This window comes from Rosa rugosa, chromosome 1 (genome assembly GCF_958449725.1).
Source record: "Rosa rugosa chromosome 1, drRosRugo1.1, whole genome shotgun sequence".
In the NCBI taxonomy this organism is placed as follows: domain Eukaryota; kingdom Viridiplantae; phylum Streptophyta; class Magnoliopsida; order Rosales; family Rosaceae; genus Rosa; species Rosa rugosa.
In genome coordinates, this window is record NC_084820.1 from 10,987,071 (window position 1) to 11,058,152 (window position 71,082).

The following is a 71,082-nucleotide window of genomic DNA, read 5'->3' on the forward strand; positions in this document are numbered from 1 at the left end:
CCCAGACGGTTCTCCGCCGTCCGGCCACCTCCCGACCGGCGCACAGCGCCAAATGTTTCGACCCGTCCTCCCCGACGTCCCTATGGTACGGGTTTGGCCGATTGTTGATCGTGGAAAAAGAATCGAAGCCCGAAAGCTTCGGATTTTCCGGCGAAGCTTCTGCAGTTTCCGGTGATCGTCGGGGTTGCATGAGGTACCGAAATTGATCCTCTCGTCGTGCTCTACTTTCTTGTGTAATTAGTTTTTGGAATTGATCGATTTTTGTTGATTTTCGTTTCTGGGTTATTCTGGCCATTTTAAGACATTTGCCGGCAACTCTGGTGGCGGTCTGGCTTGCCTGGCATGCGGAAGTTGCACACTTTGATATATAGAAGTAAGAATTGAGGTTTGGTTGTGTTTAAATTTCAGAATTGGTGAAGTGGTGGAAAAGGAGAGCAAAGGGAGATTCTGTCCAGATTGCCGTGTTCTTCATCAAGGGCTTTGAACTCCACATTGGACTCTGCATTTGTATGGTTAGCTTCTGGAATTGATGGTTAGCTTGTATGCCTAGCCCAATTCATTGGCCTTTGTTATGTGTAATGTGAGTTATTGGATACTAGATTAGCCCAATCTCCAGCAAATTCGGCCATAGCAGCTTCACTATCAATTCTTGCATCAAGTATCTTCTCTCTCTCTCTCAGGAAAGAAAAGAAAAGAACTTAGGAAGCTGCGGCGGCATTGGGATTGGCGCGGCGGCATTGGGATTGGCGCGGCGGCAAGTGGAGTCGGGCCGGGAAAGAGGTAGGTGAATTGGGTTTGGTTGATTTTGATAATGCATGTGGGATTTGGGGTTGGAATTTTGGGAGGTGTTTGATGGGTTTATGCATGTGCTCTGTTTTGGGTTTATTTGGGAGATGAAAATGGTTTGCAGAAGAGAGAGAGGGAGTTGCAGAAGAGAAGAGAGAGAGAGAGAGAGAGAGTTTTTTTCTATTTTTTTTTTGTCTTGAACTGACCATTTTAGCCCTCAACGTTCGGATTTAACGTCCAATTGGACGGAGCATCAGAGATTGGGCACGGAAGACAAAAATTGGAAAGCTTAGGGGGTAAAAAATTGAAATTAAGAGTTGGGGTGGTGAAATGATTACATCCCCAAACCTCAGGGGGGGTAAACTGAAATTAATCCAATTATAATTTACTAACAGGTTACAGCTAACCATGGATCTATATTTAAAGAGTAAGCAAATAACTATAACAACCATAGATCCTAAAAGTTTCTAGCAACTTCTACAACTCTACTAGACGATATGCTATGATTGGTATTGAAATTGATTATGCATAATGAATTGAATAAGCATTTTTCCTTTTTTGTCTTAAGAGTTCTTCAATTAAAAAAGGAAAGGCTCAAAGCCCAAAACTTGAAAGAAAACGAGTATCTACCTAACAAATTACACTTGAAGAGCTAAGATAAGATAATAAAACTAAGGTAAGATGTTGCTAACAGATAATCTGATCTTATCCAGGCCACTCTCTATTTGTGGATTAATAGGCTGAAAAATAATAAATCTCTCACCTCTTCTCATTTTAATTATTCTGTTTACTGAGATTATAGCAATAATTGTGGATTAGCAGGCTGAAAAATGATAAATCTCTCACCTCTTCTCATTTTAATTATTCTGTTTACTGGGATCATAACAATAAGTCAAAATTTTCAGTACAATAACTTAAATTGATCTTCCATAAACCCAAATATAATATTTTCATTGATGATAGATTTTATTTTCAGCAAAGAGAAAGGAATTTTAGATCCTCTCCCTTGGAATTTTTGGTGGGAAAACATAAATGGACGAAAATATCCATGGCAGAAAGCTATATGACACTTGAGTTGACGGTGTTATTAACGGCGAGTACTAATGTTATGCATGAGTAATAAGTTGAGGTACCAAAGTGATATATTTAGAAAATGAGATACCAAAGTGTAGAATAACTTTAAATTGTGGTACTATTTTTTGTGACTTTTTCCCAAATTATAATGAAGTAAATATTGTTTTCCTTGTAAAGATATGAGAACAATAAACGGCTATAATACGCATTTGACTATTGATAGTCATACGTCTAGGTTTTAAGAACAGAATTAGTCCTTTTCTACTTGGAACTTGGAAGCTCACTATTCAAATAGAGTTTTACAATTGAATAGGCGCCATTCGGGGTTTGAAACTTTGAACTTTCAAACAGACAAAGAGAAACAAAGAAGAAAAATATTAGAAAAACTTTGGGGTGTGAATTGTTTCGTTGTGAGAATTTTAAAATACAACATCTGGTTCATTATTCCCTCCCAGTTCTTCTTGCATTGTAAACCGGCCAGCACAAGTTTTACAAAGACTTTATAAAAAACTGAAGCGACTCTGATGGAGCAATAGTAATAATGACGACACATGGCATGCGCAGCGCTGCAACTAGATCAATTCTATATGAATTATTCACATGGCATCATATGCAAGGCAAGTTTCACTGTCAATTTGAACAATTCTCTGCAGTCTCACCACCACAATTCATCTCATATTCTCATACGAATCAGATTCATCGATTAGGTTAGATCATAAGCCTCTACACGTTTGTTTGGTTGATGGCTCGTGGGGAAATAACATGAAAGACAAGGCAGGAAACATGCATGGTAATTCGATGAACTACCTCAAAAAGGCTGAATATAGAGTATCAAACCAACATCGATTAAGAGTCGTAAGCCTTTATATATTTGTTTTTTGGTGGTTTCTCTCAAAGAATATAAAAGTATGTATTTGCACGTAGGAATCCAAGGAAATAACTTTAAAAAAAAAATTAAAAAAAAAACTGAAATACATGATTCACATAATATATTCTGGATCAAGATAGGTTTTTGAACCTTATATATTTATCTTTTGGTAGTTTCTCAATGATATAACTAAACAAAAAGTGTAAATTTGTGCTTTCGAGTTTGACACAATGTCTCGAAGAAACTGAACTTCGTAATACATACAATTTATTAAATTTTCCAATACATTTTAAGAAATTTCGGTGTTACGTGATATGTCCGAGTCACTTCGAGGAGAGCTTCCGAACGGAAAGAGCATCAAAAACATGGCATGATGAGTTACTGCATTGCATGGCAGCAAAGTAATAATGGCAATCACACCACTCAGGTGCGTGCGCGCGGCACCATGATTCAAATTCTGAAAAGAAAAAATGGCCTGGTGTGACTCTGGTCGCAGATTTAATGGCTCGTGAAGTGTCCTATCCCCATCAGATTATTCAAAGTTTCAAATTTTAGGCCAATGCATGCTTTAAACCCTGTCACAACCTCACTAAACCAAAACCCCCTTATCTGTTTCAATCACACTTCACCAACTAATACGTCCAAACACTCCAATACAATGCCTCCAAAACAGAGCATCAAAACCCAGAAATCCAAACCCCTAAAAACCCGTCCCAGAATTTGCAGGTTATGAACAGCCCTTCCTCCTCCACCGTCCGATCAGCGCGCGAATCCCCACCCCTCGAACGGTGAGGATTCGACACGCCACAGCGTGCATCATACGCCACAAGAAACCATGTCGTTTGGCGCGCCTCTGGTTCATAACATTTATGCTTTCCAACGGCCACCATATGAAAAAAAGGGTGAACGAACGGTTTCAAACTCACTTTACCCAGAAGAACCAGTTAGACCACCAAATCCTCCTTTCCCTCTAAAACTTAACAAAATCAGAACCAATTCATTTAAATTTACCCAAAAGTGAAAAATTCCCCGAAAATAAAAATGACCCAAATTTGAGAAATAAAAGAGGCAAAGAAGGTAAAATGGAAAAAGTACATATTAAGTAAAAAAAAAAAATTCTGCCTAATCAGTTACATTGCCTACAAACCTACCGCACCAACCATGCAAAGAGATAATGAGAAGAAATGTACACTAAGCTGGGCCTGTTCGAACCGGGTTTTACTCTAAACCGGTTCACTTCGATGTCACTCTCTTCCTTCCTACTTGCTAAAACTAAAGTCTTAACCTTAACTTTTTTTTTCTTTCCTCCTCTAATCAAAAACTACGAACAACCGGAGCCGCCGCTGCTGTCGTCATCAGACCGGGTTCGGGGCCTGGAGGGACTTCCTTCTTGCGGCGTATCTCCATCACCTTGCGGTGGTGGTTGGAGTGCAACTCGCTCGAGAAAGTCGGGCTACAAGCGGGGCGGTATTCGGGCACGAGCCGACCCGACTTGTAACGGACTCCGCAGGCGTTACACAGAGTCTTGGCTCCATTGGGCCCGGTTCTCCACTGCGGAGTCTTCTGGACGCCGCAGTGGCTGCACCGCCGAGGCGGCTGGCTCGAACCGCCTTCTGTTGCTGGTCTTTTTGGCTTCTTCTGAGGCTTCTCTACTGACGAACCGAAGGCTCCGGGGCCTTGGGTGGTGTTGTAAATGAGCCATGGGCTGGAGGGACATGAAGAAGTTGAGGAAGACGAACTTGAACTTGAGGAAGACTCGGTGAAGGTTGGTGACCCTAGTGACCACACCCGGCCGCCGGTTCGGGTCCTCTTGCTTCTGGCCTTGGCTGGAACCGGAGTCTTGAAACAGGGCTTGAGAGCCTCCGGTTCTGGCCTCTTCTCGGTCGGGTTTTTGGGCTTCACGGCCAGAAACCCGGCGGGGAGAGAGGTGTTGAACCCCGAGAAGGAATCCTCCACGAAATGAGACAACCACTCGAGGTTTTCCAAGTCGTCTGCCTGAAAATTAAAAACAGAGCAACTCTGTTCAATTAACCAGAAACCACCGCCAATTCCGCCCAAAAATTTAAAGGGAGAAATGAAAAAAGTACCGGAACGCTGAGTTCACTGGTGGGCTCGGTCGGCTCCGGCCCAAGTTCATTCTTCTCCGACAAGCACGAAGACGGGGTTGAATTTTCCTTTTCCTCCATGCTCTCTTTCTTGGGCAAAACAGAGCCTTTGTCGTCTTCCTCCTCAGCCTGTTGTTCCACAAACCCATCGTCGTTGGAAAAGTCGAGAAGGTCGTCGACGGAAAAGTCCTCGCAATTCTGCACGCCGCCGTTCTGGGCGTTCAACCCCCACAAGTCGTCGAAAACGGCCTCCTTGACGGCCATCTCCGTCCTGATACTGGTCTTCAACGCCGCTTCAACGCATTCCATTTCACTTCTTACAACCTACACAACAACAAAAAAGAACATTCCTTTCGTTTCTCAGTTTCTCACGCCAGTTACAAAAACCACCAAAGACCGTTCCTTTTAAATTAAAAAGAAATAAAGACCCTCTCTTTATTATTTACCTGAGGAGGACAGGGTGGTAGAGGTGGAGGAGGAGAGAGAGAAGTGGTGGTGCTGGTTACAGAGGAAGGAGAAGAATGGGGATGAAATTGGAATAAAAAGGAGGGGTGGTGAGTTTGGTAAAGCATTGAATTAGGGCTCGTGGTGGCCTAATTACTAAAAGGTGCCCGTTTCTTTCTCTCTTTCATTTTTACCTTTTCTTTTCCCCACACACCCTTTTTATATCTCCACCTACTGCTCTCTCTCTCTCTCTCTGTTTACACTTCCAGTACGTTAAAAATCTACTAAACCGTACTGGCTAATAAATAATAATTCCCCCCCCCCCCCCCCCAAAAAAAAAAAAAAATATTTATTGTTTGGGGTCTGAAATTACGAGGACTGCCAACGCCTTGACTGGATTTTTTTTTCTTTCCATGTCTGGATTTTTGTACACATATGGTAGCCAGGGCGGACCATATCCACAGAGGGCAGGGGACCTATTTGTATTAAATTTCTAATTTTTACCTATTTTGGGAATTTAATTAATTTTTTTATTTTAAAGATAAGAATATAGAGGGTGTGGTTCGTCGCACTATAGTCTCTCCGCTACGTGAAGACCTAGGAAACCGCCACCTTTGTGTGTTTCTTTTTTGTAATTTTTGTTTTTCGTTTTACTTTTCGTGTTTCTGATGTTAATATTGGCCCATGGCTTTTGACTAATTTACATAATTTGCCGGCCGCGTTCAACGCCGCTCGTTTTGGTTGTTCTCCACTGACTCCCCCCGCTCATTGTTTGGTAATCTATTATATAAAGCAAATTGTTGGGAATGATGGTTAAATTTTTGAAACTCCTATTATGCCCTTTATTGATTGAATTGTTTAAAAAATAAAAATGATATTACAAGGCTAAAATAGTAAATAAACAAAATCAGTATTTTCTTTTCAAGAAATTACAAACAAAAAATAAGGGAAAAAAAACCCACGTTCGTAACCGTCAGTGGTATTTTGTTGCCTTCAGATTTTTTTCTTTTTGTTTAATTTCCTTTAAATTTTTAATTTTAAAATTTGTTTTATAAAAGCAAATTGGCAGGCACGGAGTGCATGCCAAGAGGCTAGTAATTTATTACAGAATTAGCCATTCGATTGAGCATTAATCATTCTTTATTTTATTTTTATTTTTAGCCAGATACGAATTTTTATCCTTGAAAATATCAATATGACTATATGAATGTTCATTATTCATTTATTATTTTACATGGTGTGGAAATTTAATTTTTATAGCAAGGGTTTTATGGTGATTTTCAAGATCATATGTCACTCGTATAAGAATATAAGAATTTAATGAAACTTAAAAAATTATTTGATTACGGAAATTCTCATAACTGTACTCGTGGATGAAGGTGTTAGTAATTAATGTTTGGTAGATATTGTATTGATCAATGATTTACATTTATTAAAATTGTATGTGTCGGTACTTAGCAATCGTTAAATCTCGCATCAATCAACTATTTTTTTTTTTTTTAAAGAAGGCAAAAGCCAATATATTGATCAAAAGCCAGAATGACTCTTACATACCCTTCCGCTGCCATAAGACAGACAAGAAGATGTGTTAGTACCCACAGTGATACATAGAACTAGGTCACTCATTTGACATTGAATACATAGTAGATGTAGCGGGATCCCCCTTTGGTACTACGCCGGAGGCGCTAGAAAATAGAAGAATCTGGCCCTCCCAACGTAACTCTGAAACCAGGGAATCTAGTCGCCTAGAGACCTCAATTGGTGTACAACTAGAGACACTGAGACTTAAGTCGACAAGACCAAGATCCAATACTAAACTAGATAGGAAAAAAACCAGGCCACTAGACTGCCCCATAAAATGCCTACATAGAAATTAGACAAAAGCTAATAAATATAGGGTTGGACCAAAGGCCTAAAACCTAGCCCAAAATAATGGACTAGGTCAGAACCCAAGCCCAACTGCTCGTGGCCCAATAGGGCGGTCCACCAAAGAATAGCACCAGGCCCATCAATCCGGTAAGGTCGAGTCCAACTTCTCCACCAAAGCCCCGTCGTGCATCACCGTCCGACCAAGGTTTGGCCGACCCACATCACCCAACCGGCGTCACCATGAGCCGCCCTGCCACGCCAGCATCCCAGCGAACGAAGCCGTTCCGTGCCCGGCCACTGCGACATGCATCAGCCCAGAAACAATTCCTGATCCAGGCCTCGAAACCCACCACCATCGAACCATGGCACCGGCGATCCCAAACACCCAGCAACAGAGATCGTTTACCGAACCGTAAAGCACTAACACCGTCATCGCTACCCTCCCAGCCGAACCATCTGACGAAGCCCGTGCATATTCCTCCGACCGACTCCTATGGATATGTAGATCTCCCATCCGACAGCAAACCCCATGGCAACGGTGAGGCCGGAGGCCAGCACCGATGCCCGGGCGCCGCCGGACGGGAAGGGATTCAAGCGGTTTCGGACTTTAGGGTTTCTCGAGGTGAGAGAGAAACTAGAGAAAGATTTTTAGTAGCTTTCGCATCAATCGACTATTGGTTCTTGCAAGAGTTAACAAATCCTGGCTACTTCTTTGTTGAATTACTAATTATTAATTTTTTATTTTTTTAACTATATAATGTCCCTACTCCCTTGACCCTTGCTTAGTTCTACAGCTCTAAAGATGTCCAACTCCTTCGCACATTCAAGAAGCGTTTTAACATCTTTCGATAAAAAAATAAAAGAATTTTAATATCTTGTTAAAGAAAAATTATATTTTTTTGGGTGCTTATTAGGTATTAGTATGTCTAAAATTTTAGTGTTGTTTGAAAGAATAAAATTGCAAACACAGTTGTGGGGACTGTTTGAGCACAGTGTACTACTCAATAATAATTATCGATTTAAAGGACAATGCAAATTGTTACTTTAGTAAAATGTGAAATAAATAGTCTTAATACAAGATTCTTTTCTTTTATAATCTTCAAAGAATATGCATGGAATTTGTCAATCTTGGTACATACAATTCCCACCAAAACTTCTCAAAAATTAATAGCAAGACTTACTTTCAATTTTCATAACCATGCCACTTCAAATAATTGTGGCGCGCAAAGACCAATCCCCGTCCAAACCCAACCGGATATCTCAACCCATTTCCCCACGGGTACAAACCGTACGACCCAGTTCAGACCCGAATCCAAAACTCAATCTTCCCACCATGATCATCAGCTTCCACCAAAAAGGCACATATGCATGGCTTAGAAGCAAAGGCAGAGAAAAAAGCCAACTCCGACCAATAACTGCTCGACATGACCTCAGCTTTTGTCTCCAAGAACTGAAATGATTCCCTCCTCCACTCTTTTTTGCTTGCCCAAACTGAAAGTTACTGGCCACACTGGAACACTGCCCCAAAATATTTACACCAATTTAGAAAGTAAAGTAATTCCCACTGCTCCATGAGCTTACGCTATTACCCAATTACAGAAATTATTACCCGCAGTTAATTATTCAAAGTAGCCCTTTGGCTCTTAATGGCAGCGTTACCATTCTCTCCCCGGCACGTGTTCCCAGTTTTAAATTTCCACGTTCGTAATAGTGGTTGAAAGTAAGGGAGTTTTTTGTAATTCAAGTCTCGTATAAAGACCAGCATGTGAGATTCCAAGAGTTGACGGTTTATTACTATTAAGGCGGTAAAACAAGGGGCCGGCTTTGAGTGACTCGGGCGGGTCGGACTCCTAGCCCAAAAGTCTGCCGCCAAGAGTCGTGTCTTCACGTGTAGTGTTACTATTGGACAGCTGACGTTGCCCAATACAATAAATTCCTCCCACACAATTATTTCACCTTTTTTTAAATTTGAATTTTGAAAAATCAAAATTTCAAAGCGGATATGGGTTATGCCTTCGAAGACCGAAATAGTAACGTAAAAATAAATAAAGACTGGGCCTCCCACGGGCATTGGCCCACCTCGGCGAACGGAGCCCACCCTGCATGGAACGTGGCGCCATGCCAAAGTTTACGGAAATGCCCCTGGTTGGAGGGTAGTGTAAGATGCAAGTCTGTGACGGTACGGAGTGGGGAGGAAGGGTGAAATTGGGGGAAAACAGACAGAAAGTACGGAATCTTGTGAAATTTCCAAGGGCAGGGATGGATGTGTCGATTTTGTTGCTGTGTCTGTTCTTCGATCTTTATACGGTTTTGGTTATCGTTTTATCCAACGGAAATAGGAGAGGAACCTCGCCAAGAACATAAAGAGACCCCACTTCATGAATGCCATGAGCCATGTTCGATCTGTGTTTAGGGTTTAGAATTTAGTGAAATCGTACCGATTTTAGAGTTTTATGTGCCTAGAATAATGCGTGGGAATTGTTCAGTCATCGAGTGTCCGGTGTTTAATGTTTGGTTAATTAAAGAGTGTTGCAACATTTGTAAAAGCTGCGAACAACTTTACAGAGGAAGTTGCTTGTAGTGATTTTTAACTTTCTCAATTTAATATCTGTTCGAAATAAGATTGTCCTCAGCATCGATAAATTGAATTATGCTCATTAGCCATCGTGAATCTCACTATTTGAAAGGAAAACGTATAAAACCTATTGCACCTGTCATTTTCTTTAGTATGATATTTCTTTATTTGAATCAAGAAAAACGTTAGAGAAACTCTATTATAGAAAAATTTGAAAATGGAATGATTGGTACAATATATCTTTCAATCTCTTAATGAGGGATTCAGAAGGTGGTGGATTTACCTTTTAATGGTATTACCTCATTTCAGACTCTTTTCTCTTCATATGGATGAGGGCATTGGATTTAACTAAAGTAGTTGTAATTCTATCCTCTAGAGTACTGTAATTACGTTGATATTTGTAAGCTGTGAGGTCTTCAATCCCATTTTAGTACTAAATGGTAGATATTACGGTGGTGATAAGAAAAGGGGGCATTGATAAGTGATATAACATGCACATTGAAAGAGACATTAAGCTGTTCAGTATTGGATGAGTGTGTGGACTTTCCTGCATGCAGCTTCTATGATTGAGAAGATTCCTGTGATTGGAGCTGGTCCAAAGTTGGGTAACACATTGAGCTGCTTTGATATGGACTGCCATGACTCAAATCGATCTGCTTTCTTTCTGCAGTTGAAAAGAGAAGATAGCAATTAAAAGTAAAATGTACTGTAACTACTTGGGTAAACATGGGACTAGAAGAGGTTGATGCTTTTATACATGGTGTATGAGCAAATACAGTTAAAGTCTAGGGAGTCATAATAGAAACGGACCAAGAGTTGGGTGCAGTATTAAGAGTGAAGAATAAGATCAGGACGTGAAAAGTATATTACGAATCAAAAAATGAGATATTTTGTGATACTTCAAAGTATGACATATTATGAATTTTTTAAATGTTATATTAACTTTTTCATCGATCTAAAGTAAAACGCGGTAGGGGTGGAGGAGGAGCAATAGAGGACATCCAAGCTACTTTATTAAAAATGCGGCTAGAACTGTGGGTGTGTAAAAATGTCGATTATAACATAAATTTTTTTATCCAATAATACTAATTCACAAAGGTTAATTTCTATCTAGTCCGAGGAAACTTTTATCGTATAAATTTTTGTGAGAATGCTACTTCTGAGTACCACATAATTTTTGTGAAAATTTCTGTATGGGGATGGTTATTTTCTCAAGGTCAAAGAAAGGAAAAGGAAAGGAAGGAGTATGTTTTACTACTATTGTTGGAAGATAGAGCCCAACATCTCGAAAAAAGTTCATCTTTGAAGGAATGAAAGCCCATAATTGATGTTAAATGGAGGATTTAGAGTATGGGCCATTTCAAACTTTTAACCCACTGCCTTTGACACGCAGAAAATGAAAGGGAAAAGTAGTAATAATAGTGCCTTCCACTTCTACTAGCAAAATCCCATAAGTCGGAGAGATTATTCAGAGCACCGCCGTGCACTTGCACCAACATAAATGAATGGTTAGATTGCATTAAATACACTTTTTGTTTATTAAAAATAAAGTTGATAATAAATATCAAGGGTTGAGATTATTTTATAAGGGTTGGGTCACTTGCACCGTCGGTGCATAGAATAATTTCCACACAAGTCGCTCCATCTTGCAAAAGCAATTGTGCACTAATTTTCTGAGTAAAAGGTACACCATGTCTATTCATATGTGATTAGTGCAGTGGGGCACTTGCATCATAGTTTGGATTGAGGCAGCTCTATTAATATGAAAGAAGGTGCTCAAATTAACAAGTTCAATACTCCCAATATGTAGTTGGGAGTTGAAACTTTAAAGAAGTGAAGAAAATTATAAAGGGTTTTGACACAAGGACACTCACTTTCACATTGATCTCATATATGGTGTTTCACTTTTTATTTGGTCATTTATGCATGCATTTATATTTAGTCATGTTCGAAGAAATGTAGGTATTAAAACCACGACCAATTAATTAGTAATAATGGTTCAAAACGACATTTTCTAAAATCTCAAAGAGGAGTGCGTGCAGCTCTATTAATATGAAAGAAGGTGTGCTCAAATTAACAAGTTCAATACTCCCAATATGTAGTTGGGAGTTGAAACTTTAAAGAAGTGAAGAAAATTATAAAGGGTTTTGACACAAGGACACTCACTTTCACATTGATCTCATATATGGTGTTTCACTTTTTATTTGGTCATTTATGCATGCATTTATATTTAGTCATGTTCGAAGAAATGTAGGTATTAAAACCACGACCAATTAATTAGTAATAATGGTTCAAAACGACATTTTCTAAAATCTCAAAGAGGAGTGCGTGTGGCTTTCAATTCCTACTCAGAATATGCCAATAACATACTCAGAATGAGGTGGGAATTCCAAGCGAAATTTTTCGGCACAGCTTATGTTTTAATTTGGTTTGCTTTTACCAATGAAAGTTAGTCGGCAAGTGTCATATTCACTAATAGCCTGTATCCTCAATCTTCTGGGTAAAAATATCTTCGTAGATCAAAGATTTTTGCACACGTTGAAATCGTTGGATTTTACGTGTGGATCACTATTCGTTTGGCTAAAAACCAGAACGAAGCATTTGGGTTTGTCCAAGACTCGAAACAATGAGCTAACCCCCTTTTTATTTTAGGGTAAAATGAGTTGCTGAATCATTAGAAGAAACCACAGAGGACCAGAGACGATGATATCAACAGAAAACGTACCTGTCGAAATCTGATGCAGAATGCAGAAACAAGCTAGGGGATTCACGTGATGGACTTGTTCTGTTAATAAGTCTGATCTATCAAGCTCACATGTATGGCGAAGATATTGACGAGGAAGAGGACCAAGCTCACGGAGAGAATCCAGTCCTTTAACAATACTGTTTGGCGCAAAAATCAGTTGGCTTGCAAACTGTCTCTTTTGAGCGTGTGCGCAGGCGTGCCAGCACCGTGGGGTGCAGTCGTCGGGGTAGTCCCTTGACCTGACTTCTTCTTCAAGCGTTTGTGGACGAGGAGAGCACCAACCTCGCCACAAGGTTCTTCTCTAGCCTTTCGGGAAAGGACTTTCTGCCTTACGGATAAGGACTTTGGGTGTGATCTCTTCGCGTCACCGAATCGATACTTAGTATTGCAGACTAAGCAGAGCAATCACTGGGAAGTTTGGAGAAAGCACGGGTTGCGCTAAAGCGTGACTTTAGCTTCGCTGGGTTGCGAGGGCGTTACCCTTGCTTCGCTGGAAGTAACGGTGGCGGTTGCGCTCGCAGTCGGCTCCTAGGGAGACTAGGACTGGAAGTACGGTCGCCGGGTTGGTTTGGTGATGCTGACAGTCGGCTCTTGGAGAGACTGGGACTGGCACACGGTCACCGGGTTTCAACGAGGTTGAAGGTTTGCTCCGGGGAGACTTTGTAATCGCTAGGATTGATTGATTTTTGAGAGATCCCCTTTTCGTCCTTGAAACCTGGTATATATACCTAGGGTTTCGACTGTTCCTTGCCATAGAAGGGATATTGATTGAAGTTTCCTATTCAATCCTCGCTACCCGACTCCAATAAGGTTTCGTTTTCCTCATGGATCACGGAATGGGTGAAGCTGAAACCCAAACCCGAGTAGGCTTATTTTTGGGCCGCAGGTATCGGCCCGTTATGCTAAATCCACTAAAGGATCTTGCCAAAATTACTTTTGGGCTCAAACATTGCCCCCCAGGCCCCGATATCAGGCCCATATTTGTAACTGATTGAAGGGGACTAAAACGACACGTCTGATGATCGAAACGATGCAATTAATGAGGGTTGCGTCTATTCGCTTGGCAAAACGTCTTTTCGTCGCATCGTTTCCCTCACAAAATCTTTTATTTAAATACCGCAGCCACTCTAGGCCAGTCACATCAAAATCCCTTCCAGTCTCTTAAACCCAGAAAAACTCCTGCTCCAAACCTACTTTGCAGAAACCCAGAAATGGCTCCGCCAAAGAAGGTGATCATCAATCAGGAAGAAGAACTCATTGATGGCATCGCTCGCACCTGGGGAGTCAAAATCGGTGCCCGCTGTCGCGCTCATACTTCCGTCCAGAGACCTTTGCTTCTCAGGCTTCCAAATCATCACGCCGGGCTAGGTCCGACACCGCGAGACTCCATTCCTGACGACGTCATCGTCCTCTATAGTCTGCCCATTCGTTGACCCGCCCAAGTCCTCCGGAGGACCCCTGCAGATTTCAGCAGTTGGGGTGTGCACAATCATCGAGCAAAAATAGGGCATTGGCCGTCCAACATCAGCCCAGAGGAGCTTTCCTGGTATCGTGAAGTAAGAGCACGAGATTTGGCTCGCTGGGACAGGGCAGGTATTACCCACACCATCGATTTATGCTTTCGCCTTCCTCGCGGTGGGAATCGCTCACCACTCGCTGCCTTTCTTTGCTTTTGGCATACTGCCACCCACACCTTTGATTTTTGATTTGGCCAAATGAGTATAACATTGTTGGATATCCTCACCATTACTGGATTACCCATCGATGGCGAGCCCTACCTGCATGGCCAATTTGATTCTGACACCTTCACCGCCACCATGGCCCAAACCGGTCGCAGTGCTCATAGCGGCTTCTATCCGCGGTGGGTGACCAACTATCGCAAAGAGCGCAATGCGACTGGTGGTATTGCTTTCCTGGAGTACTGGCTCTGCAAGTTCATTTTCTGTACTTCTGCTTGTAAGCCCACTGGCGCTTGGACTCTTCTAGCAACGACCCTCTACAACGGCCGCCGCGTGGGGCTAGGACAACCAGTGCTGGGTGCCCTCTATCGCACTTTATACCAGGCCACAATGCATCCCTTCGAGACTAGCATTTCTGGCCCCTTTTGGATTCTTGACTTCTGGATTCAAACCTACTTTCCATTCTTCCGCCGCGACGACATTCCTCTATTACCACCAACTGATGCCCTTCTTGGTCAATGGTTTTGTTTTGAGGCGAGGTACATATCTCCACCATATTCTGAGTGCTTCTCATACTTGTACCTCCTGCATGAAATGCCCTACTGCAATTTAATACATAATAGGAGATTCCCCGCTCCTCTTGAAAATGGGTTCCTTCCTGGAGCACCTGGTTATAGCGATCGCGCGCGCTTGGCTTTTCGCCGCGCAATCTCTTGTTCAGATATTAGGCTCGCTGTTGACGAACTCACCTATGAGCTTTATGCTCCCAATCACTTTGCTCGCCAGTTTGGCCTCGTCCAATTGGTGCCATTTCCCCTCTATGATGCCTGGAACTACAACACTTCTTGGCGCCGGATTGGCCCCTTAACTGGACCTCCGCCCGAACAAAGCATGCTTGCGCTGGTCGATCTCCCTGACTGGGCGGCTGATATCGTCCCCATAGACGGGACCGCTGAAGATTATGATCAATGGTGGAAGGAAGTCTCTGTTAACTGCTGGAGGCAAAGAGATGACGAACTCTTCGCGGCCATCTTCGAAGAACTGAGATATCCTTACGATGCTGACACTGAAGAGCTTGCTCGCTTCCATGAAAATTAAGAAAGACCTCCACCACCTGAACCGGCTCCGCGACCCGCGCGAGCCCCACGCTTGGTTCAGGCTGGAATTGTAATTCGCGAGCATCCTCTAGAGGTAAATTTTTTTTTTTATTTTTTTTTTTTTTATTATTTTTTTTTAGCATATTCGTTGTTTCCTTGATCATTTTCACCTTCAAACTCTTAACTCAAAGTTCATAACAGGGGCGCGCACCGCCTTCAAGCCATCGCGCCGCATGTGTTCCTCCAGCCACTGGCCCGGCCGCTAAACAAAAAGTAAAGCTGAGCAAGCCTGAAGTAGAGGACTCCTCCTCTGATGATGATGATCCTCAAACTGTAAGGACTTTCTTCTCAACACGCATAATTTGGCAGCCTTCTCAAATTCTAATTTGGTTTGTTTGCCAGATCGCTGCTGCTTTAGCACGCAAACGCAGTCGCGCTGAATTCCGGACTGGTCCTTGGGCAACAGATGAACCAATCGCTGATCGATTGGTAATATTCCTCTCTAAAGTGGGTATTGACACTTTGTTTTGCCATATATGATAACGTTTCTCTGCTTCAGGTTCGTCGTAGGTTTCCGAGGCAAGTTGGAGAAGGCTCCTTTGCCGCCGGCGAGGGTGTATCTGGCACGCCAGCCCAAGAAAACACTGGTGACCCTCCCTCTGCAATCAATGCTGCAAGCAACATGTAGTTGGTTGTAGTTCCGGCGCAAGTCATAGATGACAGTTCGCCTGAGCCTGAAGAAAGGCTGCCACTTCATATTCCCCGCGAGCAACCAATTCTCCTTCTAGAATCAGGAGTACCCGACTCGGGTCCAACTTCCGGTGAGAATGCCCCAATACCAACAGCAGACTCCCGCGAGCTACCAGCTGAAGAGGTACTTCTTTTAACCAGAAGTTTTATCTTTACCTTTGATTTGGTTATTCTAAAGATGTTTCTTTCCAGGGTCCAAATGCAGAAGCGGTAGTCAGAGAAATAGCGGATGAGGCTCCTGCTGAACCTGCTCCCAATGTGGTTGGTGAAGAACCTGCTCCTCATGCCCCCCAAGTCATTGAAGTCGAGGAGATAGGAGTACTGCCTGAGCCAATGCCGGAAGCAGTACCTATTGCGGAGCCTCCTGAGGCCCCTGTCACTGAGCAACCTACTCCGTCCACTTTAGAACGGTTAGCTCGCGTGCTTGAAGTGACCCCACATGGGGTTGTAGACGACGCCAGAGAAGGTCTTCGTCGCCTCTTGGGCTCTGATATTCTAATCCCTGGGGCGCCCGCGAAAGTTTTGGAATATCTGAGAGTACTTCTCCGCGAGGGCGCTGTCTCTGAAGATCAATTTCGCGAGGTTGACCAGCTGTTGCAGCAACTCCCGCAAGGGCTCCATGAGAGGGCGGTCGTGAGCGCTCAAGCCAGGCAGACCGAAGCACACTACCAGACCCTTACTCATCAAACAGACAATGCGCGCGATTTCTTGGGTGACCAAGCTGACCTCATCCGGGATCTGACCCTCGAGAGGAACCATTTAAGGTCCCAAATTCAGGCCCTTCAGGCCCGGTTGACTGATGTCACTGCTAGGCTCGTCCATGCGGAGCCTCAATTAGAACAACCCCTTGCAGCCTTCGAGGTGCTGTCCCAAGAACTGGCCCAAGCTCGAGTAGTAGCCCAACAAGCCGCACAAGCTGCCGCGGATGCTAGTTTTCGCCTGGATGAGCTCTTTCTTCGCTTGACCCATGCAGGCCGAAGACTTTTATGGCCTCGCCAGTAATAGTTTCACAAACCCTACTTCTCTTCCTTTTGTTTCTGAAATCTTCTCCTCACGATCTCAGCCTCAACCTCAAATCCTTAGGTTTTATGGCTTAATCTCACTGCTTGGGTAGGTCTTATGGCCTAATCTCAGGTCCATCTGCATGTCTTTGGTCTCTGGAAATCCGGATGGGATTCCTCGGTTTCCAATAGGCCGAAGAACACGCGGCGCTCCTAACGCGGTGGAACCTGATTCTGAGGGATCCCTCTCCTCAGATTTCTCGCGTTGGAGCAGGCGGAAGAAGGGAGGAAGGCCACTCGAGGCCGGCTGTTCTTCTTTCGCAGCCTACCTCCGGGAACAGACTGTCAGACTTCTGTCATTCCCCTGGAGGTAGATGTGGTTGTGGGTCGCGCTCTCCTGCAAACCATCTCCATCTCAGAGGGTAATCCACTAGAAGGTTTGGGATGGATTATTTCCTTCCTTCTGCCTCCAGTACAAATGAGAGCAGCCGTGACTTACATCAGAGGAGCATGTGGGTGAAGAGAGGAAGAGTATTCATGACCAAAGCTCAGCCACCCCCTTTGTCACCACAAGATCACAAGATCCAGAAATTTTCAGCAGATCTACAACTCTTACGATTATTAAGCCACTTTTGGCCTTGTAAACCGCAAATGTAATTATCTTGATTTGTAATGCTTCTGGCCGCAAAGCCACTTTATGAATGAAAGTTTCTGAATCTTCTTAAAAAAAACTGTTATAAAATAAGGCCTCATGCATAGGCCATTATATATATATTCTTAACACATATTGTCTATGAATTTGAAAATGTAAACTGTTAAATAAGGCCTCATGCTTAGGCCATTACATGTACTTCTTAACACATGTTGTCAAGGAATTTGAAAGAATTTGAAATAAATGTATAGAGTGTTGCCCCCCTAGTATTCGTAGGCGAAGCAAATCCATGAAACAAAGGCCACAGGAAAGGCCTGAATATGAAGGGATGATGGGAGCCGAGGAAGACTATGGTTGCCCCCCAGTCTGGGAAGAAGGAGGATCTGGAGGGTCCTCATATTCCCAAACACTAGGGTAATATTTCTTCAGGAAGCCTGTTGATGGGATTGCGATGGATGTCACCATCCAAATCTTTGAGGTGAAAAGCCCTGCGCTCCAGAATGCGGTGAACAACAAAGGGTCCTTGCGTGGAGTCCATTTACCGCGACCAGTCAATTTCTCGCCAAAGGGGAGAACTGCTTTCCAAACAAGGTCACATTCTTTGTAACTGCGGCCACGCGTCCTCTTATCATAGGCGCGGGCGATACGCTGCTTTTCCATCACTAAAGTATCTAAAGCCGCTAAGCGCTGCTCGCCCAAGTTTTCGTGCTCCTGCCACATCGCTTGGACATAATCTTCGCCAATCAGGTGATGCTGATCCTAGACACGCAAGGATTGAACATTGAGTTCTAGGGGTAAGACTGCGTCATGTCCAAACATTAGTGCATAGGGTGTTGTAGCAGTAGGGTTTCTCTTGGATGTGCGATAAGCCCAAAGAGTCTCATACAACGTTGTGTGCCACAAGCGAGGGTTTTCAGCAAGCATCTTCTTGATAATGGTGATAATAATCTTGTTACTGGCCTCTGCTTGACCGTTGGACTGAGCATAATATGGTGTACTGTGGACAAACTGGATGCCCAAGTCGTTGACAAGCTTCTCTACCGCACCGCCCATGAACGCTGCCCCCCCTATCTGAGACAAGCACTTCAGGGATGCCAAACCTGCAAATGATGTGCTGAAAAATAAATTGTCTAATAGTGGCACCTGAAGCCTCTGTCAAAGGCTCAGCTTCTACCCATTTGGTAAAGAAATCAGTGGCCACAATGATGAACTTGTGTTGGAGGGAAGAATGAGGGTGAATCATCCCAATCAAGTCCAATGCCCAGCCTCGTGCAGGCCAAGGCTTGATAATAGGCTGCATGGGAATATTGGGAACGTGTTGCACTGGACCATGTGCCTGGCACTCTTGACATCCTTTCGCGAACGTGATACAGTCCTTCAAAATGCTGGGCCAATAATACCCATGTCTGCGAATAAGCCAGCGCATCTTAGGGCCCGCTTGATGGGCGCCACATACTCCGGCGTGGGCTTCGCGCATTAAACGTTTTGCTTCGCGGCCATAGACACATCGGAAGTCTATGCCATCTTCCCCGCGTCGTCGAAACTCGTCACCCCTGAGGAAATAGTTTAAGGCAAGAAAACGTATCTTCCTGTCTGTTGTAGGATCTGGTTGTTTGAGGTAATCGATCAACGGAATGCGCCAATCGATGTCAATAGGCTCCAGGATTGCGACGACCGGATCGTCCGGCGGGTCAAGCCGCGCAAGCCACGAAGGCAACGTGCGACGCTCGACTTTCAGAATGCGCTCGCGAACCCCATACTTCAATGTGATGCCTGTAGCCAGCTGAGCAAGCTCATTGGCCGCAAAATTGCGCTCGCGAGGTATGTGTTCCAAATCTGCGTCATCAAATTGATCCAGAAGCTCGATGGCGCGATTCAAATAAGGAATGAGCAGACAGCTTGCGCACCTGTACTTCTCTTGGAGCTGACTTATTACGAGCAGAGAGTCACCGCGTACCTGAACGTCCCTCACTCCCAATTCCAATAACACCTCTAATCCAATGATAAGGGCTTCATACTCGGCTTGATTATTTGTACATTTGAACTCCAATTGGAAAGAATAAGAGAAACGATCACCTGCTGGATTTTCCAGTACAATCCCTGCCCCTGCTAACGTTTCGGTTCTGGAACCATCAAAAAATAATACCCAGGGTTGCAAGGAGATTGTAGCTTGATGCCAGATGGCATACTCTGGGATGCGCGCCAAATAGGGTCGAATTGCGGTAGCGGTAGCTATCTCTAATTCCTTTACTGGGGGAATATCCAGCATAGGGTGATGGGCCAGAAAGTCTGCAATAGCCTGTCCCTTCACTGCCTTCTGTGGAACGTATTGTAGCGAGAATTCAGATAGAGCTAATACCCACTTGCCAATGCGTCCTCTTAGAATAGGGCGCGACAACATGTACTTGACCAGGTCAGTTTGAGCGATGATGCATGTAGTAAAGGATAACATGTAGTGTCGCAATTTGCACGCGGAAAAGTACAGCGTGAGACACAGCTTTTCCATAGGAGTATACCTTGTTTCGCAATCTGTAAGTGTCCGACTGAGGTAAAAGATGGCATGCTCGACACCTCCCTCATCATCTTGGGCAAGTAGGCTACCAATGGAAGCCTCAGCTGCTGAAATATATAGCTTCAATGGGAGTCCAACGCGAGGAGGAACAAGCACTGGTGGACTCGCCAAATAGGCCTTGATTTTGTCGAAAGCCTCTTGATGTTGAAATTCCCAGACAAACTCTTTCTGTCCTTGCAACTTCAGCAGTGGAGAAAAGGGCTGGATCTTACCTGCAGAGTTAGAAATAAAACGTCGCAGAAAGTAAATTTTACCTAGCAAGCGTTGTAGCTCCTTCTTCGTTCGTGGAGGGGAAGCGTTGATGACTGCGTTCGCTTTATCTTCAGGGACCTCAATTCCCCTTTGATGGACAATGAATCCCAGGAAATCTCCTGCTTGAACTCCAAACACGCACTTGGCGGGATTCATCTTAAGTTTGTGTTGTCGCATGCGCTCGAAGACTTTCCTGAGGTCTGTGATGTGATCCCCTTTCTTCTTGGACTTTACCACCATATCATCGATGTAAACCTCCAAAATCTTTCCAAGGATATCGTGGAAGATCAGGTTCATGGCTCGCTGATAAGTGGCCCCAGCATTTTTCAGCCCAAAAGGCATGACCACGTACTCAAAAACGCCCGCGAACCCAGGGCACCTGAAAGCAGTTTTATGTCTATCCTCCTCGGCAACTGGAATCTGGTGATACCCTGCGGTGCCATCCATGAGGTGCCATCCATAAAGGACAGCAATTCATGTCCTGCTACGGCGTCTACCAACATATCCGCTACCGGCATGGGGTAAACATCTTTCGGTGTCGCGAGATTGAGATCTCTGTAATCCACGCAGACCCGCATCTTACCATTCTTCTTGCGAACAGGCACTATATTGGAGAGCCACTGATTGTATTTGGCCACCCTGATAATGCCTGATTTATGCATTTTCTCGACTTCCTCCTTGACGAGAACTTGAGTTTCTGAATTCATTCTTCGCGGTTCTTGCTTCACAGGCCTCTTGTCAGGGAGTGTTGGCAGCTGATGGCAAACCAAGTCCTGTGACAGGCCGGGCATATCTTCATATTTCTCTACAAAGCAGTCTTTGAACTCCAGTAATAGCTCAATAAGCCTCTGCTTTTCGGTAGGCTCTAAGTAAGCGCTGATAGCCACTTCCATAGGCTCAGCCGTTGTCCCAAGATTGACCTTCTCGGTAGGGTTTCTGACCTTGGGGGGCGTATCGTCCAGCGCTGCCGGAGTGAGCTGAATTTCGACCTCATCTTCGTGATCGTGATCAGAGAATTCTTCATTGACGGTTTCTAAGGTCGCGATTCGATCATAGGCCTCTCTTTCCACTAAGTATGATGATAGTCGTTCATACAACGAGTGGAGGGCCTCTATCCCTTCCTCCGGAAGGTCGTAATCCATTAATCGTTCAAGGGTTTGGGCACAGCGCGGCCAGGCCTCTCTAGGCCCTCTTTTGCGAGTGTGAGCCCCCACTGTGCTAAATCAGAGGCCGTCACCCCTGTGGGGCGGCCTTTGTTATCGATGCCACTCACCTGTAATGGTGTAATAGGCTCCAAGTAAAACCTGGCATCTACATAATTCGCGGACACTGGGAATGCACGAGGGTCCGCTTTGATCACCTCAGCCTTATCTGTTTCCCTGTTCCACATAACGAGTTCCTGATGGAGAGTTGACGGAACACAATAGCTCCGGTGGATTCAGTCTTTGCCCAGAATAGCGCTATAAGTTGCATAACAATCTGTCACGAAGAAAGCATAAACTCCCTCTGCAGGGCCAACCTTGATGCGCAAGAAAAGTAGCCCTAAAGTCTTTGTCACAGTCCCCGCGAAGTTCTTGAGTGTAAGGGATGTAGACTGGATTTTCTCTTTCTTGATCCCGAGCAAGTGCATGGTCCTGGTAGTGATGACGTTCACGACAGCTCCGGTGTCAACCATGATCTTGCTAACTTTGGTACCGCCAACTTCTGCTGTGATGTATAAAGGTCTCATGTGCTGGACCATAGCAGGTGTTGGCCTGGTAAAGCTCATGAAGAATTCGCTGCTGTTAGCATCTTCTGTTTCAAGAAAGACAGCCTCTTCCACAGGTGCCGTAATCTGCAAGGGTTGTGCACTACTTTCCTCAGCTTCCACACAATCCTGTGCGGCGACGGGCAGTGCATACCTCGCGGGTAGTACGTAAACCATGTTGCAGGACGTATCGGTCATAACTGTTTCATCCATGCCCTCATCTAGGTCCAACTTAGGTTCGTTGACAGGGGTGTCAGTGCTAAACTGCTTAGCCAGCCGGTCCACCAACGATTCTTCAGTGAGACCTTTTACCTCACATTGCTCATGTTCCTGCATTCCGGTAACCCGCTTAGGAGAAATTGACTTTGGCTCCTTGACTACATTCACCTCAGAAGGGATGACTACTACACTCTGGACCTGTTTGGGTTTCCATTGTAAAGTGTCGGAAGTCCTGTCCTTGCCCCCCAGTCTCTCAAAAACTGAGGATTTGGCCTCTGGGTCTTCACGAAATAGTTTGCGTCTGACAGGTGGTCGTCTAGTTGGCGAGCTCACCTTTCGAGCTGGGGGAGGTCTCCTTTCGTCGGTGATCCTGCAAAAAACACTAGGCTTTGATGCCCCTGTTACTGAGCTCGCTTGCTTCTGGAAGCTACGGGGAGTTATTAATGGTTTAGCAGCTAGCGCTTCCATCTCTTTCTGATATTGCTCAGGTGATTTGACCAACTGCGAAGGTTTGATCAGGCCCTAGTCGAGAGCCTCTAGCGCGCGCTTGGCTTCTCCAAACCTGCGCTGCAGTTTCCTCTTCCTGGAAGGACTTATCTCCACTGCCTTCCCATTCTCCCGTGTGTACCACTTACCTTTCTTGATGGTGGCGGTTGAAGCAGGTGGAATATAGGGCTTAGTCAGAGCGTTTTGGTGCTTGATCTTAGCCTGCTCCTCTTGTTTTCTATCCACCGTGGCCGCTCTCAGCTTCTTGAAAAGATTGGAATCCTTTGGAGATGGCGGTGGTTCCACTTTCTCCTTTTCTCTTGGGCTGGCAGGTTGATAGTTTCGCGATGGCGAATCCCACTTGATGGGCGGGAGAGAACCAAAACAAAATGTCTGCTCGACTTCTTCGTGTGACACTTGGATACCACGGATTACGGATGACGGATGACGCTTTGCAGTATTTCTTTCCTTTCAGCTGCTCTGGTCGCGGAAAAGGTCCAAAGTCGGTCTTCACCATCTTCGCGGCGATCATCTCATCTAGAATCTCATGTGCTTTATTGGCATCATATGTATATGTCGCGAATTCAGGTTTAGTGAAGGCCATTGACTTGAGCTTGACAGGCTCCTTGGAGATTTTCAATTGTTTCAAGGCTGGATTCTTCCTCCCTGTCAGCTCATAAGCAGCGATGTCATTATCCTCTTCTTCTTCTTCTTCCTGCCCCAGCTCTTCCTCGTGATGATGGTAATAAGGGTCATAAGTAGCTGGCTGGTAGTGCAGGGCTGCGACTGTGCGATGCTTTCCTGGCACATATGTCCCTTTGGACGCATTCTTTCTTGCATCAGTTTCCCTAAGAAGATGTTCAAAGCTGCCTACTTCTGTGATAAGCTCTCCCATTGACTGGATCATGCTGCCATGTTGTCGCTGGCGGGGCTCTAGTCCCTTGATCGCCAGCTTGATCAACTCTTTCTCAAGCAGGATCACGTTCAGTTTGGCCTTCTGTATCTGGAAGCGCTGAAGGTATGCGACGGCGGACTCAGTAGGTTGCTGGGCCATCTGAGTGAGAGAAGCCAAATCCACCTCAGGCTCAATGGCTCCAAAAGTTTCTCGAAAGAGCTTTTCCATTGCAGGCCAATCTGCCACTGTTCCTGGTCGGAGTTTGGAAAACCACCTAAAGGCAGCTCCAGAGAGAGAAGTGCCAAAGATCCTGCACTTGAGGATGTCATCGTTCTGGTACTGGCCGCATTGCACTTTGAACCTGGCCAGGTGAGTTATTGCATTCTCGGTGTCTTCCCCTGAAAAAGTAGAAAATATGATATTTTTATAGCCTCTAGGGAAAGGCGCGAGCATTATATGCGGCGGGAAAGGTCCCTCATAGACCCCATCCATTTGGGCCCTAGGGTTAGCCAGTCTGATCATCTCCTCTACTTCATCTCGTCTCACATATTCTGGACCCGAAGGAGGAGGAGGTGTCGCCACCATATGGCGAACAGCCTGCACAGGTATTGCTTGGTTTGCAGCTGTTGTCTCTTTTCCTCTCTGTACAACGCGGGTTGTAGCTGGTTGTTGAAGAGTCACGGCTGGCATAGGCATCTCTTTCGCCAAAGCTGTTATCTTGACCGGGTTACCAGCTTGGTCAATCCCATAATAGCTTCCTGGCAGCTCTTGATATACGTTCTCTGCCCCATCGCTGTCGTACTGAATGAACACGGCGGAGTCGAACGAAGTTTCAACACCTTTTGATGTCTGCTGCTTCTGTCTAGCAGTCTGTCCACCTGACAGCGTGGTCTTTTCCTTGCTGCCGCCAATGACCAGGGCTTGTTCTTTACCTTTCAATTGCGTGGTAGCAGCGGTTGCAGCAGGCGCAGCGGTATTGCTGCTAACCTTCTCGCGCTGATTTGGCGGCACATATTTGCCTGAACCAGATGGTTGGCCAAGGGAGCCAAGGATAGCGTTAGGATCTCCTAACGTCTTATTCAACACTTCTTTGGCTTGGTTCAACTCAGCTCTTTGCATGGCCACCTCAGTTGCAAGAGTCGCTCCATCTTTGCGAAGACCTGCCATATCTGACGCTGTCTGCTTGGTATGGTTTGCAAGAGCATCAATGATTCTTTTCTGCTGCTGACTCTGGCCATCTGCGATGCTTGTAGCATGAGCCCTTAATGCACTCTCAGTTTGTGACATTAGTTGCTTAGTTTCCACAGCTTGTTGGGAAATACGCTGGTTTATTTCGCGTAAGATCTTGTCTGTTTTCGCGTTTTCCTTTTCCAGATTAGCAGCCATCTTCTTGCGATGGTTTTCAATATTTTCCGAGATGATCGCGCATGCAACCTCGACGGTCGCTCCCTCTGGAATAGACTTCTCAACTAAAGCCTCTTCCTCTTCACTCCCCACTGTATTGGAGACAGCGGCGGTGACAGGCTCACTGGCCTGATTAGTAGTGACAGTTTGACCTTCAGCAACGGTCGAGTGACCCTCTCCCTGTTCAGTTGACATATCGGAGAATTGGGGATGAAGAGAGAATCTTTGAGTCACTTGTTCTTCAGAAAGACCATGACAATCCGCGCGAGGATGCGGTTTGTAACTGGAGGTCTTATGCTTGGAGCAGTTAGCGTAGCCCTTTTTATAAGGGTTTTCGCTTGACTTCCCAATGGCTAACGTTCACGAAGAGACACTTATTTGGTCCCACTGGGCGTGCCAAAATGTTTGGCGCAAAAACCAGTTGGCTTGCAAACTGTCTCTTTTGAGCGTGTGCGCAGGCGTGCCAGCACCATGGGGTGCAGTCGTCGGGGTAGTCCCTTGACCTGACTTCTTCTTCAAGCGTTTGTGGACGAGGAGAGCACCAACCTCGCCACAAGGTTCTTCTCTAGCCTTTCGGGAAAGGACTTTCTGCCTTACGGATAAGGACTTTGGGTGTGATCTCTTCGCGTCACCGAATCGATACTTAGTATTGCAGACTAAGCAGAGCAATCACTGGGAAGTTTGGAGAAAGCACGGGTTGCGCTAAAGCGTGACTTTAGCTTCGCTGGGTTGCGAGGGCGTTACCCTTGCTTCACTGGAAGTAACGGTGGCGGTTGCGCTCGCAGTCGGCTCCTAGGGAGACTAGGACTGGAAGTACGGTCGCCGGGTTGGTTTGGTGATGCTGACAGTCGGCTCTTGGAGAGACTGGGACTGGCGCACGGTCACCGGGTTTCAACGAGGTTGAAGGTTTGCTCCGGGGAGACTTTGTAATCGCTAGGATTGATTGATTTTTGAGAGATCTCCTTTTCGTCCTTGAAACCTGGTATATATACCTAGGGTTTCGACTGTTCCTTGTCATAGAAGGGATATTGATTGAAGTTTCCTATTCAATCCTCGCTACCCGACTCCAATAAGGTTTCGTTTTCCTCATGGATCACGGAATGGGTGAAGCTGAAACCCAAACCCGAGTAGGCTTATTTTTGGGCCGCAGGTATCGGCCCGTTATGCTAAATCCACTAAAGGATCTTGCCAAAATTACTTTTGGGCTCAAACAAATACTATCTGGTTCATGCATATATATGGCCGCTTGATCAACACCCAAAGTATTTTAGGTTAAGATATATTTCTGGGTAAGTTTTGTTCAACCTCTTTCTTTAGCACAGTGTTAGTTTTAATAGTCGTAGCCAATTTGATCGATAGCCGGTTTAGTCGTTGATTTATAGAGTCGCATTTGCGAGACTACGAACAAAACTACATTGATTTGGATATATTCTCTTTTTTTTTTTTTTTTGAATAAAGGGCTGGTGCAGCTGCTCTCAAGCCTTGATTAATGAAACCGTTGAATACAAGGGGGGGACCATGAGCCTAAACCCCTGATTACAATAGGCACCTAGAGTACATCCTGAAATAATATCATGAGTCTATACTAAACAATTGTATCCAAATACGCACCAACTAGCAAAGAACTCGCTCCAAACGGTTCTATTTGCTTCCCAGCGGTGACACAACGGAAAGATAACTCGATCTGCAACTTGAATACAGCATAGCATAATATCCATTCTCACAGCTTTCCCATCATGTTGCCACTGGAAAATACATCCAGTGACACCAAGTTTCACCCTGCCACTAGGAGGTAGCGACCATTTGACTAAGCAAGGAACTCGCCGCCTACCCAGAGCAGACAAGGCACATTGAGTGCACACACATGCAATAAGCCCGACTAACCCTACACGACTAATGTAGGGACTTATTACTCGCATAAAGCGCAATAAAACTAAACAGCATAAATAAATAAAAAATTTAAATAAACAAACAGCCTGGGCAAGGCCCAAGAAATGGACCCAAACCCAAGCAAGGAGATCACAGCCACCAGCCCAAGCCCAAGCCCAGCCCAACTTTGGTTCAACCACCGACAATCCACGATCGCTGTCACACCTGTGTCGATGCACCACCGCCAGTGCAGCATCAACCTTGGAAGATTGCGCCACCGCTAGAGCTCCGTCAGCCCAATCACTCCATCGCTGACGCTTCCCGGCCCGTGCTCCACCAGTCCAGGCGTCCCCTCTCCCCAGATCGGATCTGGGTATACCCACGACTCCAGCCCATAAACACTCTCCCGAACACCCTCCAACTCCGCTCGCGCTGGACCCCAACCCGCGACCCAGACCGGCGATTAGAAGAGCCGAGATTTTCCGGCGACAGCACCAACCCCTCCATCGCGCAAACAGCGACCAAACCAGCCAATTAAAGTCGAACCTCCACCGGACGGCAACCACAATCTCCTCACCCACCTCTCTCCAATCACTGCGGTCCAGATCAAACCCCTACAAGCTACAGATCCCAACGGCCGTCCGACGACAACGTCCCGAGGACGCGCCGCCGGACGGAGAGAGAAATTTTTCAAAACCCTAGAGCGGCTCTCTCTGTAAAATTATTTCTTTTACATGTGTCATGACTTTGGATATATTCTCTTCTTAAAGGTAACACAATATAAATTAAGCATACTTAACGCAATTCCTTCAACCGCATCATATGTATAAACTCCACGTTTGTGGATTGTTAGATTAAGTAGCAATAAGGGATCAAAGTCATGGAGATACAAATTAATTTGCTAGCTGGAACAACAGATTCTAATGCATCAAAGTCGAAAAACTCTGACTTAAAATGACAATAACTGTAAAAACTGAGAGTTCTAAATTGTAATGATACCCCTTTTGTCTTTTAAGAAAGTTATCGAAGGGCTTGCTTCATATGGCATCATACATAGCATGCAGGATGAAAATGATACCTAAAGCAATAAGATGAAGGAGACGGGTCCTTTAATGTACTTCTCTTCTCATCAATTACCTTCCTCTAGCTCCATACATGTGATCTGGTTAATTAGTGATCTGGTTAGAGATGATAAAGAAGCCAAAACCATCAATTCAAGTTACAGCAAACTTTGTTGAGGCCAAAAGAAAATTAAATACTCTGCAGTGCCAAAGGCTTCAGCTAGTACGTACCATTGACCATGATAACTTGTCCTCTGCATGCCCTCTTTCCATAGGTAATCGTAGTTAACGTTTAACTACTCATCCGGCCAAACACTCATGCATGTTATTATCAAGTTCTGAATTCGATCCATCTTTTCACATTTTGGCCGCTAAATTTCAAACCCGGTCGGTTCAGAGGAACGCTGTATCTTAAGGCATTGCAAGTATGATGTTCTTCTGAAAAAATCCAAATTGAGAAGACTTGGAAGTTTCACTGAAGTCTTATGTTTACCCTCAAGACCAGGGTAATGCAGAATGCTCCAAATTACTTCCTCTACTCATGATCATGGCCCTCACTAGAAGATGATAAGCATCCCATTTTTTTTTTTTTTTTTTCCATTTCTCTGAACCAAAGTGGGCAGTTGGTGGAGGAAAGAGTATTAGTTAACTAAGAATATAAGTGACCCACAATTAGTTGGGATCATAATCTGGTAATTTTGGTAGAAGTTAGGCAGATACTCCATTATGCAGATGTCAGTATCAATTAGATGATTGGATCAAAATTTATAGCACCCAATATTGAATATATTGACCCTAAAAAAATATATCCCTATGATGGAGCTCTATCCAAATTCCAAAACAATTCATCATGATCTATCTGTCCACCTGTATTTTGACAAATTGTGAGATGAAAATAAAGAAAAAGAAAAATTAAAAATATGGTGCACCAGCCGGGAATCGAACCCGGGTCTGTACCGTGGCAGGGTACTATTCTACCACTAGACCACTGGTGCTTTGATGCACATTTTCACGTGCAAATAAAAAACATAAATAGGGATCTTAGCACTGTGAAGCACCCCCCTCCCTCTCTGTTTTTGGGTCTGAAAATATATTATATCAGTTCCTCTCATGTGAATATTATTCGCTTAATTCACTGAATGAGATTTGTGGCTAGCCGTTAGTATGGTGCATATTATATTCTTTCTCTTCAGAATCGTAGGCAGTAAGCATAAACCAAGCACAAGACCCCAAAACGCACAACTATATATGTAATATTCAAGACAAGCTTTGGTTGAAGAGATACCAGTTAGTCATACCGTCATAGTAATTTCCGGGTGATCCAATAATATCGTAAGAATAAAGACACTATTATAAGCTTTCATCATCAACAGATTGCTGGAGCAGGTATGGCAATGGTACATTGTTTGATATTAGTCTAAATAAGTACCCGCCTCACATGTATAGGATACCAAATAGCCGTTAGCTATATTTGCCTCCCATAATCTCAAACTCTAGGATGTTTTATAATGTATTGGAGTATTGAAATTTCAGAGTCTTAAGTAGTTATATTAACTCAGAGTGTTGAGTATTGACTATTTCAGCTGTGAAATTTAAATGCTTCACAAATTCGGAGTACTATAAAACTATCGCTCACAAGTTTTATGTTATACCAAACGATCCAATGACAACTAAGCTTCATGAAATTTTCAACACGAAACTTTAACAAATCAAAACATATTTGGAAAATGCTAAGAGGGATTACAAGGAGGTAGTGGAGCTCCACACAAACCAGGATTATCCATGAAAGTAGAAACAGGGAAATTAGCTTTGTGAGGAGGGATTTCCCCATTCAGTTGGTTTTTTGACAAATCTAGTTGTTGAAGATCCTTCAAATCCAGCACCTGCTTTGGGATAGTGCCAATCAACTTGTTACTTGAAAGAATTAGGCTCTTGATCGAGGCCATTGCCGGTCTTTCTCCAATGTGCTCATCAATAGGGCCGGTGAACATGTTGTTAGAAAGATCAATGGAGTTGAATTGGCCAAGTGGGTCTTGGGTTTGTTTAAAAAATATTGAATCCAGTGGACCAGAGAACTTGTTGGAGTGTAGATCAAGGTCCATGAGAAGTGATAGGTTTATGAATTCAATTGGGATTGAAGAATGAAAGGCATTGTTTGATAAGTTGAGAAATGAAAGGCTAGTCATGTTGCCAATCCAATGTGGCAACTTTCCTGCCAAGGCATTGCCTGATAAATCAAGAATAGATATAGATGATGAAGATAACCACATTGGAAGCTGCCCTTTAACACCAGTTTTCGCCAACAATAGGCGAAAAAGCTTCAACTTTGATAACCAGCTTGGTATACTAACCAACCTCAAAGGATTGGAAGAAAGGTCCAGAGTTTGCAGCCTCTGTAGTTTTTCTAGCTGAGGAGGTATTTGACCCGAAAGTCTATTCCTCGATAAATCTAGTGTCTGTAAGTTGTGTAAATTGCCAAAGCTAGAAGGAATCTTGCCTGAAAAGCGGTTTTTGGAGAAGAAAATGTCGGTGAGAGTTGCGAGATGGCCAATGGTTGCAGGTAGTTTCCCCGAAAGTTTGTTGTTTTCCAAAAGGAGCCTTTCGATTTTTGGGAGCTGGCCTAGTGATGCAGGCAAAGTGCCTCTGAGCTTGTTTTCGGATAACTGACAAAACCGGAGAGAACTTAGCCCGGAAATTGAAGAAGGAATGGCTCCAGTTATCTTGTTATGATTGAGATAGAGCAAGACTAACCGGGAAAGTACACCTATGGACTGAGGTAGTCTTCCGCTTATCCGATTTTGTGACAAATCAAGATACGTGAGGCTCTTCAGCTTGCCAATACTAGTAGGAATTCTACCAGAGAATTTGTTTCCTTGGAGTTCAAGCTTAGTTAGCAGCACCAGCTTTCCGATTGAATTTGGGATTGGACCAGAAAATCTGTTTCCTGATAGGCCTAGTTCCGAAAGTGAACTTAAGGCTCCAAAAACAGAGTTAGGAACAGAACCAGACATATCATTGTTACCAAGATAGAGCTTCTCCAATCGAAAAAGATACTGAAATGTCCATGGTACTGAGCCCCTGAGCTTGTTTGTATAAAGAAACAGATGAGTGAGGTTAGATAGCTTCCCAAACTCTGGTGGTATTGGACCCTTCAAGTTCTTGAGGTTGCTGAGGTCAAGAAGCTGAAGAGAAGATAAGTTTCCAAGAAATGGGGACAGTGTACCGGACATGTATGTGTCGACGATGAAGTCATTGTCTGAAATAAGTCCCGAACGGGAGAGGTGGACAACTCTGCCGGAGGAGGGGTCACACCCGACTCCTTCCCAGGCGGAGCAGCAATCAGAGGAAAGTGACCATGAATGGAGAAGTTTTGAAGGGTCGGAAATGATGTTGTGCTTGAAATGGAGAAGGGCTTCTCTGTCTACGGAATGGCATGCTTGGGATACAAGAAAGGAGAGTGGGTGTGAGAGAATGAAGAGCAAGGAAAGTAGGAAGGTTTTGCTATGAATGGAAATTTCCATTTTTGAGATAGCGAGCTAGTAGAACTGAAAAGAGTTGTATAAAGCTCAAATCTTTGTCATATCTATGTGTTTGAATATACAATAAACTTAAGATATAGGGACTGCACGCGCCATTTAGAAGGTTATGGACGCTTTCTTGTCTGTAATAGTATTAATCCAGAAATTAGTGGAAAGTCACAGATTTTTGCCTTAGAAATAGTATATTTCTAGTGAAAAGATAAGTATTAAGGTATAGTGAATTTCTGATCTTTTATTTACTTTCATTGACTTATTGTTTAAACAAAAACATATCACATGATCATGCATAATAATGTTAGCATATATAATTTATTAGGTGCACTCGTAAAACTTTTTTTGAAGAATATCATGTCGATATATATTAATACTCAGGCCAGAAAGGATATATATTAATAATGGTCCTCCCTCTATCATCTCTGGGTAGATAAAGAGTTTGTGAAAAATCACAGCGATACATAGATTAGGTCCGATCATTTGACGGTACTCATGCTCACTTATTCAAGCGAGCCTACAGACTATGAAAAAACATAGTAAATAAGCAAGCCCAAAAACTTACAGTTACCCTAAAAACAAAGGAAATAGAGCGCCCTAAAAAACTTAGGAAATTATTGAAAGTAAACAAAGCTACTAACATAGAGTTGGGCCTAGGTCAAAAAAAACCAAGCCCAACATAGCAAACCAAACAGCCCCAAGAAAGAAGCCCAAACACCGGCCCAAACCAAGGAGGGTTTGACCCCAGCCCAGACCATCCTCAGCGTCAATGGTCAACTGCCACAACCCGAAGCCGACTGCCGCCGCCGCAAAAAACCAAACGCTAGCCCCCGCCGCCGCCACCTACAGCCAGACCTCGCCGCCTCAAACCCTCGCCCAAATCCCGCTGCCACCCAACGAAGTCCGAGCAAGCCACGCTGAAACCAAAACCAGTCTGATGCAGGCCAACCAGCCACCGCTGCCACCGTTCAGTTCCTCCTAAGGGTGGATTCGGTAGAAAACCGACGACAAATTCCGTCAACCGGGTACCGACCGAAGTTGGTCGGTTTCCCAAATCTGCAACCGAAACCGAGCCGCCGTCGTCGGTTACCGACATATCGGTATACCGAATTTCGATTTGAATTTCGGCTCAAATTCGGAGAATTTGCCGGATCTTGACATTAGGCCTCCGCCACCAAGATAACACCGATCACAGTCTTGATCACACTTTCCTCCATCTGCAAGCCCTAATTGAAATTAGAAACACGGAGCTCTTCCTCCAGTTTACCTTAATCTCTTCCTCCAGATTACCTCAATCTCCATCGTCATCGTTCTGGGTCTGATTGGGAGGGATATTGCAAATCCGGTCAGAAGGGAATCGAGTTGGGTTTTGGGGGTTGGATTGAAAATTAGGGTTATTGATCGATTTGCAGAAGAAATTGAATCTTGAAATTGGGGGTTTTGGGGTTGAATTGAATTGAGAGCTTGTGGCTGTGATTTATATACTAAAAAGAAAAAGATGATGGGGGATGTGGAACTTTGCAGGTTGCGAGTTGTGTGGCAATCAAACAAAAAGAAGAAGATGATGATGGAACTGATAAAGAAGAAGACGGTGATGGAACTGGAAATAAGAAGAGGAGGAGGAAAGAAGATGAGAAAATAAAGTGAAAGAAAAAAAAACGATGAATGAGGGCAGATCCAGCTGAACTTGTTTTGTTTTAATTATGTGGTGTATGAGGGAATAAATATAAAGTTTGTGCATATTATAGTAAGAGCAGCGTGTGCTCGAGTGGCTATGAGGTGTAGATCTTGTGCAGGAGGTTAGGGGTTCGACTCCTATCTCTTGCGAAGTTTTACACATTTTGTATGCTATTCGGTTGTATACATATATACGGTCGGTACGGTATACCGACGGTATGAGGATTTGCATACCGTAGCCGAGCCGAAGCTGACTTCCGGTACGGCTCAGCCGAGCCGAAAAGTCGGTAAGCCGAATCTTCGGCCCAAATCGGTTCGGGCCGGCTCGGATGTCAGTTGGTTCGGTTGCTTCGGCCCAAATTGCCAGCCCTAGTTCCTCCATCACCGTCATCCAGCAGGGAGGTGCCTCGACGCCGCTCATGAGTCATGAGTCATGAGTCATGAGAAAATCACTTGCCACTCATTAACCATGCCAATGCACGCAATAATTCCGTTGCACAAACCTCATGCACACATTGTGTGCAAAAGGGAGGAAGGGTTTATAGTTTGCCATACAAATATTTACCCCTGGTAAATAGACCTAACACCGTCAAAACAGACATTTTCATCCATCACATTGGTTCAGATAAAGACACAAGCAGAAACCTGGAATCTCTGTAACTCTCTCAGCCTTTTGAACTATTTTTAGCAAAAAAAAAACCAGTAGTTAGTGCGTTACAGGGAAGACGATGGTGATATTTAAGTGCGTCTTGAGTCCCCACCGGAAACGCCTCGGAACTGGGTCCTCCCCCACATAATTCCACGTGGGTCTTAACGTTCGTGTTGTCAGATGATAACCATCACTAAAATAATATCAACCTCAAGCTCATCGCTCTCGCTCTCGCTCTCTCTCTCTCTCGTCACTGTGCCACTGCCACTGCACTGTGTTTACCGCCAGACAAGGACCACGCTTCCTTTCCTTACAGAATAATTCAACTCAGATTTTCTTCCCCGGTACAAAAACGAATCCAGTAAAAGAGAAAACAAAATAAATCAAATTTAATTATTGAATATTTATGTCATAAATTCATAGTGTTACAGACATTAATAACGTCCATTGATTCAGGGGATTACAGGGACGAAGCTTCTACACTCGGATGACGATTTTTGGTCACCACCTTGACAAAAGAAGAAAACCCTTGGACATCTGTACAGGCAGTTATTGCCAAGACCCACGTTTGCCGAACCGGGTTTCATACTAAGTAAAGGACCGGGTAAGGGTCCGTACAGGTAGTTTCCGCCGAGCAAAAGCCGGACGAACGGCGAGACTCCGGTTCCGGGTACGGCCACTTTGAAGGCGTACTGGGTTGGGATTATACCAGTGAACTTGTTGTTTTCGAGGGACAAAGCGGAGAGCTTTGGCATTAGGGCCATGAAGGATGGTAAGAAACCTTGTAAGTTGTTGTTGCTGAGGTCGACGGCGATGAGCTGGCTTTGGAATCCGGCTGAGCTCGGGGTTTGGAGGGAGGAGAACTTGTTGAAGGAGAGAGTGAGCTGCTGGAGAGATGGGTGGGAAAAGAGGTGTGCCGGGACGGAGTCACCGAGTTGGTTGTGACTCAGATCGAGGACTTGTAGAGAACCCAACTGTTTGATGGTTTCCGGGACCGTTCCGACTAGGCTGTTGTTTCGTATGGAGATTTGAATCAACGAGGGTGGGAATGTGGACGGGACTTGACCCGTAATTGCATTGTTGCCGGCGTCTAAGTAGTAAAGGCTTGTGAGGGAATCCAACTTCGGAAACTCGCCGCTGAGACTATTAGCTTGGATTTCCAGCCGGTTCAGGCTGACCAGGTTGTTCAAACTCGGCGGGATCGAGCCTTGGAGGTAATTGTTGTCGAGGAAGAGCTCTTCAAGATTGGTGAGGGACCCAATTGAAGCTGGAATAGAGCCGGAGAACGAGTTTCCGGAGAGGATGAGTCGACGGAGCCGAGTGAGGTTGGAGAATGACTCGGGGAGTGAACCGGAGAAGAAGTTACCAGAGAGGTCTAGAGTTTCCAAGTAAGGGAAGTTCCAGGAGAGGGAGGAGAGTGAAGAACCGGAGTAACCAGCTTGGTCTAGGCCGATTTCGGTGACTCGGCTGACACCAGAGTCGTCGACTAGGTCGCACCGGAAGCCACAAGTGAACCGATCGCTGAAGAGAGAGTCGCAGGGGTCGACTTTGAAGTCCCACGAGCTAATGCAGGAGCCTTGAGCCACTGAGTTGGGGTCTAGTGTGTTCTTCAGCTGCTTCAGAACTTGAGTGTCTTCCCAGAAAGTCTTGGATTCTGCTAGAAGGAGCAGACTTGCGACTGTAAATAGCAGAACAAGAACACCCATTTGGAACAGAGATGGACTGTTTCAGTGACTGGAAGTTGGGTGGCTGAGGATAAGGGGTTGGAGTGAGAGAGGGGATGATCAGGGCCGTTGGTTTTGGTGGAATTGGGAATGGGGTACCGTATAAAGTGAGTAGCTTTCAGTTTTTGTTTTTGGTTTGGATCAGACAAGGGTTGAGACAAGTGGATTCACGGGCAGTTGTCAGAGAGAGAGAGAGGCTTCTTCCTCAGTGAGGTCAGTATATAAATCTGAAGAGGGAGAGAGACAGAGAGGGAGACTGTTCTGGCTTTATTGTGTTGGTTATGGTGGCGACACCTTGGTCGTTGATATAGTGACGTGTGTGTTCGTTAGCTTAAACTATCTTTTTCTTTTTAGATAATATCTTAAACGATTAGACTTGCTTAGTGTTGAGCTGTCTTTGGAAGATGATCATAATTCACAAAGATAATTGGCATTTCCTTGGGGTAAAATGTTTTAAGGATTTATGATTCTTACAGCATAATGTTTAGAAAACTCGGTTATCAAGTTCAAGTCGCTTTAGAATCACTATTTTTATTTATGGCTCCAAATGAATGTTACATAGCTTTGATACTTTAACTCGGGCTGTCTTAGATTTCTTTATTCGATTTACATTGCATGGTGATGAGTTTCGTAGTTAGTTTCTCCACTTTGTGGATGTTCGGTCCGTCCATTCTATGCGTTATTTTCATATACAAAATGGGGTTTACCAATGCCCGAATTATCAAATCAGTTCAAAACAAGATAGTCCTCGACTTAGTTTCTACCCCAACAAGTTCAAGCCCTAAACTTTAGCTAAACAACATTCTAACTATTGAAGCACCAATGGATTTTGGCGGTCATTTGGGAGTGAATCAAGGAAAAAAGAAAAGTCTAAAGTCATTCTTTCTAGCTAAGATACGAATTGGTTCCTTTTCCTTGATTGCTCCATAAGCCACTCAAAATGGCCCCTTTACTATAACTATATGGCAAAGTAGAAACCTCGTTATGATTGCGACTCTAATTAAAATCCAATAATCATAGGCATTATGATACTAATTGTAACGGGAAACAACGAAAAATATAAAAATTGAGTGGTTAGCCATAGGCATCAAATACCAGCTCATGGAATTGATTCTCCTTTGAAGCAGTTGTTACAGAGAATGCTCTAGTTGGTGGGGGATTTGAAGCAACCAATATCACAAATGTCAAATCAGCGGTTGCATTAAGCACTTTTATTATAGCTAAGTAGCTAACAAACTTGAAAACACAGCAAGCTTTTACCGAAAGCCACCCAATTTCCAGAATGCAGATTCGCATTGGGTATTTCCAAGTTCTAACAACCACTCAGAGGAATATCTTTTGGAATCAAGAAAAAGAGGCACTAAGATATTTTATATACAAAAGAAAAGATAAATAGATATAACACAGAGCTGGTATTTACTGCTACAAATCATTAACTTGTTATTTCTTCTTTTTTATTTTTTTTTCCTAGTACATCCTTTCCTTCTTCAGTTGAGGATCACTGTGTATAAATTAATGTAAAACTAAAAAGGCCTATACATTCTCTAATAGGGCAGAGTGAGGATGCTCCTCTAAGTATAACAGACCACCAATTATATTCCAATAACAAAAAAATTAGAATAGGAAAGGCACCTGGCATTTCTCCACTTATGAAACCCCCTCAGGTGCCCTTTCACAATTGGTGTGTATCTCACTTTTTGTGGCAATTTTTGCCAGATACTGCCTCACAGATTTGTGGTTAATCTCAAAAACAAATGCCATCTCCCTAATCTGCAGATTGCAAAATACGATACTGTAATTGGTTATCAAACACTAAGAACACAAAACCAAGCACTGGAACAAAATTGGGTAGCATATGAGAGAGCAGAAACTGAAGGATGAAGCAAAAGACTTGAACCAAGACCAAGAAGCATGCTCGAGACAACATAGAACAAGGAACAATATTTAAAGGTTGAAAAATTAGCTCTACGAGGTCTGGAGTGAAATATGAAAAACCATTTACCTCAATCAAATTACTCGAAGCAAAACTTAAAAGCTCTCCGGTAGCAATTTCTCTGCCATTCAAGAAAATTGAACTCTTGCCAAGATTCTTCAATGAGAAAGAACCATCTGCATCCATCTTTATAAGAGCCTAGAGAAAAATTAAAATGGTCACATAAAGCCTTGAAAGGTATTTAATGATGAAAGAACTGGTCAATACTTCTTTGTTCTAACAATGCAATCAAATTTATGGAAATAATGACCAAAGTCCCATGATTCACAACTTAAAGAGGAAAAATAAAGGTTTTAAGGACACGAACAATTTGCACAAATCGGACTCTATTCTACGATCTAAGCCACCTTAGCCTGCATTATCCCCTTCATAATTTAATGTCACATGTTGAAAGTTTGGGAATCTGCTATTGGATATCTCAAACCCATTCTACAATGTGATCCACATATCAATGAGCTAGTAATCAGTTTCAAATAAGCTGACTATCGACAATGCAATTCATGAAAAGATTTGTATTAGGAAAACAAAACAAGTCTCACCTGCCGCCTAGATACTTTGTTATCTCCCAAATCAATATCAACTTGATTATCTTCTGTTGTTCTGCCAATTATCACCTACAAAGTAAAAAGAGGTTGCAATGAGGTTTTCAATGGACATATGCAAGTATGAATCAAAAGTCAAAACGTCAAAATTTGAAATACATACCTCAGTTTTCTTGATATAATGCTTTACATGGTGATCATACAATACAGCAAGTGTGCCTTTAGATGCAAGTGCTCTTTGCATAGAGGATTGTGCACACTGTTCCAACCTTATAATTTTCCTTTTAGCATCCTCATGTTGATACTTTGAGACTGGAAATATCACAGAAAATCATTTTTTAATAAAACGGAAAACAATATTCGCTCTCAATGAAAGAAATGCTACACGTTCAACCATACATAAAGGATTGAACTCATATATCTCTTTAAATGTATATATTCAACTGTTCAAGTCATAAAAAGCCACCGCATAATGCACAAAAGATTTATCTAACAGAAATATGATAGGAATTATAATTCTTTAAATTCAAAATAATGGGATGTTTAATGAACCTTGACTTTTTAACAAGAGTAACTTTCTTTTTTTAAAATTACATAATTGTTAATAAAGTAGAATACTAATCAACTACTAGTACCAACTTAAAGGAGTTACCTTGTCTACTGATATCTGACTCCTCATCAGCTGGACATAAATCCATCTCAAGTATCTGGATAATAACATATGTAAGTTGAAGAAGGTGGAGCCTAAATGAACCAAGAAGCATATGAAAAAATAGAAGTTCAAAAATTTGTAATGTTTACCATCGTTTCGATATCAGAGAAATAAGGAATGTCAGCGTCCTCGTCATCATCAACAACATCGTCATTAGATTCTTCCTCAGATTCTTCACAATCTAGTGCTGAGGGGTTGGTTTGTGGTTCTGGGAAAGCCATACTAGTAGAACCTAGCTCTGCAGTTAAAGATGCAAGTTCTGCAACTATACCTGGAACATTAATTTCCTGTTTGCCACAATCAGATTTAGTGATAGATATTTCCAAAAGAAATTCATAAGTTGAAGAACCAATGTATGATATATCAACAGTATGAAGTGATCCCAAGTAAAAAATCATAACCTCTTCATTTAGCAATCCCTTTGTGATACAGTTGAGAGTTGCATCTGCTAATCTGCATTGGCTTGCGGCAGCAGGGTCATTTTTATCACGTGCAGGGTTTGGACTTTCTTTTCTAAAAGGTTGTGCAGGATCTTCTTTTTTCTCCAAGGTTTTTATTTGTTGATCACTTTTTCTTTGGTCAGTAGCCAAATTACTAACTTCTTTAGAGCTCGGTTGCAGGGAAGTATGAACAATCGCAGTAGGAAACATGATATCATCATTGGAAGGGATGTCAGGATCCTCAGTATTCAATGTACAAATCATCTCTTCTTCTTGAACCTCTTCTGCAACGGCCATCTCAGGAGCAACAGGCACCATGGGAGCAACGGCCATCTCGGTAGGATTCAATGGTACTGATGTGGATGATGATGGCTTATTGGCGTCTGAACATGAAATATCTAGCCGATCATCATGACCAGTCTGAGATGGTTCGACAGAAAGAACCATCTCAGCAGTATGCACAACATCTGAAACAGCCTCACATGAAACTGAAACCAACTGTGGAGGTTGACAGAACTCAGGAACATCATCTTCATGAACATCTTTGGGAGAACTCAACAGAATTGAATTGACCTCATCATTGAAAAGAGAATCTGCCATATCTCCATAATCACCTCCCGATATAGCTACACGCCTATTCAGTTCATCACACCCTTCACCATCAACCAACATTGCCTCAGTATGGCCAACTTCATATTGAGATGAATCCATATTCTCCCCATCGACATCCACATCATTAACAACTACCAATGTCTCTTCCGCTGGCATTTCTGGCGCTGCTACGTCCCATAAATGTGCCCCTATATCTTCCGCATCCAACGAATTCCCGAAATCCATTGAATTAACCCCGCGCGTAGATAAATCCTCACCGGCATTATTATCCCGGCAATAAGCATTCTCTCCCAATCCCACTAAAAGAACCTGTTCTGAAAACTCATTACCACAACCTTCCCTCCCAACTCCGCCTACCCCATGATCCTCAAGCGAGACACACTGTCTGCCATGAAAAACACTCCCACCGTCGCCATTGAAAACCGGCTCCCCAACATGACCTCCAACCATACAATTCCCATCCAAACTCCCCTGGTTCCCAATAGCTTGCCCACCAAGAAAATTAATATCGAAATCACTAAGAGCGCACAGATTAGTATCAGCACACAGCCTCTTCCTCAGAGCATGATACTGCTTCCTTATGCTCTCCCCTCTCCGTTTCGAACCCCTAGACTGACTGAACCTATTAGCCTTGGACGGCACGACGTTCGAATTACACGCCTCGAATTCCAACATCCGAGCAGACGCCTCCGACGACACGTCGGCGTCGTAGAGCAGCGCGTGCCACCGCTCCCGCAAATCTCCCACCGTGAATTTGTGGGAGAATCTGACCGCTCCTCTGGCAAGCGCTTCCAGAGAAGCACCTGCCTGCAATCGTTCCAAGTTCACAAGCGAAAAAGCAAATTTGAACACTAAATCAAAATCCACTAATATTCAAAAACACAAACGCAAATTGCATCCAAATCATAACCAACTCAATCGGAAAATTGCAGAAGATGAATACCTCGATGGCGTTCTTGAGGAGGAGGTCGTCTTCCGGGATCCACGGCGGCGCCGAAGCCGTCGCTGCCATGCGGATCTGGCGTCTCCGATAAGATAATGTCTGAAATTACAGTGATATTTTGGCTGTAGATTTCAAATTTTGAGAGCTTTGGAGGATTTGTGGAATTGTTTAGGTGGAGATTTCGAGTCGGAGGTGAGACTAGTGGAGAGAGTGAGAACCGGCGAGTAGCGACTGAGTTCGGAGACCGAGTTGGCGGGACCGGGTAACGATTCACCGACTCGTTGGTTTGATTTGCGTCATGGGTGTATTCCGTTTTTTTTTTTTTTCAGTTAACTAACCAGTTTCAGTTATTTTTTTTTTATTTTTTTGTAAATTAGACGTCGTTTTCAGTCACTGTGACGGTAACGTTGCTCGCGTTTACCCAAGTAGGAATATTTATTCGCAAACCGGCCCAAGCCCAATAAAAGTGAAAGTGGGTTACTCGAGGCCCTTTTGGTATTTTACCAAAGGAACAATGTTTTCTTTAATTTGTTGTTTATTTAACAAGAAATCTTACTTAAAAATATATATATATATATATAGGATTTTTCTCAGGTGCGGATACGGATTTCCGGTTTTCACCTACTTTCCGATCACATATTTTGATCTTAACCGTTCAGTTTTTAGGTCCTAATGTATAGATTATCTCTGCAAAATTTCAGCCAATTTGGTGATCGTTAAGGCATCCAAAACTACAATTTACACGAACGAACCGAATCTGTCAAACCGGAACCGTTCGTGTACATTATTGTAATTTGCAGTTTTGGATGCCTTAATGATCACCAAATTGGCTGAAATTTTGCAGAGATGATCTATACATTAGGACCTAAAAACTGAACGGTTAAGATCAAAATATGTGATCGGAAAGTGGGTGAAAACCGGAAATCTGTACCGTCCGCACCGTAGCCGGACTGTATATATATATATATATAATCTTTTGCTCTAACATAAGGGTTTGTTTTGGAGCCTTTTGCTTGGAGTGTACTTTTCGGGTTTTCGCAGTTTTTTTTTTTCTTTTCTTAAATAAAAAATCTTCTGTGAAATTTTGATTCATCAGATGTATAAATGCTATGTGTTACATAACGTCATTACCAAACGACAGAGAAATTGAAGACACCTATTTTGGTGGAAATTGAAGTGAGGAATTTAAATAATGAATTCCTTCGTTTTTTTCCACAGAGAAATTTAAAATTTCCAATCTGATAATGCCAAACGAGGGAATTGACTTTTAGGAATTATGAAATCCTCACTTTCAATTAAATTCCATCATTTTTTCCCTCATCCAAACACACTCTAAAGGAATTCACAATGGATGAAGTGATGAACACTTTGCCAAATTGATTCGCTTAATGAAATCTATTGTGATGAAAAAAGGGGAAAAAGAAACCTACAGAAAATCCAAGTAGAGGGTTCCAATTAATCCTGAGTTTTATCGAGGAGGATCCACTACTTGAACATGTACGTACCCCCAACTCGTATTACATGCATTAGCTTGTATTTTTATTTCATGATATATAAGATAATCTTTCCATAGCTTAATTAACTAGGGAAATTCCCTAGCTTAAAGCCAATACGTACTAATGTAGTATCATCAAGAACCAAGACAATGTAAAACACAACATCAAAAGCATTACTGTCAGTCAATATAGACACACACACATGGAGCCGTTCAGAAGCGAATGTCTGCAAAATCGAAAAAGTGCAGATCGATCAGAATCTAGCTTGATTTCATTTTATTCAGCTTGGTTAATCCTCCTACTAATTCTTCTTGAATCATCTTCTCTCCCATTTTGGAAGAATTTCAGACCCACAAGAAACCCAAACATTTGTGCGCTTGAAGATAGTTATGAACTGCAATGGTGGGAGGAGATGGATTTGGAGGAACCAAAGGCCATATGAGATGGTCTATGATTTTAACGTCTCTGAGACTCTTCCAGAGTGAGAGAGAAGATGATTTAGGAGCAGATTTTGGAAGTTGAAGAGCTGAATTGTGATCCGTCCACACTTTGTGCGGACGTCCGCTTCTAAAAGACATAGGGAAGGCACCGGAAGTGATTTTTGCTCATGCCATACTTCTAAAAGACATACATAAAAGCTAGTGCCTCTCTCAGTCTAGCTTCCTTAACATAAATAGCGTCGCTCGGAATATATCTTACAGTATTTCATCAGGGTTTATAGTATAGTACTGAAGGACCGATATCATCAGTAACCTTAATTTAGTGCTTAGTTTCGGTACGATCACTGTACCTCAACCAATTAAGCAAGACGGAGATCATGGAGATGAGTGATGGAGGAAATGAGTGAACCCCCACCATGTCCATTCTCAAGGTTGTGGTTGCCGTGGTTATTAGGGTTCTGGAGATGAGTAATGGAGGAGACCAGTGAACCGCCACCATGTCCATGGTCAAGGTTGTGGTTGTTGTGGACGCGATTGAAAAAATACAAGTTTGATGCTCCATTGGCCAATGCAACAGCAGATTCATAGTCCCCTTCATTATCCACATACCCATATTGGGGATCCTCATTACCTGGAGCTCCCTGCACAATTAAAATTTCAAACTTCAAGCTACAGAGATGTATACATATATCAATTTGTTGAGGAATTAGAAAGCAGTCAGGAGTTTGAGGATTGTTCTTACATAGCCATGCATTAAATTACTGTTTCTCTCCTCCAAGTTCTTCACCTGCAGCAGTGGAAATATTTAGTTACCATACCATAATTTATAGGCACTAAATCGATTAATTACAGTTAATCCACTCAAAATTTTCAGCTGAGTAATTACCTTTTTCCTGGTAGTCTCTGCTTGAGTCTTGAGCACGTGGTACTTAACCAAACAATGCCAATACCATCATCAAACACCGTATATATATATTAGAATCATTGCTAAAAAAATCAACTACGTACAGAAACTAAACGTACTGTTTATCTAGCTTTGGAAGTGATCACTTCTCAGATGAAAGGAGTTTCTATTTAAGGCTATTAAGATGAAGAACTAGGATGCTTTTTTACCAAAAAAAACCATATATATCTAGTTAAGCAAGTTAAGTCTCATTGTACATTTTCCTTTGGTTAATAGCTCCTGGACATATGTACGTGCCATGGGGAATTGGGGATGGCAAAAAAAAAAAAAAAAAAAAAAAAAACAAATAGAAGCAATGGGAGATCAAATATTTAATAGGAATTACAGTTTCTTATTAACTATACAATTGTATTGGAAGGAGAATATTAGGGAGCTCAGATAAGAATCAAAAGAAACATATAATTGGGGTTCATGTAAGAAATTAATGATTTGAGAGATTGAGCCTATTTATAAATGAACGCCTCTAAAATTTGTATTAGTTGAAGATCAAAACTTTTGAGCCTAAAGTTACATAGAATTTTTAATTATACATTTAGTCACGCAATTTCCCACTATTAATTTGATGCGAGATGACTTTTTAGGAGTTATAATAACAAACAGCAGTGCGCCATAGATCTGAAACCCTAAATAAAATTTGAATTGGCAGGTCCATAGATCTAGGCTTTATTTAAGTAAAAAAAAAAAGGAAAAAAGTTAGAAACAAAATATAAGAATAAGATCGGAGTACCTTTCGATCACGTATGATTTGCACGGATTGACTCATCGTTTCCTCCAGATCTTGCAGCTCAGCATAGCTCAGACCATTAAGATCATGCCCCAGCCTTTGCCTAGTAATTAATTAATTCCAAACGTAAAAAACAAAGTTATTCTCTGAAATTAGCTAGCAGATAATATATATATAAATATTAATTTAATCACCTGATGTCCCTCCTCAGCTTATTGTTAACCTCTTTCAGTTTCCACAAGTTCTCTTTCATTGCCTGCATCCACCAAAAACAACAAACAAATTAACACAAAAAATAAACTCTAAAAAAGATTTATATAAACAAACAAAATTTAGAGAGAGAGAGGGTCCTTTGGTTAATTTTAATTACCTCGTAGTGTGAGCTCCATAGATCGATCTGTAAATTCTTCTGGTAGAGATCAAACATCTTCTTGGTCCTGATATACAGCCATATCATTTCTATGGAATTAATCAAAAATCAAAAGTAAACAAAAGATAATATATATAGATGAGAGATGATGGACGTACGTAGTGGTAGGGCTAATATACTCGTGGATTTTGTCAGTGGAGGACTGCATGATGAGGGAGACCTGAGCGTCACACAGAACCGTGAGCTCCTGAGCCTTCTTGAAGATCCCATTTCGTCGCTTCGAATAGGTCACCTGCCTGTTCGTCTGGTTCTCGATCAGCTTGATCTCAATCTTCCCACGACCCATTTCGGTAATTTTGCTCCTCCTCCTCCTTCTTCAACTTCTTCTGCTTTGTTCTGGGTTGTTGTTGAGTACAATGGGAAAGGAGATAACGTCTTAAAGATGAGATTGTGGAGGTGGAGGGGTTTCTATATCTAGAAAGTGGGGAAAAAAGTTAGGTTGTAGTGTAACTGGGAATGTCTTTTGCTAAGGTTAGGTTATGTCAATTTAAAAGCTAAGAGCTATGTTAAGTCCAAGGTTAGGTTACTGCTGATAGCTTGTGATGTTGAGGGTACGTACTGCTTGGCTAGTCTGCTTTTGACCATGACAGCACATTATCATGAAGACTAGTATCGGTCTTCGATCTGTTCTCGCGTGCCGGTTAATTTTCTTAGTTTCATTGCGTGAATTAAGTTCTTGGATCAGGGATCACTTTGATTTAATCAGCTAGTGAGCCTAGGTTTCTAATCATGTACTTTGCAGAGCTAGATATTTTTCTTTTCATAATTATATTGCAAGCAAAAGTGGCAAATATATCTAGAGGAAAATTTTATTGCTAGCTATAGGTTTCACTGTTTCAGCATATTATCCAATGGCTAGCTAAATATGTCCTCTCTCTTTCTTTCTCTATATATCTAGCCCTCTAGCTAATAACATTACAGACCAAAAAACAAATAAATAGAAGGCCTCTTATACAGAATATTAGCTTGTATTGTTAAAGAAGGCATCCTTTGTTTGTAGGAAAAGGGACTTCCTTATAGTGTATTTTCGTATTTTGTACAAACAAAAATATTAGGAAAAAATAAATAAAAAATAACCGAATTGAACCGGTTAATAATCTCTCTTGCATGTGAGTTGATTAACGACTTCTCTATTGATTCAAAGACTAAACATGAGCATTATAGGCCAGTTGGATCTTCACGATCGAGATATCCGATGCAAGCCTCTTGTGAAATTTATAACCACAAAATGCATTGTCTCAAAGCTTCAATGTTATAAGTGTATATATCAACATTTCATAAAGACTACGCATCGATAATTAATGATAGACCACACAATGCAATGGTAGACCAGCCTTTTATAAATGTATATTAAAGAGGATTAATATGTCACTACAAAAGGCAGTATGTCTGCGAGTCTACGATAGTCTAACTATCATTACATAATTGTTCTGTGACTCTCACTTGTTTCTTAGACGGTTCACTTCACTGGGTTCATGGGTTGGTTAATTCATAGTAGTACTCATCCTTATACGTACGTTTTAAGCAAAGAATGGTTCATTAGCCAACTCCTTAAATTGGCTCTAGACCTCTAGTACCAAGTTTTTCAGTATAAGATTTGATTTGACCCCCCATCGACTAAGGATGAAGATAGTCAATTAACTGATGTATATGTTTGGTTTAGACAACCAGCAACATATTAGGCAATCCAGTTGCCCATCGTATCATAGCACAGAAACAAAGAGGATAGACTAAAATAGTGGGCTTGATATAAAGCCCAACCTTCTGGGCCCAAATGGGTGCGATCGTGAGATTGATTAGTCAGAGACATGGCAGTGGGTTTCTTGGGCTCGATGGACTAATCCAAAATGAGCTTCATGAGGAAAAGAAAATGTTAGGATCTCAAAGAAACTAGGCTTAGTTTGGGATTGATTCCTAAGGTGCTTTTGGGGCTGCTTCTGCTTTTGGGCCAAGAATATGGTGTTTGGTAAAATTTCTTAACGCTGCTTTTGGTCCAAATAGCTTCTCCGTAAAACACATTTTTGAGAGCTGCTTTGGGAAAACACAGAGCAACAGTAAGTGACTTTAATGAAATATGTCGAACTACCAGTTTTGTCCTCCTCCTTTTCTGAAAATGACATTGAAACAGATAGGGTTTACTTCTCCATCGCGAGGCAGACACCACATCTCCTCCTTCCTCTTCTTCATCTTCTCTCAGATCGCCTTCTTCTTCAGCTCTCGCCGTTGACCTCCTTCAATTCGTGGATTCTCGCCGTCTTCACTCTCAAGAGGTGAGATTTTGACGTCGACTTTCTTTTTCTCTCTCATTCTGAAGATGAAAATACCTTAAACGATAGAAGATGAACCGACGACGAACTACATCCACTTTGTTTATAGCGTCTTCGTTTTTTTCATGTCTCCAATTGATTGAGACTGGGAATCAGACCAAATTGACTATAAGTCAGTTCCCGATTTGGTGAGCGCCTGAGTGGAGGAGGAAAACCCTAAAATCCCAAATTAAGGTAAATAACCAATTCGTGAATCTCAGCACGAGTTTGGGTTGGTTCTTTCTGATTCTAGTTTGAAATGCTATTGAGAAATTTGGGTTTGGGTTTACTACCATGATAGTTGAAATACATGCAAATTTTGGTTTTGGTGTGATGAATTTTGAAAGTGAATATGCTTCTGAGAAATTTGGGTGTCATTTGACTGGCAAAAGTGCCAATGATGGATGAAATGAGAGTTTGTGATTCCTTGAAATATGTCAATGGCTATCGCTTGAGAAATAGTATCTAAGAAATTTAATACTAAGGTAGTGGTGAATGGTGATGTTTGTGTTTGGTTATCTAATTGTGCTATTGAATAGGATACATGTGGATCCACTTGAATGACAGATTTTGCAAGACAATGTTATTAGCATAGCATTGTCTCATGTCTTGAGGATTATAAAACTTGCTTGCACAAATCAGAACATATTTTGAACTTGAATTGCTTCTAATTTTTAGCTGTATTAGTATGTTGTTGTGGGAGCATAGTTTTAACTATATTTGACTGCACTGTGTTTGTTTGGTTTTTTTTTTTTTGGTACTTCTCCTTTACGGGAAAGCAATAATAGCATTTTCCAACCTCAATATTGGAAGAATCCGAAATTTAAAACCATTTTGTTTTCCTGTTTATGTCAGAAAGCTAATGCCAGGATCACTAAGGTGTGAGTTTCTATGGGGAATCCTGATCCAATATATGTTTTTTTTTTTTTTTTTTTTTTTCCATTCATTTAAAACACCAAAATGATAGGATACATATACGTGAGGTGCATAGGAAGAACAATTAGTGAAAAGGCACAAGAGAATAGAAAGCCCAATGCCAGGATCACTAGAACTACACCAGAATAACAAACTGTAAGCTTTGTGAGAATTCACAAGAGAATAGAAAGACATACTAGTGCCCCTCACAATTTCTTGATATGATTTGGTAGATATCATCTTTTTATTGGATGCTCACAAATGTTTCTTATCCTTATTGTGATAGCTTGCTTTCTAAGCAAGTTTATCATTGTAAATGTAGTTCTTGCCGGCTGCTAACCACAAAATTTATCATGCAAATCTTCTCCAGGTAGTGGTTTGTCAAAGCCAAGATGACAAGTGAAGTTCTTTCTCAAATTCAATAGCATGTGTCCAGTTCTTCTCTTGTTTTTATTGTGTATGAAAGTCTTGTACTCATTGAAGAGAGACTTGTTACTTGCATCTTTCCTGAAGCTAAGCTTTTGTCTTAACCTGCTTTGTTTATCTTTGCTATAAACATCACATATATATCTCATTTAAAATCTTTTTTTCTCCTGAAAGGATTATGCTTATTTTCTCTTTATATGTTTGCGAAGAGCAGTGAGTCGATCAGTTCAAGTTTCTCTCGTTTTATGGGGAGAAACAATGGCCTTACAGAGGAAGATAGTGAAGAGCAAGAGGATACTATGTAGGCAACTAGGCATTGTTTTCATAATCAGCGTGTATAATCTTTGTATATTTTTGTGTGGCTGTAATTCTAGCTTCTCTAGTCACCTTTTGAAATATACATGACTTCATGTTTGACCCATCTTGTTATGGTCATACATTAATTTTTATCAATGTACAAATTTACCATACATTATTAGTGAAATCTGGAAATCTGGAAGAAAGAGTTTTTTGGGCACGAAAGCTTGAAATTTTGGAATACAATAAAATCCAAACAAATCTTTCTGGTATAATACATTAGAATTTATTCAAATCTATATGAAATTAAAACAATCCGTGAATTCTGCAAAATCCACAAGAATCCACGGATTATAAAAAGTTAAACAGAATCATTTAAAATCTAGATTGAATACACCCCCCTTAGTTGCATATCTTAGCGTATATGCCCATTTTGGTAATTATACCCAGCCAAAGCACTTTACCTTGCAACTTACCAAACACCTAGAAATTGCTTTTCGTTCTCACAGCACTTTTAAAAACAGTTTACCAAACACCTCAGCTGTTTTTTTTCACAGCAAGTTCGGAAGTGCTAAATCTCACAGCAAGTTCGGAAGTGCTTCTTCTCACAGCACAACAATCTTAAACTAAGCCTAGTTTTGACAACTAGAAGTGCTTTCTTTCGTTGAAATTCTAACATTTTCATAAAACCGGTGCACATTCTGGAAAATATCCTGAAATGTTGATATTCATTTGAAGGGTACATTGGAACATGATTTTGGGATAGGTGTGCGGATTCTTACAATAGTATTATCAAAGTTTAAGTAGTTGATACAGCTATTTGCTCCAAAATTTATAGAATTGTGATTTAAACTTCTGTTTTTTTTATATACAAAATAGTACTTCTATTCATATCTTTTAAATTGAGATTTAGACCTCCACCAATAATTTTTACTATTAAATTTCCATTTGTTCCCACTATTATTTTTTAATAACACCTCCCATCCGTCAGTCTCCACAACTCACACTATTCACCTCCATTGGTTGTTGGTATCTCAAGGCAATTGCTTGAATTTACAAGAAAATTCAATTATCAAGCAAGTTAGGCATATCAAATCACTATTTTGATGACATTGATGAGATAAAATGGGAATTCAATAAAAGCCAAAACACACTAGAAGTTGAGAAACCAAAACTACAATGCAGGATTCACCAGACCAAAAAACCCATAATAAATAATTGAGAAACATACGATCAAGTTGAAGCAAATAAAAACCCAAAGGAAAGACTTGATTACATTTAATGATTTAAAGTAGGCCTCATCAAAAAGCCCACAGATCAAGTGGGCCGATGGAGGCCCGCCGGCCCGGCCCGTTAAAAAGCCCGCCTCGGTGGGTAGTGGGCCGGCCCGCCAAAAGCCCGCTAGGCCCGGCCTGTAAAAGCCCACTAGGCTCGGCCCGTAAAAGCCAGTAAACTATTATATATGTGTGTTATATACTTTTATATATATATATATATATATATTTATTTATTTATTTATTTATTTATAAACACACACATATATATATGTATATGAATATATATATGTGTGTGTTTATAAATAAATATAAATATATATATATATATTTATATTTATTTATTTATAAACACACACATATATATATGTATATGACTATATATGTATGTGGAAGTTCTCATACTTCTATGTAGAATATGACAATATGTGCATATATATTCTAAATATCATGACGACGGTTGACCAATTTGATTGGATTCGAAAATATGGTGAAATTGGCTAAATTTTTTACCACACTCATAATTTATTATAATAATCTCATCCAACGGTCGGTTTTTCCATTTTCTTTGAATTGATAGGGGTTGCTCTTTGGAGTGTATAATATATAAATATAGGTTTATAAGAATAACTAAGTTTGACCTAGTTGATCGAATTCGAAATGAGAACCAAATTGACTATAATTTTTACAACCACCATAAAACATTACAATCTCTCCATCAAGCGGTTGGTTTCTCTAAATTCATTTTCCACTTCATGGTTGCATTAGAATGAACCTCAACAACTTAAATGCAATGTACAAATCATACAACTTTAGGAGACAAATTAGTATAGGCCAACGTCTTTGTAATTAAAATTGAAATTTTTATCTTATGTACACGCACATCCATCGATGGAATATTTACAGACGTGATGTGAAAAAATAAGCACGTTTCGCGGTTGTCAAGTCATCGGTCAACCAAGAAGACATACAAGTGACGACGGTTGACCAATTTGATCGGATTCGAAAATATGGTGAAATTGGCTAAATTTTTTACCACACTCATAATTTATTATAATAATGTCATCCAACGGTCCGTTTTTTCATTTTATTTTAATTGATAAGGGTTGCTCTTTGGAGTGTATGATATATAGATGTAGGTTTATAAGAGTAACTAAATTTGACCTAGTTGATCGAATTCGAAACAAGAATCAAATTAGCTGAATTTTTTACAATCACCATAAAACATTACAATCTCTCAATCGAACGGTTGATTTCTTGATTTCTCTAAATTCATTTTCCACTTCATGGTTACTTTAGAATGAACCTCAACAATTTAAATGCAATATACAAGTCATACAACTTTAGGAGGCAAATTAATATAGGCCAACATCTTTGTAATTAAAATTGAAATTTTTATCTTATGTCCACGCACATCCATCGATGAAATATTTACAGACGTGATGTGAAAAAATAAGCACGTTTCGCGGTCGTCATGTCATCGGTCAACCAAGAAAACATACAAGTGACGACGGTTGACCAATTCGATCGGATTCGAAAATATGGTGAAATTGGATAAATTTTTTACCACACTCATAATTTATTGTAATAATGTCATCCAACGGTCCATTTTTCCATTTTCTTTGAATTGATAGGGGTTGCTCTTTGGAGTGTATGATATATAGATATAGGTTTATAAGAGTAACTAAATTTGACCTAATTGATCGAATTCGAAACGAGAATCAAATTAGCTTAATTTTTTACAATCACCAGAAAACATTACAATCTCTCAATCGAGCGGTTGATTTCTCTAAATTCATTTTCCACTTCATGGTTGCTTTAGAATGAACCTCAACAATTTAAATGCAATATACACGTCATACTACTTTAGGAGGCAAATTGATAATTTGATATAGGCCAACATATTTGCAATTAAAATTGAAATTTTTATCTTATGTCCACGCACATCCATCGATGAAATATTTACAGACATGATGTGAAAAAAGAAGCACGTTTCGCGGTCGTCATGCCATCAGTCAACTAAGAAAACATTCAAGTGACGACGGTTGACCAATTCGATCGGATTCGAAAATATGGTGAAATTGGCTAAATTTTTTACCACACTCATAATTTATTATAATAATCTCATCCAACGGTCGGTTTTCCCATTTTATTTAAGTTGATAGAGGTTTCTCTTTGGAGTGTATGATATTTAAATATAAGTTTATAAAAAATATTATCTTTAAAGATTTATTTGTAAATAAAGCCCGCAAGGCCCGCCCCAAAAAAGCCCGCACGGCTTAGCCCGGCCCGGCCCGAAAAAGCCCGCGAGGTCCGCATTAAATGGATGGGCTTGGATCCTTCAATTTACAATAAAGCCCGGCCAGCTACTATTTAAAAAAGGAGTAAGGCCCGGCCCGACCCGTTGATGAGGCCTAATTTAAAGACACCAAATTTAGAATGCAGAGGAGGTTGAAATGGGCACGTGCGTTTGGGTTTGCAATTTTGAATTAAGACATTCGTGTCCAAAGATGACAATGGAGAAAGGAAAACAAGAAAGAGGTGTGGAGGTAGAAATAAAGAGAAGTAAAACCCGGAGAGAAACAAGAAAGCAAAGGAAGAGAAGAGGACTGTTGTCGGTCTCTGATTTCACTCATAGTCGAGGACGACCCGAAAATTATTTGTCATTTTTTGGGACATTCTTAAACGACCTCATCTTTTTACGATAATGTCATGATTTCTTACAGTTAACTGTCAATCTACAGTTCACGCGAGAGTATTCAGTGTACCGACTTGTACTTACACCAACAGGATTAGACAGCTGGATAACATTAAGTACATTTTTCGGTTATTTAAAAAAAGGTTGTCTATAAATATTAACGGTTAAGATCTGCTGAATCTGTTTGTTTACATGCACTAAAGAAAAAAAATTTCATAGCTTATTTACATAAATAATCTTGTCAACCAAAATGTGCGGGCTTGAAATCGTCTGTCCTAATTTCCCTGTCTCCCACTAGTGTATTGACACCTGTACTACCACGTCACCACACTAACCAACTACTTGACGGAGTTAAGCATTTGAGAAAATCTATTATTTTCTGATAATAATTAATTAAAATATAAACTAATATTGAAAAACAATCTGCATAGATTAGAACGAATACATATCGAATCGAACCGAGATCAAATCCAACTTTCTTCTTTGAACGAACCCAAATCAAATCCTACTTTCTTAGTTAGAAAAGAAGGTGAGCTCGTTGATGAGCCGGAGCGAAGACCATTGATTAATTAGGACTCCAAGTGTGCGTTGGAATAATGTCCAACATGAAATTTAGTTTGGCTTTGTTAATACCCAAATCCGTGTTCTATCATATGAAAAAGAAGATCATAATTTATTTATTTTTTGGCAAGAAGAAGATCATAACTGATGGGTTTGTTTGGATTTCATGGTCAGAGAAATTTTGATTGAGGATGATATGCATAGTGCTCCAGGACAATGATTGGATTGGGGATTGTGAATTGAGAATTTGCCAAATGCAAATTCTTGCTGGTACAAAGAGTAGAAAGTTATTTTCTCTGAGAAATCATGTTGCTAAGGAAGGAGAGCTTCCTGAACTAGATCTCCTGTCTTTGATCCCCCTGGAGGAAAGTAGATGATGAGGTTCATCATCTAGGTTCGTCCTTAGAGGTGTTAATATTGGTTTATATTTTAATTAAAAAATAATAAATATTTTAAATGTTTAATTCCGTCAAGTAGCTGGTAAGTGTGGTGACGTAGAATGACATTAGTGGGAGACAGGAGAGACACAGAAAAATGGGGACAGAGGATTCAAGCCGCCAAATGTGCGGCCCTAAAGAATTGATTAATGTATTCAATAGTCACTTCAGATCGGGACATATTGATTAATGTATTCAATAGTCACTTCAGATCGGGACATATATAGTAAATGACTTGTTTGGAATCATAAATGTTTCAACTTTCAACTACATCTGTTTGGTATTTCTTTCCAAAATCTGGAAAAAAAAAAAAGAAACTAGAACAGATGGGATTCAAAGAAAAATTTAAAATATTTATCAGTACAGTTCCTTTTTCCCAATTCTGAGTAATGAAATAAAATTCGTCGTCTCGGCATGTATGTTTTCTAATTTTATGCTATAGTCTAAAATTTTGATTTTTCTACCGACATAACAGGAAAATACAGATTGGTTGGCCTGTATATATAGAATTGGACCGGCCTATATTCTCATTTATATCAGTTCGTTATAAGTTAATAACGACGCGGACTTCTCTCCTACCGGATTAATGGTTTTAGGTAGCCTTTTGCATCCTGTCTATTGTTTACCTAGCAGTTGTTGTGATCCCATAAATACAAAACCATAAACAGACTAGTCTTCAAGCCTCATATTTTGGAATACCTCTCAGTCTCACGTAGGTTGCTAGGTAATGATATCCTCAATTCCTCAAATAGGGTCACTATGGGTCTTTATTTCTCTTATCCTTTTTTCTGGCAATGGTCTTTAGTTCTTTAATTAGGTGGTTGGATCATTAAGATTGTATGCAAAGAAGACAAGTTCGAAAGGAGACATTAGAAAGCAAAATGTGAAGAGTGTAATTTTAGCAAAATTTGTGATTATGAAATCAATTTTGGGCAGCGATACTGGTCCTCTTTCAAAAAAATAAAATAAAATAGATTTCGGGTAATTTTTTTTTCTTTTATGTGGTTATTGATCATGATTGATGAATCTTGTCCAAGCTATTTCAGATGTCTTTTCAGACTAAAGATCAAATACATTGATTAATTACGATGTCACACATTGTGTCCAAAATAATGCTAACGGTATCTATTTTGTGTACATAATACCTATAAATTATTTTATATAGCAAATTGTTGTAGCATTACCATAGCAATTAACTAGAGTTTCTGATTAAGGTTGTTTCTGATAACATGAATGTCATAGATGCTTGCGCACAATGAAAGATGAAGGTAAACGAATAAGAAGAAGCAGAGCTAGAGAGAATTTGAGAAAAGTATCAGAGGGTTTTTCCAATCAATGCAACATAATCAAAATTCGATCTTACAAGCCAACAATATTTATAGCTGTCACTATAATACTCTAACAAATTTATTACAGTCTGTAAATCCAGCTAGGCATTCAACAAACTGCCACATCATCACCATTCTGATAGCAGCAAACCTTGACCGTGAGTCAATGCAGTGACTCATCAACACCTCTCCTTAATCTCAGTTAGGGTATCAGAGTTACGACTCTTGATCCTGTGTTTTGATACCATGATAAAGTAATTTGGGGTTCACATCCAAAACCAATTGGCAATGGATGGAGTGGTCCAAACCCTTATAAACCCATAAGCAAAATTAAAATTTTCCAATGTGAGAGTTATATTTTTTTCAGATTCTAAACATGCCCCCGCACGTGTGACTATTTCTCAAGCCATACACGTGGACAAGTTATATTGGGTGACGGTGAGTACGTGTGGCCATCGCTGAAACCAATTACGTAGGTAACCCACTCTGATACCATGATAACATAAATGTCATAGATGCTCGAGCATAGTGAAAGATGAAGGTAAATGAAGAAGAAGAAGCAGAGCTAGAGACAATTTAAGTAAAGTATCAAAGGGTTTTTCTAGTAATGCAACATAATCGAAATTCTTACAAGCCAACAATATTTATAGTCGCCACTAGAATACTCTAACAAACACTCTAACAAACACTCTAACAAACTTATTACAACCTGTAAATCTAGCTAGGCATTCAACAAACTATACCACATCATTACTGTTAATGTCTAAGATTCAGCGGTGTTTGGATGATTGTAGTTGAGATGATAGAGAAATGGTCCCTTCAGGAGTCCTTGCTTAAAGGCTGCCAATGCCATTGTTTTATCAAGTTCGCGGCACCGAGATGCCACTGCTCTCCACCTAGTGACAAATGCCTTCAACGTTTCCTCTGCGCCCTGCTTGACGCTGAACAATTGGATAGTGTTGTGATGTCCAGCGGCCAACAGGATGAACCGCGATAGGAAAGCGTTTGATAGTGCATGGAATAAGTCGATGGATCCCGGTGGGTACTCGAAGAACCAGCTCGTTGCCTCACTATCCAACGTCTCACTGAATAAGTGGCAGAGGGTGGCATCATCGAACCCCTTGTTGTTAGTGACTTTTTTGAAGGTGTCCATATGGACGAAGGGATCAGTGAGGCCGCTGTATTGTGTCATCTTTGGCGTTTTTGCATGTGCTGGCCTAACGGCCTGCAGGATCCTGGCAGTGAATGCTCCTGGTCTTGACGCGAATAGCGGATTTTGAACTGGCGCTAGGGCGCTTGTCTCGGCCTGGATAAGTCTCTGCTCCAGTTGCTGCATCCTTTCCAAGATTAGGGCGGTTGCGTCACCAGCGGGTCCTGCCTGGAGGTTCCGTTGAGCTAACTCTCGCTTGGGGGCAAGCGGGTTGCCCTCAGTTCTTGCCCTGGTTGGTGCGCGGTTGTGATTCCGCTTCTTGTTCTAACATCAATCGTGGTGGGGGTGGAGGACCCATTCCTAACAGCTCAGATGGATTCAGCAGGACTTGCATCTGCATTATGGGTGCGGGTACCAATCATTCGCCGTTGGGTCGACTACGCCTGGTACTTTGTGATTGCTTGCTCTGTGCTGGGTTAGCGTTTGTTTCCAGCGCCTTCTTTAGTTCATCGAACTTTGACATCAGGGTAGCCACTTGCTTCTGGGCCTCGGCCTTTTCCTTGCGCTCTTGTTCGCGCTCCCTGTTTGACTTGTGGAGGTCCACCAATGCCAGCTCATACATAGCGGCGAGGTCCTGGCCCGGCGGGCGGCGACTGCTGCCTGGATGAGCCTCCGTTATAGCTTCGGTTTGTTGGATCTGGGGGGCGGCCTGGGGCTCCATGCTGGGATTGACCCGAGTGTTGAATAGTGCGCGGTTAACGTTAGTCGCGGGGTTGGTGGATTGGGGGTTGACGGACTGGTCCGCTTGCTCTTCGGCAGCTCCCCCGCTACCGTTAGTCATGGCGATTATTGTGGTGGGATGACCTTTTGCTCAAGGATTCCCACAGACGGCGCCAATATTAATGTCTAAGATTCGGCGGTAGCCAAACCTTGGTTAACGCTGGTTCGAGGGGCGAACCGCTACTTGTGATATCCTTGTTGCTTCCGCTATCTGTCAAATGAAATACAAAGGGCGTTAGAGGGAGACTGCGGTTGGCGGTATTCTCTTCTCCGATGCCTAAGTTAGTTAATGTATTTATGTTGACAGAATAATGTCAGGTAAGTAGTAAATGCGTAATTAATGAGGAGAGAGGAGTGGACATTTTATAGGTAGGGAAGAGACTGATCTCTTCCTTATTTTCGATGTGAGATTGATATGCTTCAGTTCTCAGCTTCTGATGCTTCAGCGAGGTGACCTTGGCGCGGCGCGTCAGCAGTGATCTTGGGTTGAGTCGGGACTCAGGTGATAACCTGTTTGGGTGTGCTTCCGTAGGTTATACCCTCGATAGTTATCGGTACCGCTGGTGGCAGTATGAGTGTGGCTCATTGTAGCTAATTATGCTTAGACAAATGCTCATGTAAGTACAATCACCATTCTGATAGCATCATCAGCAGCCAACCTTGACCATGAGTCAATGTAGTGACTCATCAACAGTTTCTATCCACATAAGCAATGACGGAATTTAACCATAGGCATGATCCCCCAAAGTTTTTGGAATATCTTTGTACTACCTTACAAATTATATATCCATCTAAATAATTAATTTCTATGCATGATCCTTTCATTTAAAACAACTTATTTGAAAATTTTTTAAACTAAATTTCTTAATTATTTTGGTGTAGTTATTACTAGTTAAGATCAATAATCAACTTTTTTTAATTAGATTTAATCAATATATAATTTATATGAAAACTAAAATTCTTTTTTAGAACAATCCATATATATTTTAAAGAAAAGGTTAAATACTATTTACTCCCTGAACTTTTACCCAAAAAACACTTCAGTCCATGTCTTTCTAATTTCACATGTTTACTCCCCGTACTCTCAATTGTGGACCAATAAGTCCATTCCGCTACTCTTCGTCCAAAAATTCCGTCAAATTACTGACGTGGCAGTCTTTTGGTTGTAAAATATCTATTCTACCCTCGCTTACTGTTTTTTGTTTTTTAATTTAGTTTTTTCTCCTTTTTTTTTTCCACCTCTTTTTTCTCTTCTTCTTCTTCCACCTCTTTATCTCTTCTTCTTCCAACACTAGCACTAACAGCAAAAATGGCCGGCCTCAAGAAAAGAGCTCCTTCTACATATTGCGAATGGGTCCTCTGGCTTTCCCTCACCCTTCACTTCTTCAGCTCCTATCTCATTAGTAACCACCCAAATCAGAACAAGCCCACCACCTCTCTCTCCAAAACCCATTTCTCCAACTTAGCCTCCCGCGCCCTTTTCGAATCCGCCATTGACAACACCACCGCTGTCCTCAACACCACCACCGCCGATGTCGTCTTCGCTCAGCCGCCACCGAAGAACATCCCCAAGCCCATCAGAGCTCGTTCGTCGTCTTCTCCCTAGATCGGATCAACTTCTCCCTGGATTGGATCATCTTCTTTCTCGGCCTCGATTTCAGGTTCAAATCTGAGCTCCGAACAGCTGCTTCACCTTAGAGCACTCCATTGCCGACTCCGTTTCGGGTTTGGCGTTGTTGGGCTTGGGCTTCTTGCAAGACGAGGCCTTTCAACCATAGGCATGCTGAGGTCCTAAGAGAAGCTGAGGGTGGTGTTGGTGGCGTCGGTGCACCGATGCTCAATGTGGTGAAAGTGACTGACCTTGAAGCTATCAGATCGGGGGTTGGACCGGACGAAGTTGGAGAACCCGATTCACAAGGTTCTGGGTTCATTGTAATTGTGTGCTGATGATGGGTGTGATGAGGTCTGTGAGAGGATATAACAGTTTGATGTGGAGACTGATATAGTGGGCTTGGAGGGAAGTGAGGAATCCGAAGAGGGGGATTTGAGGGAATTGGGTCTGAGGGTGGCGGAGAGGGTTTGTCGGAAGAGGAGGTGAGGAGGTGAAGAAGGAGAAGAGTTGGAAGAAGAAGAAGAAGAGAAGAAGAGAAAAAAGAGAGAGAAAAAACTAAATTAAAAAACAAAAAACAGTAAGCAAGGGTAGAATAGACATCTTACAACCAAAAGACTGCCACGTCAGCAATTTAACGAAATTTTTGAACAGATAGTAACGGAATGGACCTATTGGTCCAAAATTGAGAGTACAAAGAGTAAACGTGTGAAATTAGAAAGACAGGGACTGAAGTGTTTTTTGGGTAAAAGTTCAGGGAGTAAACAGTATTTAACCATTAAAAAAATAATAATGATTGTTTAAGGACACATAGTTGGTGTGTCTGGCCCAAACTCTGATTACTTGTTTGAGTTGTAATAGAGTTAGTTTTACATATATTCTCGGAGATATCTTGTTTATTGTATGATTCAGTTTCCTTGCAAGACTCATATTCTATGGTTGTAATCCTCTATATAACGAGTCCCCTATTACCAATGAAAGCACAACTCATTCTCTCCCAAATTCTGATTTTCTAAAGGACAATTCCTAGGTTCACCCCTTAGGTGAATGAGCATATTCACAATCTCTTGCGATTAACGCATAATAAATTTATAATTTTCTAATCCAACCATTCATGTTGTATAACGTAATACAAAGATTAGCTATGTAAAAAATCAATCAAATTGAAGACCTTTTAGTTATTCATTTCTACGAAATACATGGACGGTTCATCATAATAGTAGTAAGTGTTGTTAGAACCATCCATTTGTTTGATTCAATTATATAATTAAACTATTTTTGATTCGATTGATTTTTTACAGAAATGATCTTTAAAGGCTAATTTAAGATACGAACCATTGAATTTTAAATTTATTAAGTAAAAGTATGTTAATCGACAATGGGGGTGAATATGCTCGTTCACCCTAGGAGTGAACCTAAGAATTATCCTTTCTTAAAACACGTTATCAGCACGAAGCCTTAACCCTAAAACCCTAAAATCGTAACCTTCAAACCTTAGCTACCTCTGCCACACACCTTGAAGCCCTTGATCCCAGAAGTCCAGAACCGGCAGCTGAACCACCAGAACCGGCGGGAAAAGACCCGAACTGGCCATGGAAAACCTGAACCGGTCTGATTAGCCTCGCTGGTTAGTCTCGCCGGTTAGCCTCGCTTGCAGATCCCCGCCTGCCTCCGCGTGCGCCCCTGGGCGCTGCAGGTTAGCCTTGCTTGCCTTTTGATTAGCTTCATTGCCAGCTCCTCATTTGCCTCGCCATAGCAACCCCGCGTTAGCCTCGCCACATGCAGGCACAACATGTGCAACAGAAGCTTGCACAGCCTAGGCGCCCCTGCGCAGCACCCTCGCACCACATGTTGCACTCGTTAGCCTCGCCTCAGCACTGCGTTAGCCTCGCCCAGCCACGCACAACGCACGCACAGCCCCGGCAACTGGTTAGCCTCGCTACCAGCAGCGTCCGGCCACCGCCAGCCATTGGTGACCTTCAGCGAGCACTAGTAACTTTTTTGGCTAGATTTCGACCAACTTTTCCAGCGACCCAATTTCAAGGATGAGTAGCCTGAACAAATTAGACTTTGCTCTATTGGGAACAACTGGCTATGGATATCACAAGTGGGTTTCTGATGTTTACTAGCATCTCAAGGCCCAAGGAATCCTAGATACGATTCTTGAGCCTAGTTATGACGTGCAAACTGTTGAGCAAGCTCAACCTTTGGAAGCAAATAGAGCAGCCTTGGAGGCAATGGGTCTCACTCGAAGAACGCTTTGGCAACGTCCGTGACTCCCTGCTTCCTGACTTAGAAGTGAGATGGCATAATCTCCGCTTCTGTGATTTCAAGATAGTTCTTGACTACAACTTGAAAACATTTCGCATTAAATCCTTAATGGAATTCTATGGAAAAGATATCACAGATGCAATGTTGATTGAGAGGACTCTCTCTACCTTCCCCGTCTCTGCTTTGATGGTTGCTAAGAACTATCGAATCGAGGTTAGTATAGGACATATCACAAAGTTTCATGAGCTCATTGGAGCCATGAATGTCGCTGAAAAGCATGATAGCTTCATTGTGAAGAACTACAATTCGAGACTCATAGGAACATAGCATATTTCGGAGTCCAATTATAGTCGCGCTTCTAAGGGAGGGCGCCAAGAGCGAAACCCTAAATCTAGGGACAATTCTGGAATTTTTGGTCCATATTCTCGCTCTAATGAGGAAGGTAACCGCCAAAATAGGCTGACACAGAACCGAATAGGTCAACATGAAAAGAGAGAATGAGGCAACACCTCTGGCCATGTTGGTGGTGCCACCAACACTAAGAGCTATCCTAATTAAGCTTTCAAAGCGCCTCACTCAATGGAGTCTGAGCACAGAGATGTATATTCTCGATGTGGAGCATCCGATCATTAGACACACATTTGTAGAGCTCATGAGAATATTGTCACCGCCTACAAAGCGTATTGTGAAGCAAGAGAAGCTCACTATGTGAAACAAGAAGATCAAGAAGGTGATCTCAAACTACGAGTTAAAGACTTTAAATTAGGCCAAGATCAAGAGACTGGCGATTTTGAATAAAGTTTTTATTTTTCAAGAGATGTAATAGGCAATTGCCATATATTTTGTACTAAATGTCATTGGTTAAGTTTTTCTTCAACTAGGCTCATCTAAAGCGAGTATGATGTCTAGGAAAATTTTGAGATAAGTAGTACTTAAGCGAGCTTTACTCCACCGACATCTCTCTACTCACCTGGTTTTATTTATTTTGGAGTTACCGAAAGAAGTTAAATGACTACCTTTGTTTTGTATTAGCTAGTTTCGGCATTAGATTTTCTTTTGGTCAAAGAAACAATGATGTACACGCTGGTAATTTTGAGTTCTTTTCACTATGATCCCATTTTAATTCTAAGCATACCTCTGTGACTATGATGGCTGGGCCATCAGGATTAGTTCAAGGACATGGAATGACCCAAATTTCTCTTGGCAAATGGCACCTTGATTACTGTCGCATAAACTCTCTACGCTCTTATGAGCCAAGGGATTCAATGCGGAAACGCATATAGAGAATGAAAAAGAGTTCATTTGCACTATCTCTAATGCTTGAGAACAAAGGCGCATCTTAGAGAAACTTATGTGTCTCTCTGATGGAATTTATGTCACCACTATTCGAGCTATTAAATCCAATAAAGTTATGAGAGAAAATCTCTTGGATTTAGACACATATTGGCTTTGTCACGACAGGATAAGTCATCCTAGTCTTGATATGATGATCCGTTTACTAAAGACTTCACACGGAGATCCCTTCTTTTGAGCGAAATGAAGTACGAATAGAAGTTTAATTCTTGGACTAAGAGTGACCGTCACTACTGCCTCTAGCACCGCCGCTGTCCCTAGGGCTGGTGCAGTCTATATCCATGACACCATGGATGGCACCGATCATAGTGATGGTGCCCCAGGTGATGCTGTATCATGGCACCGATCATGTAAAACCCATTTGAGCCTACATTAAGCCTTTTATTTCATCACCCTCATAATCCTTAAACCATAAACCTTAGTATAGTTTTATCCTTACCCATGTTCTAAAGACTTAGTAGAGCTAATTTTGAGACATACAAGAGGTTTTTGGAGTCAAGAATGAAGATGGAGAAGAGAAGGAGGTTCAAGTGTGGGGGTAAGATTTGTCCATAGAAAAAATATATATGTATCTATGTGCCGTGAAAAGAAGAGAAGAAGAAAAAAAAAATTGAAAAAAATTATATGTGACGGCAAAAGAAAAAATATGATAAGTGTTTATGGATTTTAGTCCCCTCATTGTGGATTTGGAGTTTGCTTTGAAGTGAAGGCCTATTCAAGAAAAGTTTGGTCTTTGTCCAATTCACAAAGTGTTCAAATGATGTTTAGAATGAAGCACAATAATGATGACATTTGGCCCTTTATGAAGACTTTGAAGGAGTCTATGACGTTTCTATTTGGTGGAATTTCAAGATTGTCTCTCTACATCAACAAGAGCTCTACTAGGTTTTTAGGATACTTTGTGATTTTTCTATCCCTTTGTTTCTATAAACCCTAAGCCTTGGCCCCATTACAACCTTAATTATAAGACCTCTTTGATCCTTGAAAAGAGCAACCTTTGATCTATGGAGATGAGTTATAAGAGTTGAACCTATGGCTTGGGTCCATTTGTGCAAGTAGTTGGTATCCTTCATGAGATCATACTTGAAAAAATATTTTCAGAAAAAGCTTTTTCTTTCTATTATATGTGAGCTATTTGTTTGTCTTAATTATTATCTCTCTCACATATTTTTTTTTTTTTTTTTTTTTTTTTAAAGGGTTTGGAACCTAGCCAAGCTGGGAGGCTCAGCCCCACGCCCGGTTCCGTTTATTAAAATAAAAAGAAAAACAAGGATAGGGAATGGGGGACTAGGCCAAAACCATTCCCAAAAAACCAAACAGAACAAAGAATACAAGCTGAGAACTCATGAAAGAAAACCATAAGTCGACTAGTTTAAGCAAATCGATATGATGGGCGACCAGAGAAATCACCACCCAGAGCCGAATGCAGGAACTGAGGCACCACCTCCCACCAGACAAAATCTCCATGCAAGGCTCCATAATTAGCAAGCTTATCAGCCACTGAATTCCCCTCCCTATATATGTGTGAAAAATGAATATTCAACTGTCTAGACAAATGCAAACAGTTCCTCCATTGTGTGCGCAGACGCCAAGGAACCTTAAGAGGATCATTAACAAAACTGAGCAGTATCAAAGAATCCACCTCCACCCACAAATTCAACCACCCTTTCAAACAAGCCAGGCGAATCGCCTCAATTACAGCAATCAACTCTGCGTCAAGAGCACAAGGGACAATTACCTTTTTAGTAAAAGCACCTAAAAAGGATGCCTCACGACCCCTAAAAACACCTCCACACCCTGCCTGAAGCTGATCATGGTATGATCCATCTGTATTTACTTTAACCCAAAGAGGAGGAGGGGGGTACCACATTACCTGGATAATTTTTGGAGCCGTAGGCCGCAGTTGAGACAAACCTAAAAACCCAAAAATTGGAACAGATTGTGGAACAGAGGAAGAGCTAAAGATTAATCTAGCAGATTCACCAATTGAAAGAATCACCTTTTGTTTAAACCTGTTGGGCTCGAAAACCCCCCCATCATGCTTAAGACTATTTCTCTCAGTCCAGACACACCAAAAAATATTGCAAACTGATAAAAACCATAGCAGCTTAGTGGAGACAGAGAAGGTAGAAATTAAATTCTCATGAAAAAACTCCCTGGTCTCATAGGCTGGATTGAAGTGAAGCCTGAATAGTGGGAAGATCCAATCCCATATTCCAGCAGCTGCTGAACAGTTCACAAAAAGGTGATGCAGCGATTCTGTCGCCGCCGTGCATAAGTGGCACCGAGAGCAAAGGACCCTGCCTCGTCGCTGCATTTGCACATCAGTTGGAATCTTTCCCAGCATAATTTTCCAGGCTACTAAACTCTTACGGGGCTGAATAGCAGGGTGCCAAATTGTTTTAGCCCAAGTTGGCCTAGGCTGCTGCATAGAAAGAAAATCATAAGCTGCCTTGGTGGTGAGAGTACATGAACTTTCAGTAGCCCATACCGGTCTATCAATGCACTCTTCAGATGGGATTGGCAAAACCGAAATGTCGTTAGCCACCTCAGGGAAAGACCTCTTAAAACTCCATGGAATTTTCCACTCACTATTTTCAATAAAATCACACACTTTGTCATTAAGAAAAGGATGAAACAAAGGGTCACAATTGGTAGACTCTAAAAGCACATAACCCAGCCAATTATCCTTCCATAACCGCACCACGGTACCATCCCCAACTACCCATTGCAGGTTTGCAATTAGTGAGGGCCATAATTTCTTGAGACCGAGCCAAATGGATGACTTTTTGTAGGAAGTGATGCATTGAAGCCCATCTGTGAGGAATCTTTCATGCAATAACAAAGCAGAAGGTGACCCTCTCTCAACTACCTCCCAACACCTCTTCAGAAGCAAGGATTTGTTCAGTGCAAATAAGTTTTTCAATCCCAATCCACCTTCTTCCTTGAGTCTACAGCAAGTTTTCCAGGCCACCAAAGCATGACCATCTTTCAAAGGATCCCCATTCCAGAAAAAATTACGAGTCCAACGCTGCACCTTCAACAGTAACTCACGTGGCCACTCATAAATTTGGAAACTGTAAATGAGGTGACTTTGAATAACCGAAGAAATCAGTTGCAACCTACCTGCCTGTGAAAGCTGCTTACCTTTCCAAGAGCTCAATTTACATCTGATTTTGTCAGCAATGGGGAGGAAATATTCAGATTTGGCCCTGCCAATAAAAATTGGTACCCCCAGGTAGGTAAATGGAAGACTGCCAATATTCACCCCCAGAATTCTTTTGATACGACGTTGTCTTGGAATCGCAAATTTACCCAGATAGACACTGGACTTTGCCTTGTTCACAACTTGACCCGAATTCATGGCATACTCCTCCATGAATGACATTAAATTTTTTAAATGCCTTGAACCTCCCTGTAGAAAAATCATGACATCGTCTGCAAAAAGAACATGTGAAGGAGGGGTAACTCCCAGAGGGGCTGATATGCACTTAATTTTATTATGCGCAACCAAATTGTCAATGCCTCTACTCAGGACCTCCTCTGCAAGGCAAAAAAGCAGTGGTGAAAGGGGGTCCCCCTGACGGACTCCCCGTGAACAGTTAAAATAACCACAAGTCTTGCCATTAACACTTACAGAAAGGAAGGCAGAATTTAGAATATTTTGAACGTACCCGACAAAAGTAGAGCTGAAACCAAAAGACCTTAGAACTCTCAATAAGAAGCTCCAATCCAGAGTATCAAAGGCCTTGCGAATGTCCAATTTGATTGCTACATTACCATACTTGCAGCTGCGGTCCAGCATATTCATACACTCTGAGGTTTGGGAGATAGGATCAACAATAGTACGCCCTTTAATAAACGCACTTTGGTTTGGAGAGAGTATCCGAGCAGCAACAGAACCCAAACGATCAGCCAATATTTTTGTGATAATTTTAAACCCAAAGTTGGCTAGGGCAATAGGCCTGAAATCAGAAATGCTTTCGGACTCCTCCAGCTTGGGAATAAGAATAATAACATTTGAATTAAAGTGTGGCATGATGAAACCATTTTGAAAGAAGGCTTGAACTACTGAAACCACATCAGGCCCCACCACAGGCCAGCAGAAAGTGAAAAAACTACCATTGAAACCATCAGGCCCCGGAGCACTGAACTCATCCATGCCTCTGACAGTATCAAAGATCTCCTGACCAGTAGGAATAGAAAGCAGAGCTACATTGTCAGCCTCAGTCACAAGATTAGGAATGAGCCGCTCCACCATGCCTGTGTTCACTATGTTAGTATCCCTTGTGAAAGATAAATCAAAGTGTTGAACGACATGCGCTTCAATGGCTGAAGCATCATTGATGACCTCTTGATTCACCAAAAGCGAAGTGATCGATTTGTTTAAGCGTCTGATTTTGACCATATTGTGAAGAAAAGAGGTATTTCTGTCCCCATCTTTTAACCATCGGATACGGGATTGATCAAGAAGGAAAGTAGCTTGCAAAGAAAGATCAGATAAAAACCTTGCATGGGCCAGGTCTTCCCGTGAGAATCTGTCCTCTGTAGGGCCAAATCTTGAAATCTCCTCCTGAACCGCATCTAAAGTCTGTTTAGAAGCTTTAACCCTTAAATGAACATCCCCAATAGAGTTCCGGCTCCAGGACTTAAGCATCACCTTCAATGCCCGTAGTTTGGAAGCCAGTACAAACTGAGGACACCCAAAAAAATTCAGCGTGTCCCAAAAATCTCTAACCAGAGACAGAAAGTGTGGCTGTTGTAGCCAGCAACTTTGGAAGCGGAACGGAGTCTTAGTGGCATTCCTGATCTTCGAACATCTTAAGAGAATAGGGCAATGATCTGAGGTGGCTCTAGTGAGGGTGCAACACTCCATAACCGCCCAAGAATCAATCCACTCTAAGTTACCAAGGGCTCTATCCAACCGAACCTCCGTGCGACGATTCGTCCATGTAAAAGCCAATCCCTTAGTGGGAATGTCAAGCAAAGCACAAGAGTTGCACATTTGCTGGAAGTCTAGGCAGGATCTTACAGAAGGTGTGTTTCCTCCCCGTTTTTCATGAGCACCAAAAACACAATTGAAATCACCAAAGACCAGCCAAGGCCCAAGAACCCAGTTCGCTCTGACATAACACAAGTCTGACCAGAGGAGTCTGCGCCCAGCCATAGTGGTTTTAGCGTAGACACATGTATATATGCCATGAACACCTTCAAATGAGCAAGACACCGTGATTTGCTGAGCAGTCACATGCAAGACCTGTATACCAATAGCTTCATGGCAGAAGAACCAGAGGTTTGGTGCCAATTCTCCCCTGTTGTTAGTAGTTACGAGACAGAGACCAAGGGATCTCCAGAAAGCCACCGGAATAGAATCAACTAAAACAAAAGGCTCTGAAATACAAACAATAAGAGGTTTGTGTGCACGTACCATGTTGGTTAATGCTCGCTGCGTGTCAACACTTGCCAAACCCTGAGCATTCCAGAAGAGAACAATCATCAGAAAAGTTTATGTTTGGCACCTTTTTGGACAAGTGCCAACTTTGTACTGTGGTTATTAGCCCCTTGCTTAGTCTTGACTTTAGCTTTCACTGTCGGTTTAGCTAGCTTCATAGATTTTTTGGACATAACAGGAATGAACTCACCTTCCTCCAGCGTACCATTGATCAAGTTTTCAGAAACGACCTCCGGGTTAGAGACATCGAAAGCACTAGCTGAAGTGATCTCAATGTCTTCACTTAATGGCGCGTTAGTCCTCTGAGCTAGGGCTGGAACATTGCATGGAATTTGTTCAATGATGGTATGAAAACCCGGAGGAACCGAAACAGTGGAGGAGGAGGCCGCTCCAACCTCAGTGTTAGACAAAACCGGCTCCACTGTCTGCAATGCCGCATCAACGTGAAAGACCGTCGAGGCTGGTTGTTCTGGGAGGTTTTGGGTGATTAAAACCATTCCATTTTCATGTGTAACACCAGTTGGCTGGCCGGCAGAGGAGGGCGGTGCTTGCTGAAGGTGCGATCTTTCTGCCCCCACAAGGTCATGTTTTGGCAGCACAGAAACCGGTCGTGAGCGTCGGCGTGGACGGCGTTTCCTCCGCGAACGGGAACGGGAACGGCCACGTACATCTGCCATAGGATCACCATCAGGCCTGTCTGTGCTATGAGCTTTGCTGGGCTGCGGATTAGAAGCTTCACCGCCTTGATCACAGCTCGGTGGCTCCTTCTTGTTCCTGCACTTGTTGATAGAGTGACCAACAATGCCACAGGCTTGACAGAGAACTGGGACCGACTCATAGTCAACTGAGGCAATCACCGACTCTCCATGTGCGCGCACAACCCTAACTTGCTCACAGAGAGGTTTTGAAAGATCAACGTCAACCAACACTCTTGCATAGAGACCCAAAGACCTGCTGGCAGTCCGCTCATCCAGTTTGATTGGAGTACCAACACCCCGCGCGATTTCAAAAAGTGTCTGTTGATCCCAGTAGGCAAACCCTAAGTCCCAAAAACGCACCCAAATCTGCGCAAATGTGTTCCTGTATGTTGCCGGAGAGAACGACGGCGACCATTTGATTAACCTCAAGATTCCCGGATTTAAATTAACAGAGCCCGATGACCAAATGCGCTGCATATCATCAAGGGTTTGAAATTGTAGCAAGAAGAAACCCTTGCCCAGTGGGGCAACCTTCCAATTTGGAACGTTATGCCAGAACAAACGCAACCTCTTCGCTAACTCAGGTGCCTTCGGCATCACACCATTTGGTGGCGAGAGGAGTTTCCCGACGAGAATTGTCTTGCACCGATCCAACCCACGCTGGAAAGAGTCTTCCGAAATTTGAACTGTGGCAACCCCATGCACAACTGTAGGCGCTGGGAGGTCATCAATTGCAAACCCTAGTGGTTGCGCGGCTGAGAGGACTGAAGCGAACGTTGGTGTAGGCGTCGGAAGTGTCTCACCAGCCACGGTAGCGGCGGCAGGGTCGGTAGGGGAAGAAGGTGGAGGAGGCATCATTCATATGTTTAACTACTTGAACAGCTTCCTTTTTGATCAATAGTTTATCACTGTCAACACCTTATGCATGCAAGAATCAGGCCTCGATCTCTCTCACATATAACTTGAGTGAATATATGCTTATGCATGAACCAATGAATCTGAGAGAAGAAAGAGGGTAAACCGGAGAGGATTTGAGTCATAACTTGTTTGAAGCATGCTGAGATTAATATCACCAATGTTGCCCCCGTGTCCTACATGTTTATATGTTAAGTTATATGTTTTTATTAACTCTCGAATAAATGTTGGATTGATTCTTGGTTGTTGTGCTAATCTTGATGCCATGAAAGTTTGAAATTTCTAAGACTAATGTTGAAAGGCTTAGTGTGTTTTTGTTTGTTTTGTTTTGTTTTGTTTTGTGTTTGTGTGTTCTTAGTTTTTGTTGTTTTGCTCGAGGACAAGCAAAGTCTAAGTGTGTGGGGGTATTTGATGTTCTCATATTTTCCTATATTTCTTTGCCTCTTAATCTTAGTATTTTTGCTTAGTCCTCCTTATTTCGAGTCATTTATGTTGTTATAGTGTTTTTGTAGGTTTGTCTCATAAAGAGAAGAAAAGACGTTAAAATGAGCTAACTAGGATTAAAAGACGCCCAGGTCCCAGAATCTGCCTGTGCAGAACATCCAACTTCGCCGAATTACTGGGAGTTTCTCGGATCGAATCAGACAATGAACCTTATATGCATGGAAAGCTACGGATGTCTACTTTCTGTAGAATTTTACGGATCTCGATTTCGATACTTATGGAGAAAGTTAGGATTATTTGAGTGAAGATAGGTCGGACAGGAAATCTGCTCGGGAATTTACAACCATTCGTGGAGAACTCAAGTTCCGTGGCACAAGATCATCAATCCTAATGTTTCAAGGAAGTTAATTCAGATGAGTATTCAATGATGAACTTATTCCTACTTCTACAAGAGATATTTCAAGGTTTTCCCATTCCAAATGAAGAAAGGAATCTAAATCCAAGTTTTACAAGGAAACATGAAGCCAAAGATGAGCAGAAATCTTCCCTATATAAGGGAGCACGAATTTTACATGAGAGGAGAGTCTCGGGAGCACAATGTAGACGCCTAAGGAGCGGAGACGACTCATCCATCTTCCCTTTCTTTTCCCTTCCATTCTTTTTATGTTTTTTTTCCTATGTTTTAATTAAATATATTTTGCTAAACCTTCTTTTCTAGGGTTATAAGGATATGATGCCCTATCATGATTGTTTATGTACTTTGATGTGTTATTGATGGATTTATAGTTTCTTTATGATGAATGCTTAATCACTATTTGAATTGATGCTTTATGTTTAAGTTCTTTGATTGATCACCTTAGGGCTTTGCATATAGTAATTGGAAGACAAATTTGAAGCAGAGATGCAATATAATTTGATTAGCTTCTTGTGATTAAGTGTGGTAAATTACATTATTACTTGAGAAAGACTAATGGTTTGCTTGATTCCCTTGTTTTCTAAAGCGTAATGAGTCTTGCATGTTAAATTTATACCTGAGAAGGATAAACTGCATAGTTAGGATATAAGATCTTTACCCGAGAGGGAGAGCATCATACACTTAAGGAAAACTATGGTCTAGAGTACCTGAGAAGGACTTAGATAC

General features: G+C 41.9%; 5 protein-coding genes and 1 non-coding gene across 7 annotated transcripts; all 6 read right to left on the reverse strand.

Annotated features, from left to right (window-relative positions):
• Positions 1-3,802: 3,802 nt before the first annotated feature.
• LOC133717084 (GATA transcription factor 5-like) lies at positions 3,803-5,485 on the reverse strand. Its single transcript, XM_062143722.1, has 3 exons — positions 5,280-5,485; positions 4,816-5,157; positions 3,803-4,723 (listed from the first exon to the last, which is right to left on the reverse strand). The coding sequence occupies exons 1-3, from the start codon at positions 5,403-5,405 to the stop codon at positions 4,043-4,045; spliced, it is 1,149 nt and encodes a 382-aa protein (XP_061999706.1). The 5' UTR covers positions 5,406-5,485; the 3' UTR covers positions 3,803-4,042.
• Positions 5,486-29,075: 23,590 nt separating this feature from the next.
• Positions 29,076-29,146, reverse strand: TRNAG-GCC (transfer RNA glycine (anticodon GCC)). Its single transcript has one exon. It is a non-coding gene; the product is annotated as a tRNA-Gly (tRNA).
• A 640-nt stretch (positions 29,147-29,786) lies between these two features.
• LOC133727204 (LRR receptor-like serine/threonine-protein kinase GSO1) lies at positions 29,787-31,739 on the reverse strand. The gene has a single exon (XM_062154820.1). The coding sequence runs from the start codon at positions 31,670-31,672 to the stop codon at positions 29,882-29,884; it is 1,791 nt and encodes a 596-aa protein (XP_062010804.1). The 5' UTR covers positions 31,673-31,739; the 3' UTR covers positions 29,787-29,881.
• Positions 31,740-34,305: 2,566 nt separating this feature from the next.
• Positions 34,306-36,166, reverse strand: LOC133717095 (LRR receptor-like serine/threonine-protein kinase ERECTA). Its single transcript, XM_062143748.1, has one exon. It carries the CDS (start codon positions 35,711-35,713, stop codon positions 34,460-34,462), a length of 1,254 nt encoding a protein of 417 aa, XP_061999732.1. The 5' UTR covers positions 35,714-36,166; the 3' UTR covers positions 34,306-34,459.
• Positions 36,167-37,067: 901 nt separating this feature from the next.
• LOC133717094 (uncharacterized) lies at positions 37,068-41,291 on the reverse strand. Its single transcript, XM_062143735.1, has 8 exons — positions 40,974-41,291; positions 39,380-40,837; positions 39,068-39,265; positions 38,919-38,973; positions 38,430-38,578; positions 38,264-38,338; positions 37,734-37,862; positions 37,068-37,501 (listed from the first exon to the last, which is right to left on the reverse strand). Exons 1-8 carry the CDS (start codon positions 41,040-41,042, stop codon positions 37,379-37,381), a joined length of 2,256 nt encoding a protein of 751 aa, XP_061999719.1. The 5' UTR covers positions 41,043-41,291; the 3' UTR covers positions 37,068-37,378.
• Positions 41,292-43,053: 1,762 nt separating this feature from the next.
• LOC133717103 (agamous-like MADS-box protein TM6) lies at positions 43,054-45,413 on the reverse strand. 2 transcript variants are annotated; one of them, XM_062143757.1, is made up of 7 exons: positions 45,126-45,413; positions 44,968-45,034; positions 44,792-44,853; positions 44,601-44,700; positions 43,796-43,837; positions 43,652-43,696; positions 43,054-43,571 (listed from the first exon to the last, which is right to left on the reverse strand). In XM_062143757.1, the coding sequence occupies exons 1-7, from the start codon at positions 45,311-45,313 to the stop codon at positions 43,269-43,271; spliced, it is 807 nt and encodes a 268-aa protein (XP_061999741.1). In that variant the 5' UTR covers positions 45,314-45,413; the 3' UTR covers positions 43,054-43,268. The 2 variants fall into 2 exon arrangements, with proteins under 2 accessions (XP_061999741.1, XP_061999746.1); XM_062143762.1 differs by having other exon boundaries at positions 43,054-43,550; positions 45,126-45,409.
• Between the last annotated feature and the right edge of the window lie 25,669 nt (positions 45,414-71,082).

Excerpts from the sequence above, each read along its gene's own strand:
- LOC133717103 (XM_062143757.1), bottom strand. The coding sequence starts at position 45,313 with ATGGGTCGTGGGAAGATTGAGATCAAGCTGATCGAGAACCAGACGAAC. Across the intron at positions 44,701-44,791 it reads AAGCTGAGGAGGGACATCAG|GCAAAGGCTGGGGCATGATC; the intron begins GTGATTAAATTA and ends ATTAATTACTAG. Across the intron at positions 43,572-43,651 it reads GTAATTTAATGCATGGCTAT|TTTGAAATTTTAATTGTGCA; the intron begins GTAAGAACAATC and ends TGTAGCTTGAAG.
- LOC133717084 (XM_062143722.1), bottom strand. The coding sequence starts at position 5,405 with ATGCTTTACCAAACTCACCACCCCTCCTTTTTATTCCAATTTCATCCC. Across the intron at positions 5,158-5,279 it reads TACCACCCTGTCCTCCTCAG|GTTGTAAGAAGTGAAATGGA; the intron begins GTAAATAATAAA and ends GTTGTTGTGTAG. Across the intron at positions 4,724-4,815 it reads CCAGTGAACTCAGCGTTCCG|GCAGACGACTTGGAAAACCT; the intron begins GTACTTTTTTCA and ends TTTAATTTTCAG.
- LOC133717095 (XM_062143748.1), bottom strand. The coding sequence starts at position 35,713 with ATGGGTGTTCTTGTTCTGCTATTTACAGTCGCAAGTCTGCTCCTTCTA.
- LOC133727204 (XM_062154820.1), bottom strand. The coding sequence starts at position 31,672 with ATGGAAATTTCCATTCATAGCAAAACCTTCCTACTTTCCTTGCTCTTC.
- LOC133717094 (XM_062143735.1), bottom strand. The coding sequence starts at position 41,042 with ATGGCAGCGACGGCTTCGGCGCCGCCGTGGATCCCGGAAGACGACCTC. Across the intron at positions 38,339-38,429 it reads ATTATATCAAGAAAACTGAG|GTGATAATTGGCAGAACAAC; the intron begins GTATGTATTTCA and ends TTTACTTTGTAG. Across the intron at positions 37,502-37,733 it reads CTTCGAGTAATTTGATTGAG|ATTAGGGAGATGGCATTTGT; the intron begins GTAAATGGTTTT and ends TGCAATCTGCAG.